Consider the following 60,298-nt stretch of genomic DNA (forward strand, 5'->3'; position numbering starts at 1 on the left):
TTGATCCACTTCATAGCTAGATGTTTCCCCCGATCCTATTCGTTATTCACGTCATCACAATTTAATTTACTCTTGCCGGATCACGTTATAACCAACTCAGCAACATCCCACAGGAGCTTTAATTATAACTTCTCCACCACCCAGAGATGTGGCTACTGGGATTATCATTTTTTAATTATGAACTTCTACTGACCACAGTTCGTTGTTGTTCAAAAAAGATTCTATTCAGATTGATTATGACTCGCTTTAACAAAAAAATGAAATTCCACGGTTTGATTCTTGTCAATTTTAATAAATCTGCTTTAGAGTAATCAACTAACTATGTCTCAGAAATAGATTGATCACGACTCACGAGTTGATATATCGTTGAATTAGCTCTGCCATATAGTTCCTCTTTTTAATCATGCATGCCTAAGTTATCTCAAACTAATTAATTTAATTATAAAATGTGCATGCATGCATGTAGATTGAAGATTATATAAGCATATTTTTTTGTTTGTTTGATTAGAACAGCTGATTAATGGCTAAGTTCATATTAAAGAATCAATTGATTTTATTAATTGTAAATCGATCGTATGATTAATTCTGATAACTATATATGCAAAGAAGTGGCAACATCCACACTTTGATTAATTCTTTTTTCCTTTCAATTTCATATATAAATTAATCTAACAAATTTGTTATCAGTTTCAACTTTCAAGTATATCTTCTTTTGCATATAATCTGGATGAACAGGATCTGTTCTATAGGTTGTATCACTGAATCCTTAAGTACTTAAAGAGACAGACAACACAATCTGGATGATGACTCAATTAATCTTCAGAGCGTGATTAACGGCCCAGATTCTCTCGGGTCGACGGCTGTAGAGGATCGTTAATTCTTTACCTGCTGGGGAGGTCTCGAGTCTGTGACAGACGCAAAATTTTTCTATATATGTGAAATTTTCGTGGGATCGAGTCGACCACCCATTGAGTACAGGAGACTGAGTGAGATTTATCATTTTTTTTTTCTTTTGCATATAAGAATCTATCAACCATGCATCGACGTGGAAAAAATCTATTTAAGACATTGGCGGCGGATCCAAACGATAGATAGTGCCGGCGACTGTGGCTGCATTCCCTGTTCAAAAGTCTGATCCGACAGTGGGTAGGAGCGACGTCAAGGGCTGGCCGTCCTCGTTTAATTCCGTCTCGTTTTCTAACGGTAGCGCCGGCGACTGTCGCCGCCTCTCCTGTTCAACATTTCATCTGATTGGGCAATGGCAGGAACGGCGTCAAGGGTTGGCCTTCCTCGTTAAATTCCATTGCGTTTTCCATTGGCAGTAGGTCGCGATCGGCGGCCGGGGGCTGCATCTCCTGTTCGACATTCTGATTCGACTGCGGCAAGAGCGACGCTAAGAGCTGGCTTGAATACAGTTTGTTCTCCCAACGGTAGCGCAGGCGGCTGTGTCTGCCTCCAAAATTCTAGGAGCGATGCCAAGCGCTGGTCATTCTCGTTAAATTCCGTTGCGTTTTCCATTGGTAGCGCCGGCGGATGGGGCTGCATCCCCTGTTCAACAATCTGATTCGACTGTGGCAGGAGCGACGCCGAGAATTGGCTGGTGGACAATGCCTCAGTCATGACTGGGGAGAGGAGTAGGAGGAGGAGCGATTGCCATTGTCATAGGATAAACGGCACCGAGTTGTTGCGGCAGATAAGTGGGGACGACGGGATAATTGGGATAGCCGACGGGAGGCAGATACGGCGGCGGCGGAAGCTGTTGCGGCAACGAAGAAGTCTGACTCTTGTGCCTTTTGCGTTGTGGTTGGTGGAGGACGACAGATTGTCTGGCGGCGGCTTGCACCTCCGGAGGGTAGATGTTGAGGCCGGCCTGTTGGCGTCGACGGACATAGGAAAACCAGTAGGTCATGACTTCGTACTCCGATCTGCCCTCCATCTGCGCCATAACAACAAAATCAATAATTAAAAGAGGGAGAACAAAAAACCAGATCGATCGATCGATCGATGGAAATTAATAACGAGGATATCGTTCGACGTACTTCGGCGGCGATGCGAGACCACTTGTTGCCGAGCGCCGCATGAAGGCGGCAGAGGTGGAGCTCCTCGTCGCGGGAGAAGGCGACGCCGTCCTTGAGGCCGGGGAGGAGGCTGTTAAGCCAATGAAAGCGGCAGCTCTGGCCGCTTCGCGCCAGTCCGGTGATCCTCGGCACCTGATCCCAATTTCTCGCGCCGTGAGCCCGGACGTACGCCAGCAGCGCAGCGTCTTCCTCCGCCGTCCACGATCTTCTCTTCCTAGTTTTCCGCGGCTGCGTTCCTTCCCCGCCTCCTTCCGCCGGCGACGTGCGCGGTTCTTGCGCACTGTGTACTCTTCCCTCTGCCTCCATCGAGACTTTTGTCGAATATTCCGCTTGGTACGGAGTTCGTATAGGAGTATCGGAAGGGTACAGAGGTTGTATTTATAGAAGACGTTAAAAGGTTGTTGAGAAATATGCGGAAAATATTTCGAAAATCTAACTAATTTTTAATAAATAATATATCGCGTATTAATCGGAACGTACTGTTACTGGAATTATTACGGAAGAAAATAATTAGAGTTTAGGTCCGTTTCAGAATTAATCGATTCAAAACAGTGGATCCTTACAGTTCGTTTGTTGTCCCCGGGCTATAGTGCAGCGGTAGGTTAGGTTGTCACTCAGACACCCGCGGTTCGATCCCCAACACGGCTAGTATTTACAGGAATTTTCCTCCAAATGGAGGATCGCAATCAAAGGATGTTGGACATCTGGGTTGGCCGCTGCGTGCGCTTTCCGATTTACCCTGGTGGTCGATGGAAAACTTCCGTGGGACCAGACCGGTCACCCTTAGGGCTTGAGTCAATGCGACTAACTGAGATTTATCATTTTTTTTTACAGTTCGTTTGTTGGAGGTTAGGGAAAAGAGAAAGAAGGGTAAGGGTAAAGAAGAAAAAAAGAATCTTGACTCTTGTTTGAGATGAAGTGAGTTAAAAAGAAGAAGAGGAGAAAAAGGTAAATTTTTCTTTGTATGTCCATGAATCAATATAATTCCTTACACCAAGACCGGCTTTAGGCCTAGGGCCCCAATTTTATTGGGGCTCAAATTTTTAATATATTAATTATTATATATATATATATTATATATATATATATATATATATATATATATATATATATATATATATATATAAATGTTAGCCTGAGTGCTAGTGCGCGACTCGTGAGTGACGTCGATGTGGAGATGCTGACGTGGTTGGGAATTCCCTCCGCGCGCTCGTGGCAAGCAAAGCAGAAAAAAAGCCCGAACCCGAGCCCGAACCCTAATTCTGCTTCTGCTCGTCGTGCTCTCTTCTCCCTCTTCTCACGGTGCTCTCTTCTCCCTCTGCTCGTCGTGCTCTCTTCTCCCTCTGCTCGCTGCCGCGCTCTCATTTCCATCGTGGCTCACCTCTGCTCTCCTTTGCCCGAAACCCTAATTCCGCTCGGGTTAGTCTCGTTGTGGGCTCGCCGTCGCTACTCCCTCGGCCTGTCGGCCGTCACCTCTCCCGTCGTCGCCTCTCATTTCCATCGCGGCTCGCCTCTGCTCACCTCTGCTCAAAACCCTAATTCCGCTCGGTTAGTCTCGCTGCGGGCTCACCGTCGCTACTCCCTCGGCTCACCGTCACCTCTCCCGCCGTCGCCTCTTACATCGCCCTCCCATTTCCCTGTGCTCGCCCCGCTACTTTCTCCCATTACTAGGTATCAGAAATCCAAGATGCAACTGCTTTAACATTACATATATTAGGAAACTAGATTTTCCTGAGATCCTTTAATACAGTTTGCTATGACTTTCTTTGGTGATAATATGTATGTTATCAGAAGTCGATCAACTTCATTGATGTATAGCTTAATTGGGAAGTACTTAGTCAATCAACTCATGTAGTTGACTAGATTTATAAGTGAGCTTACTGATGATCACTAAATAAGATATGAAATGAGTTCATATAAATGTGCTTAAAATATGCATTCGAGTTGTATCCTGTATGAGAGATCAAGAGTGAGATTTAATAGGATCTTGTTTTAGTTAATAGGACAACAAGTTCAATATTTGTCTAGCTACCGAGATGTAATCTATTTGATTTGGCTCATAAACTTTGTTGCATTCCATTTTAGGGATTTTTTATTTAAATTTCTCCTTTTGCTTTTATTGATGAAAAAAAGTTTGTTATTTTTTTTGTCTATTTATTCATAAAATTTCAAGTCAACTTAAGCATTTCATTTTGCCAGAATTCTAGATACTATTGAAGTTGTGATTTATGATTCTTCAAAGTATAATATTCATCAATTATAGAATCTGAATGAATATTTGAGAAAAACTCTCTCTCAATGTAGAGAATCATAGAATCTATTAGAAATTCTTCTTCCATTTTATTACGAAGAACTATTTTAACATGTTTTGTTGTATTATTTAAATTAAGTCAAAATTACGATAGAATATGCCCGTATTTAATGGATATACTTTGAATAAAGGATTAACTAAGGTTAAATCTAGATGCATAATTTTAGGATTCATAGCATGATTTTAGGATCAGTTTAGTTTTTCACACTGCTATATAAAGGCATATATAACTTATGATTGTAATCAAGTTTTTATTCATCAGCAATAGAAATACATTAATTCTCCACTATTTATTTATCTCTTCTTCATTTCAGTTGCTGATATCGAGTGTTTTTGTTTGACTCTTCTTCAAAGTGGTATCAGAGCTAGGTTACCTTCTAGCTCATTTTTCTTAATTGTAAATATGACAAACAATTTTAATGTTGTTTGGTCTGGTCCCAAATTAGATGGAAAGCTTGATTATAATTATTGGGAGATAATGATGCCTACACATTTGAAAGCTCAAAATCTTTAGAGCTCTATTGTTCTAGGTCTTTCAGAAGGAGCTGATGTAAACTCTCCATGTCGCGATCAACTTGCGCTGAGATAAATTCATCAAGGAGTAGATTATTCAATTTTTGGCATGAGAGTAAATGCCAAGACGACAAAGGAGGTGTGGGACATTTTAAAACTGTCATACAAAGGAGTTGATCGAGCACAAAAATCAAAGTTGCAATCGCTATGAAGGTTATACAATCGATGTGAGATGACTTCTACAGAAATAATTGAGCAATATTTTTCACGTCTTACTAATCTTGTCAATAAAATGAGATTATATAGAGATAAAGTTGAAGAAGGCGATTGGGATGACTAATATTTGTGACTTGGTTTAAGGAAGAGTATGTTGTATTATTTAAATCAAGATGCATAATTAGTTAGATGCATAATTTAAGGAGTGTAAAAAACTAAATTGATCATAAAATTATGCTATGGATCATAAAATTATACATCTAGATTTAACCTTAGCCAATCCTTTATTCAAAGCATATCCATTAAATACGGACATATTTTATCCTAATTTTGACTTGATTTAAATAATACAACATAGTATCCCTTAAACTAAGTCACAAATATTAGTCATCCCAATCGCCTTCTTCAACTTGAGAAAAGTCTCTGTCTTCATTGGTTTTGTAAAGATATCTGCAACTTGGCATTCACTAGGGCAATACTCGATGTTGATTTATTTTTCTGCAATCCATTCTCTAATTTTATGATATTTGATATCTACATGCTTGCTGCAACCATAAAAGACTAGACTCTTAGATAATGCAATTGTTGACTTGTTATCATGAAAAATTATCATATGGTCATCTTGTTTGTGTTGTAGAAAATCTAAAATTTTTCTTAGCAAAATTGCTTGCGTAACACAATTTGTTACTATTATATATTCTGCTTTTGTTGTTGAAAGTGCTACCACTTGTTGTTTTTTAGAAGACCTAGAAATTATAGCTGAACGTAGATGAAAATTGAAAAATATATCCTGATGTACTCTTTCTAGTCTCAACATCTTTGACCCAATCACTGTCTGTATATCTGACAAGTTCTACAGTTTTATTAGTAAAATACAAAAATTCCATCATTAATTATACCTTTAACATATCTTGGATTTTGGATGATAATTGGTTTGTGACATATACATTTTAGGCACTTTCATTTTTCTAGGTTAAATTATTTAGCGAGAAGGAAGCTTGTTTTTGAGTTGCCTGATATATTAAGCCTAATCATGTTTATAAAACTTGTTTAATTGACAAGAAATATAGAGAACCTTTTCCCGTAGGAAAGTCATGGAGAGCTGTAAAACAGTTAGAATTTGTTCATTCAGATTTGTGCCATAGTGGAAGTTCCATCACTTGGAGGTAATAAGTATTTTATTATTTTTATTAATGATTTGAGTCAAAAAATTTGGGTTTATCTTCTACATCAAAAGTCAGAAGCATGTAATATTTTCAAGCAATTTAAGCTATTTGTTGAAAAACAAAGTGGACTTGAAATCAAAATTTTAAGAACTGATAGAGATACAGAATATATTGCTTGTCATAATTTTAGGATCCATAGCATGATTTTAGGATCAATTTAGTTTTTCACACTGCTATATAAAGACATGTATAGCCTATGATTGTAATCAAGTTTTTATTCATCAGCAATAAGAAATACATTAATTCTCCACTATTTTATTTGTCTTATTCATTTAAGTTGCTGATATCGAGTGTTTTCTTTTGACTCTTCTTCATCTGAAGTGCTATCATGTTTCATAGTTGAAAATGCACGTTCTGTAGTTGTCGTAGAAACCGACAAAGTTAAAACTAGATTGATCACTTGTTGATAAAATTATAGCATTATAATTTTTTATTTCAAATAACCCTCAGTACAATTTTGAGATAGTGGATAATTTTTAAAAATATTCATGACAAACTATATCAAGCTCATAATGTTAAAGTTGACACCTCAATTATGCATTTCTTGTTTAGTGAAGTCCTTAGGTATTTTATTCTTTTCTAAGTTTCCTTCCCTCTTTCCATCCGATTTGAATGCCCCCTAACTACATACTTAAAAAATGGGCCCTCGAACTACTATTAAAAGAGGGAATCAAATTTTAACTAGGAACTTAAAAAAAAAATCGGGCTACAACCATGATAACTTATTACTTGGCTACGCCCTTGGTGTCAATGCTGCAGCACGAGATTCGTTCTTGACAGGAGTGACAACGCGGTCTTCATCGTCCAAGTATATGATCTCTGAGATTACTGAACTAACTGTATGTTTAGGAAATTAAATACTGCAAATGTTCTTCGACATTTTCCTCTTCTTTTGCATTTAAGGATCACTTATTCGAGGGAAAAGTTTTACTTCAAAAAAAGATAAAGATGATGAATATTGGAAATGCCTTGAAAATACTCAATTCTAATCATACATGTTAATCTTCTCTTGTTTCAAGCACACAATATATATTAAACAAAGCTTGGTACGTAATTTGTTCTTTACTAGCTAGAGTTAGATTTGGAACCAAAAATCTGAAAAGAATCTATCAACCATGCATCAACATGCAAAAAAATCTATTTAAAACATTGGCGGCGGCCAAGCGGCATCCACTCAACTCTTCAACACAGTATACGGGCCAAAAAATTCGTCGTAGTAGTAAAATTCGGTTGCGGATCCCGACGACTGTGGCTGCATTCCCTGTTCAAAAGTCTGATCCGACAGTGGGTAGGAGCGACATCAAGGGCTGGCCGTCCTTGTTTACTTCCTGTCTCGTTTTCTAAAGGTAGTCGTCGGCGACTGTAGCCGCCTCTCCTGTTCAACATTAATCATTGGGCTGATTGGGCATTGGTATGGCCAGCCTTGTTCAACATTCTGATTGGACGAGCGACGTCAAGGGTTGGCCTTCCTCGTTAAATTCCATTGCGTTTTCCATTGGTAGCGTCGCGATCGGCGGCTGGGGCTGCATCTCCTGTTCGACATTCTGATTCGACTGCGGCGAGAGCGACGCTAAGAGCTGGTTTTCCTCGTTGAATACAGTTTGTTCTCCCAACGGTAGAGCAGGCGGCTGTGTCTGCCTCCCCAGGAGCGACGCCAAGCGCTGTTCATTCTCGTTAAATTCCGTTGCGTTTTCCATTGGTAGCGCCGGCGGCTGGGGCTGCATCCCCTGTTCAACAATAATCTGATTCGACTGTGGCAGGAGTGACGCCGAGAATTGGCTGGTGGACAATGCCTCAGCCATGACTGGGAGAGGAGGAGTAGGAGGAGGAGCGATTGCCATCGTCACAGGATAAACGGCACCGAGTTGTTGCGGCAGATAAGTGGGGACGACGGGATAATTGGGATAGCCGACAGGAGGCAGATACGGCGGCGGCGGCGGAAGCTGTTGTAGCAACGAAGAAGTCTGACTCTTGTGCCTTTTGCGTTGTGGTTGGTGGAGGACGACAGATTGTCTGGCGGCGGCTTGCACCTCCGGAGGGTAGATGTTGAGGCCGGCCTGTTGGCGTCGACGGACGTAGGAAAACCAGTAGGTCATGACTTCGTACTCCGATCTGCCCTCCATCTGCGCCATAACAACAAAATCAATAATTAAAAGAGGGAAAACAAAAAACCAGATCGATCGATCGATCGATGGAAATTAATAACGAGGATATCGTTCGACGTACTTCGGCGGCGATGCGAGACCACTTGTTGCCGAGCGCCGCATGAAGGCGGCAGAGGTGGAGCTCCTCGTCGCGGGAGAAGGCGACGCCGTCCTTGAGGCCGGGGAGGAGGCTGTTAAGCCAATGAAAGCGGCAGCTCTGGCCGCTTCGCACCAGTCCGGTGATCCTCGGCACCTGATCCCAATTTCTCGCGCCGTGAACCCGGACGTACGCCAGCAGCACAGCGTCTTCCTCCGCCGTCCACGATCTTCTCTTCCTAGTTTTCCGCGGCTGCGTTCCTTCCCCGCCTCCTTCCGCCGGCGACGTGCGCGGTTCTTGCGCACCGTGTAGTCTTCCCTCTGCCTCCATCGAGACTTTTGTCGAATATTCCGCTTGGTACGGAGTTCGTATAGGAGTATCGGAAGGGTACAGAGGTTGTATTTATAGAAGACGTTAAAAGGTTGTTGAGAAATATGCGGAAAATATTTCGAAAATCTAACTAATTTTTAATAAATAATATATCGCGTATTAATCGGAACGTACTGTTACTGGAATTATTACGGAAGAAAATAATTAGAGTTTAGGTCCGTTTCAGAATTAATCGATTCAAAAAACAAGATCCTTACTTTTTGATGAAAGGATCCAATGGTGCAATGGTAGGATATTTCGGTTGTGATCGAGGGATTTGTGATTCGAAAGGTATTTGCAAGAATATATCAAAGGATCATCGAAGGAAATGCTGAGATTTATCATTTTTTTGATGAAAGGTAAAAATATATATCATCAAAGGAAATGCACAATCATACAGAAGCTCCGGTGACATCAACTCATATCATGTTTGACGAACTGTCAGATTTGAGCCATCGCCATAGGTATGTTGTACATGCGCTCTAATGAATACCAGACACATCTGCTACACTCTCTAATCATGTGTACAAATGACTAATCACCATCTTATGACTATACAGGTAGCCATGTCCCCCCCCCCCCCCCCCCCCCCCCCCTAGAAGGGTGAGGGTAGCTCGCCTACTATCAGCACTACTCTCATTGTCATCCAGCAAAATCTCCTGCCAGCTCTCCGCATCCAGCTGCCAGCTAGCCATGTCACCCCCCTGCGGAGCGAGGGTGGCTCTCCAACTGGCCGCACTGTCCTCGTCATCCGGCACGAACCTCCAGCCAGCATTCGCGCTAACCGCTACCTCCAGGAGGTGGGACATCCAGTCATGAAGCCACCACTCCAAAAACCGCCATCGACATGAAGCCACCACTCCACGCGCCGCCATCATCACGTGCAATACCCGCATATGAGGTCATCACAGGAACTGCCGCCATCCGCAAGTGACGCACAACACTGCACTGCCCGTGCGTCACGATCTCCTCCATCAGTCGCTCGTCAATCTCTGCCATCAGATGCCAGCTCTCTATGTCAACCAATCACCAATAGAGCCTGCCCCTCACCATAGAGCCCAAGTCCAATAAGGTGCACACTTTTAGCAAGTGGCTAGCTATCAACAGATTTGACATGTCTTTACTGTAGCCGTTTCTACGGACTAGATAGGCCTTTATCGGTGGACCTATTCACCCTCATAGGCTTTTTGGCAAAGCCTCAGCCATCAACGGATTTGGGACGTCTTTACCGTAAGCCGTTTGCTACGGACTAGATGGATCTAAAGGGGTGGATCCATGCACCCAAAAGATTTTTTTTTTCACAATGTACGTATGTAGTATGCATGCATGTAGAGAATGCCCTATATGTAAATGCCAGAAAGAATACAAATGCAAGAACTTTCCCTAATATGCACCCTAACTATGTTATGCAATAGGTATGCCTATACTAATGATGATACATAACAATGCTATGTAATACATAGAGTGAAACATAATGATGCTATGCAAAACATATGACATGGATCTACCCCTAAGACGCCCCGCATCTCCATGGCCTACTCCTGCCTCAGCCTGCCTCCCTCCTCAGCTCGCGATCCGTATAGATGTCCATCGCTTGATAAACATGAGTCTGTACCCGCCGAATGATGGCCTCCTCGTCCACTCGTCGCCCCTCGTGCATGCTATCGTTACGGGCCCCCCATATGTGATGCACCAGAGGCCCAAGGGCTATATGTCTCGCTGAAGATGCAGTAGAAACCCTCCGATACTGCCGCCGAAGTGTCCTCAGCGTACTCCTGTATGTGGTCATCTCTGGTCTCATATGCAGCCATCCACGAATCCGTCCCTATAATCGACATGTAGTGTCACATCTGAAAAAGACATGCTCCAGCGTCTCCTCCTCTCGTCCACAAAAGGTGCACCGCCGATCCGGCAAGTAGTCCCGTGGGGCTCGTACCGGTAGCCTCCCTTGCGCAAGTATCCATAACGTAAAGGTGTGACTCGGCTGAACAGCACTGTGCCATACTGTCCTCGTCCACGGCTGTCTCGGTCTGACACCTCGGAAGTAGTCATACGCCTGCTAAACACCCCCCCGGCGCTCCTGAAACCAAGAAGATAGAAGCTGTGCTGCCACTGTGGGGCTCCCCGCCGTGCTCAGGACACGATCTCTGATATAAAGCAGCTGCTTTAGGAGTGGGGAATCACCATGGCAAGCTGTCCACTCCCAAAGTCCTATTCTTTGTAAGCAGTGGCGGAGCCATGATTTTTGCCGAGGGGGGGGCCATTTTTGCCGAGGGGCTTCCAGTGAGGAAGGTACGAGGAGACGAGAGTAAAGCCATGGACTTTGAACAGAGAGCTGCAGCTTTGGCTGGAGCCTTCGGACTCTCGCCGCTGATAATGTACATGGGTTTATTGTCATTGTAAAGACGGAGAAGCAGCCACTTGGCGCAAGTGCATTGGCTAGAAGAAGTTCTATGAGACAGGATTCTCTAATATTCCAATCCTTCGTTATTTTTTATTTATCACTTTTATTTTAAACAAGATTTTTTTTTTTAATAATTCAACTATCCAAAGCATACACAACACAAGCAGAAAGAAGAAGAGAAGGAGAAGAAGAAGAAGAAGAAGAAGAAGAAGAAGAAGAGAAACGAGGAGAAAGAAGTGGATAAGATGAAGACCTCGACACTGATCTCTAAGTTGACTCCGGTGGCTCTTTGCCGGAGGTGCTCTCCTAGCTTTGACCAGGTTGACCTTCATCCTGCAGCGATATGACCGTCTCGAATGCCCCCACCAGAGCCCTCACCTTGCTCTTCCTCTTCTCCAACAATTTGCTCATGGTCTCCTCGATCACGTCGTTGCTTACCTTCTCCTCTTTCTTCTTTGCCTGCAAGAACGCCGGCTTCTTAAACACCATCAGCGTCGGCACCGCCTCCTCTCCATTCTCATCTAACGTCGTCATCCTTGGCTCTGCCCGCGCTGGCGGTGGAGCCTTACTGGCCTGATCTGCCTCGACCTCAATCTTCTCCGTAGTTGACTCTGCGGCCGGAGATATGTTGCTTCCAGTCTCCTCTGCATCATCTCCTCTATTATCCGGCACGACATCGATCGTAAATGGTTCAGGCATCGTTAAATCCGTGCCTTCTGTTTCATCTCCTACATTTGCGAGTGGTTCTCGGCGAGGTGGTTCGATGCTCTCAGAAGCCGACGGTTCCTCGTCGGAAATCTCAAGAACTCTGCTTTCGTTGAGATCTTACTCCGGTGAACTGTGCTGCTCTGGTTGTTGAGATTCTAAGTTTCTATTTTCAAAGTCAGGGGGTCCCCAGGCGCCCCCTGTAGCTCCGCCCCTGTCTGTAAGTACCGGTGATGTATTCATCGAATCCATAGTGCGTCCTGCCTGTCCTAAATATGCTACAAAACCTTAGCCAGTAAGGCAAGATTCTAAGCCCTCGGGCCAAGACCACCCTCTGCCCTCGGCCGGCAAAGCTCTGACCATGCAATAAGCGGTCTCTGGGTAGTCCACATGAAATACCTGCAAATCTCATGTATACGATCTATGACTACATTGGGGATGGGCAGGGTGGACATCCAGTAGCACTCCACTCCCTGGAGGACTGATGCAATCAACTGTGCTTTCCCTGCATATGATAGTGTAGCCTTGGGCCATGATGTGACCCACCTAGTCAAGGTGTCCAGCAATGCTGTGTAGTCTGAGATCCTGAGTTTTTGCGAGGCAATGGGAATCCCCAGATATCTGAAAGGCATCTCCCTCTGCTGAAACCCAGTAATACTCAAAAGTCGATCTTGAGTCGTACTATCCACCCTTGCCATGTAAATAGAGGATTTGGCCACATTGGCCGTGCGCCCTGTCATCTGAGAAAACTGTCGCAGACACTCCACTAGTCGCATAACTGAAGAGGCATCTCCGCATGAAAGCAACAACAGATCATCTGCGTACACAAGGTGTGCAATCCGTAGGGGCTCACACATGGGGTGGAAGTGAAAATCTAGTCATCTCATACATCTCTCAAGTGACAGCAACAAATACTCCATGCACATGCCAAAGAGGTATGGAGACAGTGGGTCCCCCTGTTGCAATCCCCTCCCGCCGCTGAAGAATCCATGCAGGCTATCATTTATCACTACCGAAAAAGATGTCGTAGAAATACACTCACGGATCCATGTGATAAAAGTGGGGGGGAAACCGAAGGGCTATAAGAACATCCTGCAGGAACTCCCAGTGAACCGAGTCAAAAGTCTTCTGAAGATCCACCTTTAATGTACATCGTGGTGATATGCGCTTTCTGGTATACCGTCATAGAATCTCCTGCGCTAGGTGGATATTATCTATGATAAGACATCCTCTGACGAAGGCTGTCTGTGCGGGGTGCAATAGCATATCGGTCACCTCTACTAAGCGGCTGACTAGTAGCTTAGAAATCACCTTGTAAAATATTGTGCAGCACGATATAGGCCTATAATCATGGATAGTAGCAACATGATCCGTCTTAGGTATCAAAGCAATAAGAGTGTGGTTTCAAGATCGAAGCAATCTCCCACTCTGAAAAAACTCAAGTATAGCAGCAGTGAAATCTAGACCTATTGTATCCCAGGAGTGCTTGAAAAACTTGAAACTATATCCGTCTGGTCCCGGTTTCTTAAGATCACCAATATCAAACAATGCATGCTTAATCTCCTCCGCTGTCGGTGTCCTGAGTAGTTTGGAGTGCTGATCCTCTGGAAGTGTCCTGCCAAAACTCATGTAATCCGGCAGAAAATCAGAACGTGCAACCTGGACCCCAGCCGTGACTAAAAATGCGTAACAAACTCTCAAGCCACATCCTCCGGCGTGGTGGCTAGACTCCCATCACTGCGCTCTATGGCCACAATTTCTCTCCTCTTGTTGTTCCGCTTCACCATGGAGTGGAAAAAGGTAGTACAGCGATCAACCTCCCAAAAATAAGTACGCTTTGCTCGCTGCTGATAGAACAGATACTCTGCCTGTGCTAGTTTGTCTGCAGTCCTACGGGCCTCCTGGAACTCCTCATCCACCCATCCCTGCGATAGAGTCCGCTGCTGGACTTCCTCGAGGTGCTGCTTGGCCACTCTGGCTCTCTTCTGTATGTGCTAAAAATCCTGTCTATTTAGTTGCTTGAGAGGCCCCTTCAGTTGACTAAGTTTGTGCCTGAGTATGTACTGTGCTGCTCCTGTGACTATCCCTCCCCGTGATGATGATGCCCAACACTGATGTACTGTCTGTAGAAAGCTAGGATGAGTGACCCACATGTTGAAGAATTTAAAAGGCTTGGACCGCCTTCCACAACTCTCTAGGATGGAGACTATGCAAGGTGTATGGTTTGAGATAGTCCCTAGGGGTCTGAACTCTGCGTAACTGCTCCTATCCTGCTCCAACCACAGAGGATTAACCATGGCCCAATCCAACTTACTCACCAAGTGCCCATTTGTCCAAGTAAACCTGCAACCGATGTAGCGTAAGTCCTCAATACCTGCCAGGAGAATAAGATCCTGGAAATCTACTGTAGCATGTGTAGTCACCTCCATCCCTCCCTGCTTATCCGCTGGGGACAAGGGGGAGTTGAAATCCCCTAAGAGAAGTCATGGTAAGGTCATATGCTTTGCAATCTGCTGTAACCCCTCCCACAACCTACGCCGACTGGTCAATGTGAGCTGACCATACACAAAAGTCATTGCATAGTAGGTCCTTGTGACTCTGTGCTGTATAATCGTGTGGACGTACTGATCAACCCACTCCTGTATCTCTAACGCAATGCTCTGACTGTCCCACAACAGTAACATCCTACTCCTATCTGAAGCCCCTGTCTGCTGCTCACTCTCCCAGTGTCTGAAAGGACCAATTTTGAGTTTAAGATAAACTGCAGCGGTCAATTTAGCCTCCATGATACACAATGCACTTAATCTATCCCGTTGAAGAAGGTTGAGTACCTCCTTCTGTTTGAGGCCCTTGTTGAAGCCTCGAATATTCTATGCTCCTATCTTCATGTCTGCTTAGAGGGTATGACCCTCTTGGCACCGAATTTAAGCTTCCTTTCATGAGTCCTAAGCTGCTCAGCCTGATTGCTCTGCACACCAATTGGATTCTGTTGCTCATCCTGATCTACTGTGGTGGGCTGTGGTGCTACACCTTAATACCATAGTGCGGCAGCCAAGCCAACAACAACATGTAAACAAGCCTTTGTCGGCCCAGAAATGTGCTTTGCATCTTCAAAATGTGGCACTGCTGGTATAGGTGCTGTACTGAGTGGAGCATGAAGTTCCTGCTGCCTCTTGATTTCTTGATGTGGATCCTTACTGTTCGTTTGTTGGAGGTCAGGGAAAGAGAAAGAAGGGTAAAGGTAAAGAAGGAAAAAAAGAATCTTGACTCTTGTTTGAGATAGAGTGAGTTAAAAAGAAGAAGGGGAGAGAAAGATAAGCTTTCCTTTGTATGTCCATGAATCAACATAATTCCTTACACCAAAGCAGACTTTAGGTCTAGGGCCCCAATTTTATTGGAGCTCAATTTTTTAATATATTAATTATATATATATATATATATATATATATATATATATATATATATATATATATATATATATATATATATATATATATATATACAGAAATGTTAGCCTGAGCGCTAGTGCGCGACTCATGAGTGACACCGATGTGGAGATGCTGACGTGGCTAGGAATTCCCTTCGCGCACTCGTGGCAAGCATAGTAGGAAAAAAAGCTTGAACGTCGTGCTCTCCGTGCTCTCTTCTCGCTCACCGCGCTCTCTTCTCGCTCTGCTCACCGCGCTCTATTCTCGCTCTGCTCTCCCTCTTCTCACGGTGCACTATTCTCCCTCTGCTCATCGTGCTCTCTTCTCCCTCTGCTCGCTGATGCACTCTCATTTCCATAGTGTCTCACCTATGCTCTCCTATGCCTAAAACCCTAATTCCGCTCGAGTTAGTCTCATTGCAGGCTCGCCGTCGCTACTCCCTCGGCCAGCTGTCGCCTCTCCCGCCGTCGCCTCTCATTTCCATCGCGGCTCGCCTCTGCTCACCTCTGCTCAAAACCCTAATTCTGCTCGGGTTAGTCTCTTTGCGGGTTAGTCATTAAAATAGAAAAAAGTAAGATTTAAGCAATTTGACTTAGTGGTTGTTATTGTACAATCTCAAAGGATAAGATCCACATAACAAACCACAAAAAGTTGTACATGTTTGTTGCTTAAATAGTTTGAGATTTAGTGAAAATAAAAATAAGATTAAATTCGCAACAACAAACTAAACTTTGTGTTCTAGTTTGCAATGTGCATACCTTCAATACCAAACTCCAAAAATATAAAAATGATCCATATATACATACATATACTATTGAAGTTGTGATTTACGATTCTTCAAAGTATAATATTCATCAATTACAGAATCTGAATGAATATTTGAGAAAAACTCTCTCTCAATGTAGAGAATCATAAAATCTATTATAAATTCTTCTTCCATTTTATTACGAAGAATTATTTTAACATGTTTTGTTATATTATTTAAATTAAGTCAAAATTATGATAGAATATGCCTGTATTTAATGGATATGCTTTGAATAAAGGATTGACTAAGGTTAAATCTAGATGCATAATTTTAGGATTCATAGCATGATTTTAGGATCAGTTTAGTTTTTTACACTGCTATATAAATTAAAGACATGTATAGCCTATGATTGTAATCAAGTTTTTATTCATCAGCAATAAGAAATACATTAATTCTTCACTATTTTATTTATCTCTTCTTCATTTCAGTTGCTGATATCGAGTGTTTTTGTTTGACTCTTCTTCATCTGAGTGTTATCAAAGTGGTATTAGAGTTAGGTTAACTTCTAGCTCATTTTTCTTAATCGTAAATATGACAAACAATTTTAATGTTGTTTGGTCTGGTCCCAAATTAGATGGGAAGCTCGATTATAATTATTAGCAGATAATGATGTCTACACATTTGAAAGCTCAAAATCTTTGGAGCTCTATTGTTCTAGGTCTTTCAGAAGGAGCTGATGTAAACTCTCCATGTCCCGATCAACTTGCGCTGAGATAAATTCATCAAGGAGTAAATTATTCAATTTTTGGCATGAGGGTAAATGCCAAGACGACAAAGGAGATGTGGGACATCTTAAAACTATCTTACAAAGGAGTTGATCGAGCACAAAAATCAAAATTGCAATCACTATGAAGGTTATACAATCAATGTGAGATGACTTCTACAGAAACAATTGAGCAATATTTTTCATGTCTTACTAATCTTGTCAATAAAATGAGATCATATAGAGATAAAGTTGAAGAAGGCGATTGGGATGACTAACATTTGTGACTTGGTTTAAGGAAGAGCATGTTGTATTATTTAAATCAAGATGCATAATTAGTTAGATGCATAATTTAAGGAGTGTGAAAAACTAAATTGATCCTAAAATTATGCTATGGATCCTAAAATTATACATCTAGATTTAACCTTAGCCAATCCTTTATTCAAAACATATCCATTAAATACAGACATATTCTATCTTAATTTTGGCTTGATTTAAATAATACAATATAGTATCCCTTAAATCAAGTCACAAATGTTAGTCATCCTAATCACCTTCTTCAACTTGAGAAAAGTCTCTGTTTTCATTGGTTTTGTAAAGATATCTGCAACTTGGCATTCACTAGGGCAATACTTGATGTTGATTTATTTTTCTGTAACTCATTCTCTAATTTTATGATACTTGATATCTATATACTTGCTGCGACCATGAAAGACTAGACTCTTAGATAATGCAATTGTTGACTTGTTATCATAAAAAATTATCATATGACCATCTTGTTTGTGTTGTAAAAAATCTAAAATTTTTCTTAGCAAAATTACTTGCGTAACATAATTTGTTATTGTTATATATTCTGCTTCTGTTGTTGAAAGTGCTACCACTTGTTGTTTTTTAGAAGACTTAGAAATTATAGCTGATCGTAGATGAAAATTGAAAAATATATCTTGATGTACTCTTTTCTAGTCTCAACATCTTCGACCTAATCACTGTCTGTATATCCAACAAGTTCTACAGTTTTATTAGTAAAATATAAAATTCGATCATTAATTATACCTTTAACATATCTGAGATTTTGGATGGTAATTGGTTTGTGACATATACATTTTAGGCACTTTCATTTTTTTTTGTTAAATTATTTAGCGAGAAGAAAGCTTGGTTTTGAGTTGCCTGATATATTAAGCCTAATCATGTTTTGTTTAATTGACAAAAAATATAGAGAACCTTTTCCCGTAGGAAAGTCATGGAGAGCCGTAAAATAGTTAGAATTTGTTCATTCAGATTTGTGCCACAGTGAAAGTTCCATCACTTGGAGGTAATAAGTATTTTATTATTTTTATTAATGATTTGAGTCAAAAAATTTAGGTTTATCTTCTACATCAAAAGTCAGAAGCATGTAATATTTTCAAGCAATTTAAGCTATTTGTTGAAAAACAAAGTGGACTTGAAATCAAAATTTTAAGAACTGATAGAGATACAGAATATATTGCTTGTCATAATTTTAGAATCCATAGCATGATTTTAGGATCAATTTAGTTTTTCACACTGCTATATAAAGACATGTATATCCTACGATTGTAATCAAGTTTTTATTCATCAGCAATAAGAAATACATTAATTCTTCACTATTTTATTTGTCTTATTCATTTAAGTTGTTGATATCGAGTATTTTCTTTTTACTCTTCTTCATTTGAATGTTATCATATTTCATAATTGAAAATGCACGTTCTATAGTTGTCGTAGAAACCAACAAAGTTAAAACTAGATTGATCACTTGTTGATAAAACTATAGTGATGCCGGTGCCATAGATGACTTGACTCTTTCTCTAAGGTAAAAAAGAGTCAAAGGAGTCAAGCCTAGGACTGATTTGGCAATGCTAGTCAAATGGACTAGTGTCAATATTTGTCTTTTGTGGATTCAACAAGCTGCGCATGTTCCCAAGACACATGGCCACATAAAGAGCCTTTATAAAGTTGTCATAGAAGATGTCCTTGAACTTCTTTTTTCCTACACATAATGCCAAAAAGAAGGAACAGGAAAGGACATGCGTCAGAGGTGGTCTCCTGATACACTTACATAATGGGAGAGTTCTAGGAAAATGGGGACTTCTTCTTCTTCCTCTTCTGGGGGAGGGAGCTCTTCTTCTTCTCTAGAGGGGTTGTGCATTTCAGGTTCTCACCTCTTTTTCCAAGAGGAAGCTCTTCTTCTTCCACGGGCTGGTTTAATTTTCTAAACTCTTTTTTTCTTCTTCTTCTACATTTTCATTTTTCCTTCCACGGAATACTAACTTGAGCGTCGGAGTGGCCTGCCGGGTCTTCCTCGGCACCATTCTCATCTCCTGTTGAAGTGTATTTCAGGTTCTCATCATCCTCTCTCTCGAGCTCTGTTAAGAAGCCACACGTGTCGGATCGTTTGTTGACTGGTGGCTTAACCATCTCGGTATTTGGCTGGAACATATAGTATTATAATTTTTTATTTCAAATAACCCTCAGCACAATTCTGAGATAGTGGATAATTTTTAAAAATGTTCATGACAAACTATATCGAGCTCATAATGTTAAAGTTGACACATCAATTATGCATTTCTTGTTTAGTGAAGTCCTTAGGTATTTTATTCTTTTCTAAATTTCCTTCTCTTTTTCCATCCGATTTGAATGCCCCCTAACTAAAAAAAAAATATTAATCCTAGTTAGTCGTATTAACTCAATCCCTAGGGGTGACTCGTCCGACCCCACGGAAGTTTTCCACCGGCCACTAGGATAAATCGGGAAGCGCACGCAGCGGCCAACCCAGATGCCCAGCATCCTTTGATTACGATCCCTATTTGGAGAAAAATTCCTATAAATACGCCGTAGTTGGGGATCAAATTAATCGCGGGTGCCTGAGTGACAATCTGGATATCCTACCGCGGCACCATGGCCTCGGAGACAAATGCCCCCTAACTACATACTTAAAAAATGGGCCCCCAAACTACTATTAAAAGAGGGAATCAAATGCGGCACCATGGCCTCGGAGACAAATGCCCCCTAACTACATACTTAAAAAATGGGCCCCCAAACTACTATTAAAAGAGGGAATCAAATTTTAACTAGGAACTTAAAAAAAAAATCGGGCTACAACCATGATAACTTATTACTTGGCTACGCCCTTGGTGTCAATGCTGCAGCACAAGATTCGTTCTTGACGGGAGTGACAACGCCGTCTTCATCGTCCAAGTATATATGATATCTGAGATTACTGAACTAACTGTATGTTTAGGAAATTAAATACTGCAAATGTTCTTTGGCATTTTCCTCTTCTTTTGCATTTAAGGATCACTTATTCGAGGGAAAAGTTTTACTTCAAAAAAAGATAAAGATGATGAATATTGGAAATGCCTTGAAAAGACTCAATTAACACCATTTGCAAATTGGAGACTTATAATCATACATGTTAATCGTCTCTTTGTTCAAGCACAAAATATATATTAAACAAAGCTTGGTACGTAATTTGTTCTTTACTAGCTAGAGTTAGATTTGGAACCAAAAATCTGAAAAGAATCTATCAACCATACATCAACGTGCAAAAAATCTATTTAAAACATTGGCGGCGGCCAAGCGGCATCCACTCAACTCTTCGACACAGCATACGCGCCAAAAAATTCGTCGTCGTAGTAGTAAAATTCGGTTGCGGATCCCGACGACTGTGGCTGCATTCCCTGTTCAAAAGTCTGATCCGACAGTGGTAGGAGCGACATCAAGGGCTGGACGTCCTCCTTTACTTCCGTCTCGTTTTCTAACGGTAGCGTCGTCGGCGACTGTAGCCGCCTCTCCTGTTCAACCTTAATCAGCTGATTGGGCAATGGCGGGAGCGACGCCAAGCGCTGGTCATTCTCGTTAAATTCCGTTGCGTTTTCCATTGGTAGCGCCGGCGGCTGGGGCTGCATCCCCTGTTCAACAATAATCTGATTCGGCTGTGGCAGGAGTGACGCCGAGAATTGGCTGGTGGACAATGCCTCAGCCATGACTGGGAGAGGAGTAGGAGGAGCGATTGCCATCGTCACAGGATAAACGACACCGAGTTGTTCCGGCGGATAAGTGGGGACGACGGGATAATTGGGATAGCCAACGGGAGGCAGATACGGCGGCGGCGGAAGCTGTTGTAGCAACGAAGAAGTCTGACTCTCGTGCCTTTTGCGTTGTGGTTGGTGGAGGACAGATTGTCTGGCGGCGGCTTGCACCTCCGGAGGGTAGACGTTGAGTCCAGCCTGTTGGCGTCGACGGACATAGGAAAACCAGTAGGTCATGACTTCGTACTCCGATCTGCCCTCCATCTGCGCCATAACAACAAAATCAATAATTAAAAGAGCGAAAACAAAAAACCAGATCGATCGATCGATCGATGGAAATTAATAACGAGGATATCGTTCGACGTACTTCGGCGGCGATGCGAGACCACTTGTTGCCGAGCGCCGCATGGAGGCGGCAGAGGTGGAGCTCCTCGTCGCGGGAGAAGGCGACGCCGTTCTTGAGGCCGGGGAGGAGGCTGTTAAGCCATCGAAAGCGGCAGCTCTGGCCGCTTCGCGCCAGCCCGGTGATCATCGGCACCTGATCCCAATTCCTCGCGCCATGAACCCGGACGTACGCCAGCAGCACAGCGTCTTCCTCCGCCGTCCACGATCTTCTCTTCCTAGTTTTCCGCGGCTGCGTTCCTTCCCCGCCTCCTTCCGCCGGCGACGTGCGCGGTACTTGCGCACTGTGTACTCTTCCCTCTGCCTCCATCGAGATTTTTGTCGAATATTCCGCTTGGTACGGAGTTCGTATAGGTTGTATTTATAGAAGACGTTAAAAGGTCGTTGAGAAATATGCGGAAAATATTTCGAAAATCTAACTAATTTTTAATAAATAATATATGACGTATTAATCGGAACGTCCTGTTACTGGAATTATTACGGAAGAAAATAATTTAGAGTTTAGGTCCGTTTCAGAATCAATCGATTCAAAACAGTGGATCCTTAGAATTTCGTGCGATGGCTGTCTCTTCTTCCGCCGGCGACGACGGCCTCCGACCACCTCCGCAATCGTGCTCCATCTGTCTCCAGTCAATCAACCAAGAAGCCTATTTAGATCGATGTTTCCGTAAGCCATCCTCTGCCTTCTTTTTTTTTTCTCCCCCAAATTCGATCATCTGTCGCGTTAGGTTATTTCAAACCCTTTTCTTGAATTCGTTGGTTTCCCTCGTATATCGTTACATTTCGAGGTTCGGGAATTTCGTTATTCTTTTACCTTGAATTAGGGTTTTGCTCTGTCTCGTTGTACGCAGCTTCAAACTAGAAATCGTTCGAGTTACTTGAGTCCATCTACTCGTATTCAATTGCTAGTCGGCGTTAAAGTACTGCGATCGTGTTGAAACTTTTGTGAAGAGATGGGCAGCTGCTTCTTTTCGTCAAGCAATATAGAAGGTCTTGGTAAATGAGTCAAGTGCAGGGTATTCCGCATAGTAACAAGTCGATAGCAGAAGGTAATTGGCAATGGGTACTGTGCATGTAACCATTGGAATATCAGATTGGAACGTTAGTTATATCCTCTCATATAACTCGAGGGGCTTTGATGCCCACGGACTGTTTTCTATCACATGGAAAATATGTGATATGCCGGAAATGGAAGAATTGAGATTTATTTGGGACATGATTTTTGTGAGATTTATTGATGGATTTATGGGTATGGATCGCTGCACTGACCAGTACTGATTGTAAAGCTGAGATATTCATAGTATTTTAGAAACTGGACAGGGGGATCTTGACCAACATTGTTCTTTAACTTGTTTCTGTTTATTTATTTTACAGATTCATTTTGCCATCAATGTATTGCTCAATGGGCTCGATATGTTGGGAGCAAAAATTCAGAATCCATGACTTCAATCAAATGTCCTCTTTGCAAGGTTATATATGAATTAAATGCTTATTTATTTTGCTGGATGCTTCCATTACAAACTTTTCAGGAGGTTGTACAGAGTTTTAACTGCAAGTTTCATTGCGTTAAAATTTATGTTGAAAGTTTCATATTGCATTTCAAATCTATCATTTTAGGACTGCTTTTGTGGGAAGAAAAAGAAGTGTTGAAGGTGTCATTAAACATTCTCAAACATGTGCACGAGTAACTGAAATTTAAATATTATTTAATTATGGAAAATCTTACACAATATAGTAAATTGAGGAGCATCTATCCATCAGCCATGCCTCTTATTCATAAATAGTAAGAATTTCAAATAATACTGTACCTAAAATTAAACAATATATTGATGAAACTCTTCTTACATTTTCATCTGTTTTTTTGTATAATGTTTGTGACATTTTTGTTTATAATCATGCAGACTGATAATCTTTCAATTGTTTATGGGTTTAATGGTCAAAACTTCCGGCGACAATATGTGAATCCAAAACTTGGACAGAGGTTGTGGGCTTCATATCTCTCTACCACTTTCATGTTAAAAAATTTCAAATATTTGTCGTAATACCTTAGAATAAAAACAATAAGCAAATATTTAAACATTATTAAGTATTTGGTCCATACTATTCCTTTGCTTTCATTGAGCCTAGCTTATTAATGCTGCATTTATTGGTTTTGCAGATGCATTGTAGATGCTCACGAATTTAGAATGAAGTTTTATAATGGTGATAGAGGTACTTTGGGTATTTTGCAACTTCTTATTTTCTTCAAATATATCTTTTTTTTTTGGTTCTGTGCACTGACAAACTTCAGCAGGACCAATAGATGGATTGCTCAATGTTGAACAATACTGGAAGCGGCGCAAGTATCTCCAGAAAAACCCCTGGCTTCAACATTGGTTAATAAGGGAAGTTCAGACTCTCTCTCAGGTATATTATCCCAAATTTCCACCTTTTGTTTCTTGTTATCTAGCATTTAAACCTTGATTATGTTGACTTTTGTTTGTTTATGGACTTGTATGCAACTGTAATTGTACGACATATTCTAATTCTAGAATCTTCTGGTTAATGTCTACCCATTTTGGAGGGGTTACGTTGCTACTGAGGAAACTTTATCTAGGAACTATCTTAAGCAATCAATGAATTTAAATATTTGTGTTAGTCTGTAAAACTCAGATTAGGGAAATTCTTCAAGATCGCCGGGAAGAATTGGGAAAGTGTGCATTTAATTTGAACTTCACGAAATAGGGTAGTGAAACCTACTTCCACCCCATCTAGTTAGCAAATGAATGTCCCAGATATTAATATTTCACAAGGGATTGAGTATGTATTGCCTAATAGTAATGCATCAACTGGACTACCTATTTTGCTGGCAAAAAGAATGGTCAATGATTTATCTTTTGCACGTGATGGTTAATCCATCAAAGAATTAATGCTGAAGCTGAGATGGAAAATTCTAGAATTCTAGATATGCTTGTTTAAATTTGCATTCCCTGTTTTTACAACATGAGTTACACCTCTTATACTACATCTAATTGGCTGAAGGGAGGTTGGAGAGAAAGGAGAGGGGGAATGGCTGAGGGGGAAAGAAGGGGAGGATAGAGATGGTTTCATTTTATTTTATTTTAAATTTCGGTTATCAATTTTCTTCTTGATAAAATTTCACATGTTGTATTCTTGTTCCCTCTATTGTTATCACTCGATTAGCTTTCTTGTCCCCTTTTTCAGTCTTCTTCAAAGGTTGACATGTAGCTCAATTCTTTATAGGATGAGGATGTCGAAGTTATTGTGCATCATATTATTGGCGTTGCTGAATCTTTCTTTAAAAGGTAAAATGCTAACAATGTGTTTGGCATGATGATGGTACTAATCATATGTTTTCGAGAAGTAAACTAGATGTTCTGAATTGTACTGTTTGTTTCCTTATTATCTCAACTCTCAAGTTCAGTTTCATCTATTTATTCTCTAATTATGTCAAACAATGCCTATGATCGAACAAAAGTCCATTTTTAGTAAAGCATGGAATGACCATGAAATGGCTTCACTTTTTTTTTCTTATCTAATGGATTGTTCTGTTTCACATGGTTAGCATTGGCTGTAATTCACTTGCTTGAAGGAGAGTGATTCAAAATCCATATCAATCTTTGCACAAGTTTTTGAATCTTTTGCTTTGATTATGATCAACAATATTGTTGAAATAAGTTCTATCTGCTGTTTCACTGATTATGATATTCCAAGAAATGAAGAAAAGGTCTCCACAAATATTTGAGTCAAACTCTCTATTTGACAAAGTCGTATACCATAGCTGTGAATGAGGAACCTGTCTAATATTCAGATTGGTATCTGATCACACAAAAATATGTACTTACGAACTTCTTGTGTCAAGATCCTGCTTAGGTTATACGCAGCTGTCACAATTGATTTAGGCACCAAGTCCTCGGGTATATTTCATTGAGACAATTGTATTGTTTTAATCCAAAATCTAGAATATTTTGCATGCTTATTTTGCATTCCAACTAAGAGAGATCAGGTTAATGGCAATTTGCTGTCATAAATGAAGTCGGTTTGCAAGCATACATACTGATTCTGATAACAAACTACAATTGCAGACAACAAGAAGGGGAGAATAAGGCTACTACGCCTGAGCAAAAACGCACCCAGTTCAGGACTTTGCTTGCCGACGCTGCCCGACCATTTCTAGCTGGGTACACTGAGCGCTTCACTGACGAACTAGAGTCCTTCCTGGTTTCAGGTTTAAATGTCGAAGCATATGACAAAGCGTGCATTCAACGAATCAGCAAGCCTTCGTCCAGCGAAAGTGCAGAGGGGAGTCCATGTGACGAGACTCTTCAACATGTTTACCTTCCCTATTTTGATGAGGATATTGAAATAGATAAATAAGATTTTTTTCATCAGCAATTTTTTTCATAACTTATATTCAGCTCTTAGAATCAATAATAAGTCTTTGGATGATTGATCTGATCTTATAAAAATTTGATAAATTCAAGAAGTATTCACATTATTAGACATCAATAATTGATCTTCTTGGTAGGTTGCTCCTTAGCTCGCAACAATGTATCCTACCTATGGGTAATCATTTTTCTTTTGTAAATCTTCTGTAAAAAGGTGGAATTCGCCACTCTAGCGGTTTCACATGGTCGGTTTCACGATTATCTATAAGGAGGTAAATCAAAAAATTACAGTTGATTACAATGGAGGAGGAATAAATCTTTGGATGATTGATATGATCTTATAAAAATTTGATAAATTCAAGAAGTGTTCACATTATTAGGCTTCGATAATTGATCTTCTTGGTAGGTTGCTCCTTGGCTCACAATAATGGATGTCATCTATGGGTAATCTTTTTTCTTCTGTAAGTCTTCTATAAAGTTAGTCATGATGGAAGAGGTATTGTTTAGTTTCGTCGAGATTCAAATTTTTATCCTTTTTTACAATTCTGCTCCGTCATAATTAACTTAGTTAATTCCGAATACAAACTGTACAGGGCCGACCCTGATATAATTTATTCCATTTTATAATTTTATTTATTTATTTTTTATTATTTTGTTTTGGAAATTTGAAAGTACTATCACCGTTTCTTAAGCTCCCCTCTATAAATTTCAGTTCCTTCCCAATGCCACGACGGTACATTACTCGCGCCGTGCCGGCTGCTCTCCTGCAGTCCGCACCGCCCAGTCGCCCACATTAACACACCCTTCCTTTCTCTTCCTCGAGTTCCGTCGCTTTCTCTCTCTCCAGGCCTCCTCTCCCGATCCTCCCCTGGATCGTCGTCCAATGGCGAGGAGGAGGAGGCAAAAGCGGCGGCGACGCGGCTCCGCTCCGGTGGCCCTCCGCATCGTTTACCGCAACCGTGTGAAAACCCTAGAGAAGGCGATCCTCTCACTTTTGCCCCATCCCCCGTCTTCCCCTGCCGAGTGCTCCTGCCGCGGGCGGCGTTGCCTGGGTTGCGACTCCTCATCCTTTCTCCTCCGGAAGGAAGACCCCGTCGAGTACCGCTTCCTCTTAACCCGTTCATTTTGTGTCGTTTCCTGCGAAGCACCGGCTCCGCCCAAGGTTTTCTACGATGATACCCCAGTGAGCTTCGTAAGTTGTTACACACTTAGTTCTCTCTGATAGTTTGTATTATGTGCAATGATTGTTTAAAATGGCTTTCATTGAGGATTTTGTTTCTTCTGACCGTTCAAAGACCGTCCACAAATTTTGACTGAAGAGATACCTTTGTGTCGGACAGGTGTGTATCTTTGTACCGTAGGAATAGATGGATACATTTGTTGGACAGCAAATTTTAAGAAAAGAACCAAAAGGTTCTCCACAGTCTTATAGTAGCACATCGTCTATTTTCCAAAAATTTCTTCATTTAATTTCTAAGTATCCATCTTTCACCAAGCTTTCTTCGGGCTGTTGAAGGCATGTGATTTCAGGCTTATTCATGGACTTGAATTAATCAGGCGTGTGCATCCCGTGCCAAACTGTGTTGGACTAGGCCAGCCAAGCTTGACTTGGACAATGGGTCGAGTTAGGCAATAGGAGCTCAACCCGTGTTCCAGATGGGGCACTACCTAGAGCTGGTTCATGCTGGGCACGACAGGATTTGCATTGTGGTCAATTTTATCCTAAGATTACCAATTGACCTTTAAAAAGTTCAAAAACAATTCTAAAATTTTCCTATGAATATCTAAGATTTTTTTGAAAATTCTATCTTTTCTATTTTTCTGTGTTTTTAATATTTTCTTTTTCTATTTTTAATAATTTTCTTTTTATATTATTTAATTATTTTTATTTTTTAAATTAACTTTTGGCTCAATGAACCTAAGCTTTAGTTGACATGCACACTATTAAGCTACGCAATGTCACAAGTCATCCTTGTCGTGGCCTATGCACAACGTGTTTTGCCTAAACCAACATGACAGCTAAATGGGCCAACTAGGATAGTGTCCGGCTTGAGCACAACTTGTTGGCATCACTATTGTTGTCATTCAAGGCAAAATATCTGAGTTATCTTCTCCATTCTATGGTTCTTAGTAATCTACTTGAGGTCAAATGCCTCTTCTTCCTTTCTTTCCCTCTTCTTAAATTTTCCTTTCATTTTCACTACGTAGAGTCAAAGGGGTCAATAGGCATGTCTCACAACATCGTTCTGCAGGTCTGTAGTAAAGGTGATATTAGTTGTATCCTTGAGGTATGAGGGGACAAAGTTGAACATGCACGAGGGTTGGAACCATGTTTTAGGCCCCATTAGGACAGTGGGTTAGGATTTCCATAATCTTTTAATGAAGACATTTTGCATAATTAGTATCTTCAAAATTTATATTGCCCACCTAAGTTTTTTTATTTGGTTCTAACAGAACTCACTATGAATTTAAGGACCTATGTCCACCCACAATTCCTTTTATGAGGCCAACAAATTGCAATGATATAGAGTAGGATAGATGGTAGAACTACATAATTAACAGTAAAAATAGGCTAGGCCCAGGGTAGTCTTTTTAATAATTTTTTTTGATCATGTGTACATATCCTTTATTTCAATTAGAAAATCACATATTGAGTATCAATTGCTGGAACTAGGAATGCCAAGTAGAGATTAATCCTATTCCTAGTATATGATAATTGTGGTATATAAGCGATTTCAATTACAGTCTTGTCATGTGAACAAATCCAATTCACATTATTATTCTTAGTTTCTATCTTTCCTTATACTCCTCATGATAGAATCCATGGATTATTTTTGTATGACATATTATATTAACCAATTTTTATTTTGTGATATTTATGGTGCTCACAAAGTATACCATTTTTTGCTATTTCTTTTCTTTAATAACATACAACTTTGATTTTGAGTTATGAAGAGTAATGATCGTGCTACAACTCTTTTACTGATTGTCCAGTTAACCTAAAAGATTATCATTTCTTTTCATCAAGCCATTTTTACCACAAGTATTTTGGTTGGCTACATACTCTAGGCAAGATTGTATCATTAGTAAATACTGGTAATATACTTTGATCATAAGATTTGACATTTTCATCCATACTAGTGTTACACCCTTGGGGTGTAATTCCACATACATAAAGATTCCCCTTTGTAGTCACAATCTACTAGTGTAAGTAAGAAGATCTTGTATAAGAAAGGAAAATGCTTTAAGTAAATTATCTTTTATAAAAGAAAGGACATTATGCTGTGTATAAGTAAAAGTGTTGAATGATTGATAATTATGCAAAATTGATTATTTGATAAAATCAATTTTTAGCACGTCTTGGGACTGAGTATGCTGAAATGAACTGAGATCTCAATACATCACGCTGCTTGCAAAATGGAGTTCTAAGGAAAACACAGTAGAAACCTAAAATATTTAGTAGAGAAACATGAGAGATGTATATGAATTACAATATTAAATAAGAGCTTAAGGAATATTTATTATAATTAATAATTTAACATTAGGACTTCAATTGAGCATATAATTAACATTTGATTTTTATATCACTTGTTAATGACCACACATATATTTATATTCACTTTGATTGATTTATATATATGTTTAAAGCAAATAAATTTACTAAAAAGTTAACTATTGGAGCCTTGCCCACAGTGCTATTTGTATCATTTGACACGTGAATATGAGTTATAAAAGTTGACACGATTCATTTACACTACGTGACAAGACACACAATTTTATGTGGTTGGGTTTGAGCTAAACATGTCAGGGTTTACCCATTTATAAATATATAGATATTTAATTATTTATATTAGTTAATTATAAATATTAATCTAATATATAAGTTACAAATATATAATACAATAACATATATTATAATATAGATCATATAGATTATATTTCTAATTTTGTATTACAAATAATTCATATGTAGTTTGTATTTAAAATTTGTCTATGTTTTTTAAATGGATCACATCACATGATCCGGTATGATCCATCTACCATATTTGATTAAACGGGCTATAATTGAGTCAACTTGTCGATAAACGTGTTAATTTGTTTATAAATGGGTCTTATGTAGGTTGAAAATTTTTACCCATTTGTTAGATGGGTTGGCTTCCGGTTTGGTTCAAAAAGGTTGTGGTTCAATGAGATACAATCCTTTTATGATTTGCCAACCCAAATTGCCACCCGACATGGGTTGAATCCCTTGTCGATGATAGTGATACTGTAGCACACTATTATGTCACAAGTAACACATGTGATATAGGCTGAACCTGCGTACCTTGTGGGTGGGTAGAAGCCCTGATCTTATGACTAGGCTTGTGGTGGAGACAGTAAATATTCCAATTTTTTTAAGCTTATAATCAGAATCAAGGTAGGAGAATGACACCACTTAATGGGTAGGAGATGGAGAACTTAACTAGTTTCACTCCTTATTTTGAGGGCTTCAAGTCTATAATGGAAATCTGATCAAAATAGTAAATGGAGTTTCAACCCTTGATTTATGAAGTGCCCAAAAGAGCTGGGCCCCTTTCCTTCTCTTTTGAGGTGAGATTATGAGAATGTATTTTTTTTAGTTAATGCTTTAGATAGCTTGCAGAAGCGTAGTGTGTAAAGTCCTATGCTGCATGTCAATAGGTTCTATGATTTTGGAAGACATTTATTCTTGTCTAATCATCTATTACTAGATGTTTTTTTATGTACTATTCACTCTTCAGGCACTGCTCTGTTTACAACTTATAACTGTTTACCTTGGTTTACTGAATGGCTGCATCCTGATATCAGGAGAGCCTTTGCTGCACTGTCAGGAAATCTCTTTGCACTTCTACCAGTTCACTTTATAATCCAAGTTGGGATTGGCTATTATCCAGAGTAAGTATCCAGTTACCAGTTACTGTTTCTTATTTGGTATAATTGGTTACTTGTTTTGTTAAAATGATCCACTGCGATGTGCAGATAGGCAGCCAACTTTTGCTATTTCTCCTACGATTTTCGTCAATTTTTATCTCTCTTCAAAGAGGAAGTTATTATCAGATCACAGGGCGTCAAATGGACAAACTCATTAAAAAATCGAAATCCATGAAGAACACTTCATTATCACGCAGTCAGCAACCTGAATTGCCTGAGGTCACGCAAGACATGGTATGACTGACCCTCTTCTGAAGAAGTGACATTTTACAATACAATCTTCGCACACTTTTCACAACTATTCAAACTTCTACTGTAATTGCACACTTTTCCCAATATCTTCTGAAATATAGTGACCAATACCCATGACTGCAGGTGATTTAATGCATTGGAGGATTGGGGTGTTTAAGGGGATGGAAGAGAGAATCAGTTAAAATGTGTTATTTTTCCTTATGTTTTTTTATTCTACTTCTCTGCCTCTCTTCCTCTTTCCTCTCAATTTCATTTTTCTACCTTTTTTTTTCTTTTTCACTCGGGATGGTATTGTACTATGTGTTTTTGTTCATCTTGTCCTTGTTTAAACCATTATTTTTTTGTATCATTAATTGCATTGTTGTGGATCCTAGTAGACTAGTTGGACTACTGTTAGACAGTTGGAAGATTGATCGAGCACTAACCACAGATTTTGATCAGTCAATACTAGTTGGCTTTGACTTGGACAGAATTTAATCCTTTATCTCTGACCATCAATTTTCTCATGGTATGAGCAAAAGATGAGAATTGTGAATTGAAATATTTAGTCACGTTGCACACTATATTATCTTGTCTCAACTGCATTGATAATTTAATTAATTTAGTTTGTGAATGATGTGAACTAGATCATAAGAAATCACCAGTATCTGAAAATTCTTAGTTAAGCAATTAATGATTTTATTGACAAAAAAAAAATACAAGAACTGTGAATGCAGATATTTGGTCTTGTTGCATACAATATTCTCCTGCATTGATAAAATTTAGTCGAGTATAGAATGGGGGTGATTGCTGTGAACTAGAACCTATGATATCATCTGTGTCTTATAATTCCGAATTTGTTGATCAAGATTGATCAACAGTAACTGTGGTAATTTTTAGTCACTTTTGGTCACTAAAGGCTTAAATTTTTTTTGGTAAATTCTGTACCACTTCTCCATACTCTGGCTTCTTACATTAGTCATATATAATCTATTTTATCAGAGAGGATAAAATGGCTTCCATGATGATGTTTAGATTTCTATATTTGCCTTAACGACCTATATCCTACCAATCAAAAATCAAAGGTGAATTCTTATGTATCGTGAACTTATATACCTAAGTTTATTTGGAGAATTCAGGCTTTCGTACACTTTTTTATTGATTTCTCTAATGATCTAGGCTTACACTAAGAACAGACTGAAGAGAAAGCGATGTGAAATTAATCAAAGTTCATATGCCAGGGTTGATATGCTAGATCCTGATACTTCATCTATTAGTACTTCTGGCAAAGGTATACCCAACTCTGTTAACCAAACCACCATGTATAAAAGTTTGAAGCATTTCAATTTAAAGGAAAATCCGCTGCAACTTGCTAGTGACATTGGACCCAATTGTTCTGATAATCCCAATAATTCTTCTGGAGTATGTTCCATTATGAATCCCAGAAAACACAGAAGATTATTCAGTTGGCAACGTGGAAAAAAGGCTAAGGTTCTTGAACAAAATATATTTGCTGAGAAGAAAAATGATATCTCAAACTTGGAACTTCAAAATTCTGTTTACTATGATTGTCAGGCTTTACAACTACCTGAGATAAATGCTTATTTTGCATGGAATGATATGGGTATTATGAAGAAGTCTGTATTAAATTCATCAAAAGATAAGGAGATAATTAGTGACAAAATTTCCCTTTACATGCCTTCTGAGGAGTTCTGCCATGCACACATAACATCACCAACTGAGACACTTTATCCTAGTCCTAGATTAACAACCAGTAATCAGTTTAAGGGGCAGCCTGATATTGTTCTGCCGAAGTTATCTATACAACTTCAATATTTGAATAAATTTTCACAAGTTGAGGCAACATATGATAGTCAAATTACACAAAGTGACCTTCCAAGAGATTTTGGTTACCCGAAGAAGGATCTAAATCTTCAAAAGATGGTTAGTTTCTGCTTTTTCAATCTTGTCCTGTTTGAATTTTTATTGTTGGCTAGAATCTCAAGTAACATATGCATTTCAGTATGCTTTGTAGTGAATTTTTATTATTTGCTAGAATCTCAAGTAATGATAAAATAAGATAAAATTTATTTAAATATAAATGATGATGATATAGTAGGGGATAGAGTTTAATGATGTAGGAGGATCCATATAATCGACCCCACCTAGTGAGATAAGACTTGGTTGATATTGTCGTTGTCGTTATTGCTAGAATCGCAAGTACATTTACATTTCATTATACTTTGTAATGACTTGGCTATTCATACTTGTAATTGCACTAAATTGTTTATAACCTCTGATAGTTGAACTCTTCACCTACGCCTATATTTGTGTTGGATATTGACACTTTCAATGGACACCAATATTCTTATTGATTACATGTATTTTTTTTTATTAATGTCCATGTCTGACACTTGTTTCACATCCATGTTGTTCAAGTGTCTGCTGATTCAGCGGAGCTTGTATTTCCTTGAATTCCATGCATGCTTTCACTTGGAGTGTTCAATTCCCAAATAGCTAGCCAAGTCAGCATCAGTACCTCATTTGAATCATTAAGTTTTGTACAGTGTGAAAGGAAAGGAACTTTTGAACCTGTTTGGAATTACCTACTCTCACATACAAGTCAGTCTAGCAAAAGGTTGCTCATTTCATAAATAGGTTGCAAAACAAAGCAACCTTTTGGTAGATTGACATAGACGATATCAGAATTGAAATGCAAGCCGACACACCATGTCAAGGCCTTCTTGGTTAATTTAAAAATGATCTCGGAAATGGTTTAAAAGGGTTATTATATTCTCCTAATTCGCATGCTAGCTTGCTTTTCATGCAAAGAGCTTAGCTGTTCATAGAATTTGTTAAATTGAAACACATTTTATATCGAGAATGTAGCCTAATATATTTGGTTGCTAAATTTTGTCTATTGAATCTGGTTATTCCTGTTATATAATATCTCATTGAAAGCAACACAACCATGCTTCATAGTTTGTACAAGAAATGTTCTTCATGCTTTTTAATTCTTCTGTTAATTTCTAAGGCGTGCAAAATTAAGCTGAGCTGTAACTGTATAATAATAATTACTTATATTTTCATCTATTGCTGGGACTCAGTAATTGTTGTTGCTAATGAAAAAACTGCTTCTATTCATATGTATTCGGTGATTGACTCACATCAGGTGTTGGAATAATGTTCATCCATGTCTAGTTGCACTTTGTGCTTAATTGACTAGTAAATCTATCAACAGATTCCTTCCATGTGTTTTTATTGCTTGATGATGAAATCTTCACAAAAGGTGGAAGCTAGAGATCAAATAAAAAGAAGCTACATCTTCTACAATAGTTCCTCAACATATTCAGTTTTCCCTAAACCCCGTATCCTTTATTGTGTAGATCCACTACAATCTTTTAGAATATGTTATTTCTTTTTGCTGAGAATTTTGGTCGTTTTTATATTGCAAGGTTCTAATATGTTATGATTTTTTTATTTTTTGTTGTCTTTATGTTTCAACTCATACAAGTGAAAGAATTGATGCATTAGTTCTATCAGGCACTTAGAATCGACCATTAGTTCTAAATGCTTAAACTCAGGTTGATATTATAAATTTTCTCTATTAACTCATAATTCCCTTGTAAGTCTAAATTTGGGGTTCGCAATTTCTCCCACTCAAGGCTAGGCTTGATGTTTGTGTCAAGTATTAAAGTTCATCTCATGCTTTAGAATCATATCTAATGAGAACCAATGATACACCACCATCTCACAAACAATCCTGTCACTACATGTCTCTAGGATTAGGTTTGCTATGATGCCAAAATGTTACAAGTCTTCTAGACAAGAGAACTAGCCTGTTGATCATATTAACCTCACAAGCCTCTGCATGGGACTATACTGGCGTATTATGATTTATAACTGGTGCCTAGGTTTATTATTTTTCAATCTTTTATCTTTTTACTATTTCTGTATGGTATTATTGGAGTAGGTATTGAGATTAAAAGGAAATTTTCGGTATTTGAATTCTAATAGTGAACAAATAACCTTGATAATCATGAAATTTTTTACTGTAGCTGTTTAAATGATATGATGAAGATTCCACTGTAGCTGTATAAAGTGGTGGTTGAAATGAAAAGAAGCTTTGGAGTCTTGTATGGTCGCCACATGCTCCTTAAATTTGGGAAAAAAAATTGATTGTGCTAGAATTGTTAGGAAACAGTATGTGAAAAAATTATTGAAGGGATGGGTATTTGGATGCATATGCTTGCTATATAATTATCATTAAATTTATTACCATGCTATAGCAATTAGGTGTAGCTCCTATTTATGATGAAAATAGAGAGATAAGTTGATATGATATGCATAGATTTAAAGTCTACCAATCAATTCTAAAGTTTGAGATGTTGAATCAATTAGTGTAAGGGGTGAGGAGTATATGGAGGTTATAAAAAACTCTAGTTAATGGACCAAAATTGATTTAATTGATCTCAAAGGTAGTAATCATATAACCTTAGATAAAGCTCATCGGAAGCATAAGGTTGATATTGCTGATTCCAACTACTTGGAACAAATATCACATTAAGATGATGATTTGAATTCTTAAGATGTAAATTATTTCCAACTTTGATTTTGCTACCTCACTCTCACATTTTTATCCATTGAGTTTTACTCTTCTCCTCTTAACTATATTTCTCATAGTTGCTATTCTGTTCTTTTTATGAGATTCATGTGAACCTAGGCATGTACTTATGCTTGAAGAGATAAGTGATTTTGGCGAGGCTATTTTTTTCTGTTTCTGTTTGCTTCAACATTCAATCTGTGGTTTAAACAGTGCAATACCAACAGTGGGGTTGGTCTATCAAATGTGTGCTTTATTGTTTTATTTAGTTATAATTTCAAACAGTCAAAGCTCAACTCACACCAGGATCTAAATTCTAACAAATTTCTTAATAGTTCTGAGTTTCTGGCTTCATTTATGAAAAAGTCAAAAAGCTAGATATCCTTAGTATTTAACTTGAAAGTTCTCCTTTACACTATATCTTAATGTTCTTTTATGAAATCAATGAAGGGGATAGTCACACAAGACTAGTTCTTTTATGTTCAATGAACTATTTTAGAACTTTGTATAATCAAGTGGGAAGTCAATAGTCAAAAAAGTCTGGTCGTTGTTTTCTCATGTGTTTTCCTATCTCAATATGTTAGGCAGGAAACACTTATAAATATGTTGATTACCGTATCATATTAAAGTGGGTCCATTGCAAATTGCGTTATTCAACTCAAAGTATATATTAATGCAAATAAAAATTTCATTTTCTCAAAAGAGGGGATTTCTAAACTCAGTGCTATAACCTTGGACAAATTTAATATGATGATCTAGAGACGAGCATAGATTGGATAACTGAGAAACCGGTGTCTGATTATGAGTTCTTTAGAATTGCCAACTGCCAATTTGTTTACTTAAAGAACAAAGTTGCATGTCGGCTGATGATATCATTTATTGACAGGATTTAAGCTGCATGACTAATAGTTTGTTGTAAAATTTATTTCTTATTTAGTGTGCATGCACTTTGGCTGAGCTGCATTATTATGTTGTTGAGTATGATTTTGAGGATTGCAATTCTTTCTTTCTTTTTTTGGATAAGTAAAAATTTTTTATAGCTCAAATCAAAGTACAAAAACCGGCCTTTAGGAGGTCCTCATGTCGGACGAAGCATCAGAGGATTGCAATTCTTTCTACATTAATAGGTGAAGGATCTGTGCTCGTGATCAATGATGGTTAGTTAGTTGACTCACTAGAAAGGATATATTAATCACCAGTGATGAACTTTGAATTTCTTAATAAGTTGCAAGTGCTTCAAACTTATTCAATTAATTGCTTGTGGCATATGATGATTGCAATGCTGTTACTTTGGCTACTGGATATTGTGCAGTAATTATATGTTGGAAGAAACTTGACTTCTTGTTGACATTTAGACATCCTTAATCAATTAAAGCCAAATAATTCTGGTGCAATTACTCTAATGAAGCATATTTTTGGGTTCCCCGATGGATGCAAAAACTTTGTAACCTGTCTAGATTCTGGTTATGGCTGTGCATTGAAGTCCCAATGCTTGTAAGTTCAGCATGCTGCGTAAGCTACTTTTTCTTATTATCTTTAGTATATTGTGACTTTCTGCTTATCTATTAAAAGATACCAGTAAATGTTTGGATTAGCAACCACAAGTGTTTTGTCTGAGTGCTTTGGTATATTTGGTTTGTTGATTTTATTGCACATTGGAAACAATTTCTTACCAATTTGGAATTAGGTATAATAGCTAAATTTAGCATGAACTTTGAGATTATAATGAATCTAGAACTTTTCTATTCCAAAAGTTTATTCTCATAATTTCTGTTTTGTAAAGGATCTAACACAAAAAAAAAGTATGATCAAATTTTTGCCAATATTTCAAACTAACACTAATATGTGGCATCATCTATTAATATATGACTGCATTGTATTCTCTAATGGTCAGACCTCTCATATGCTAGTGTTCGAACAAAATTTAGATAAATGAAATAATTATGAATATTTTATTCATTGTAAAATTGTTTTAACAAATTATGTCTAAAATTGTTGAATCAGATGCCAGGTGTTATTTATCAAAAAGTGTATGCAATATATTAAAGTTGAGAATGTGCTAGATTTGAAAATAAGATTTCATGCTAAATTTATATTCAGATTAGATTTTTCAAAAATAAAAAAGAATATCATGCTAGTAGTTAAAACCTCTAAATTTTCTGCCAGATTTAGCATGTGTGATTATCCCAGACTTTCGATATGTAGTCCAAGACTGGTAGTTAAGAAGCCTCTCTATATTCTTTTGATCTTTATTGAGTAGCTTCTTTCTTATATTTGCATTAAAATTATCTGACTTCATAATGGTTGCCTTTGTTATGCTGCCCTGGATGTGCCAAATCTTTTTTAATTCCTTTGTAGTTGTTTTGGATGTCTTGTCTATTGTTCCTCTTTTATGTTTTAATTTCATCATTTACTTTGATGCATGTACCATCAGTTGTCACCCTGGTATTAGCTTATTGAATTGATAATTGCAAACTCATATCCTGCTAATAGAGCCTTTGGGTTGAATCTAGTAATTATTTATTTATAATTTAGTTATTATAGGGCTAGTAGGGACTAGTAATAAAAAGACAAGACATCTGAAGCCTATCTTACAATCTTTGCTTCCAATTTCATTGACCAGCTATGGAGATGTATCATCTATTCATCTTTGAATTATTTAGATACATCTTTTGTTACAATATATGGTTCCAATATACTTAGGCTTTGGTTTTACTTAACAGTTAAATTAATTCCACATAAATAATTTATTGTCTTGTTAAAGCGACTTCTTACAATTTGTAAGGCTCGACTCTGGCTTCCTATTGTACCTTTATCCATTTTTTTTCATGTCATAATATTTCTCTTGATTCTTAGGTATCATTCACTTTTACACTCTCTAAAGTCTCTTATACGGAATGCCCAGCGTTGTCAGCGTAATAGGCTGCTGTTCAAACATTGCCTTCAGATTTTCGAAGAGCACACTGGGGATGATAACAATTCAAATTCTCAGGTTTGCTTTTTGAGAATGCTTCTGTTAGTTTTGAATTGTAATTCACATAATTAAATCCAATGGTTATGCCAATGCTAATTGGATAAAGGGTCAGCATCATTTTTAGTTGTCTTATTAGTGTAAGTTGGGTATCTCTGAACGATGGCATTTTATCTTCTACTACTAATTCTGAAATGGGCATTTATGTCTAATTTTTTCTGTTTAATATTCTTGATCAGTGATGTCATTCTTTTCTTGTTGATGTGTGTTTAACTCATATTGGAACTCTTTATCTACCCTCTCTTCATTAGTCTCATGCACTGAACTTCAATACCACATCTTGTTGTGCCACCACACTCCTATTGACTACTTGTAAATTTTTTTCATTGGTTTATTTAATACCTTTGTTAGATTTTCCCTCAACCTTAATCAACATGTCTCTCCTCATTTGTGCACTTGTCTCCTTAAGTACTTGTAGTGAATGCTATGGAATGACTTCCCCTACTTGTGCTCACTGCGGGATCTGTCATGCCCCACATAAGTTAGGCTTATCAAGAGGTAAACTTTGCTTAATGCAGGTGGTGTATAGAAAAGTTGGAGCAGAACACAATAAACTAACACATACCTCAAGGAAAATTCGACTCAAAATGCAACTGCCAATGATCACCCTACACCTAGAAATAGGCCAAGGAGAGAAATGATAAGAGAAACAATTGATTTGCCACCTCTTAAGAGATCAAGTTGGTTTGCTATTATTAGCTATTTTACTACAAAATATTGAAACTTAATTTTTTTGGAAAAATAAATTTAGCAAAAAATATCACTTCAAAAAAAATAGTAGAAAATAATTTTGTCATAATTTAGTCTCACTAATGAAACACAAATGAGGGAATATAATCTTCTTCCTCTACCTATCACGACAAGGAGGATTCCATCTATACAAGAAACAAGCTCCTCATTCGTAACAATATTTATTGTTGCATCATAACCACAAAATAACAACACTAAAAAAATACACAATCGAACTAAACTTTATTATGTATTTTGAAAAAAGTAACAAAAATAAGTGGACTCATGCTAACAAAAATAAATTTACTAAAAATAAAAGTATGTAAAGCAAATGAAACAATTAAGCATCGTGCAACATGAAAATAAAGTGACATCAAGACACATTTCAAAGGCAATTGCAATAATTACCAATCATTTCTCATTATATGCTCTTTAATTTCTCTTGAGTAAGTTCACATCTCCGTCTCATATTTACTTTTTTATTTTCTTTACTATTATTCATCTTTATTGTTTTAAAATATCTACTCAATTGCATAAGAAGTTGTTCTAATATAATATGATATAATGATAGAATCTAGTCCCACATAATGAACTAAAGGACTAAGGTCCCTCTAGAGCGCGAGGTTAAGGCCCAATAATATAAGTATATCATCATCAATTTTACTCGTGTTTCTATAGAAATTACACGTTATCACTAGTTTCTAAAAGCAAGCTATAAGAGTTTCATTGTGCTAATTTCTTCTGAGTTATTCTAATTAATTATAGGTATTAAAACTGTATTGTTCCGATCAGAGATTGAAACTCCGGCATGACTTTGAAATTTTATACTTTGGTTTTGCTTAGATTAGAAGTAAAATTCAGTTCTTCGTGTATGGTCCTATGTGGCTTTAATTTCGGTTTGAGGTAAATGGTTCTTGAGCAATTGTTTGAGGTTGGAGTCACTATGCTCGAGGTTGTTAGAGTCTTGTTGGGCCTCTTCTTCTCTCTCTAGCTTTCATACATTAACATGATTAACAAGCTCTTAGAAAGTTAGAACAACTCAAAAAAGACACTATTCATGATGTCCTTTCTTTAATGGTAAAGGTTGATTTCATAGACTTCGGAAAATTCATTGACAAGAACTTGGGAATCATGTGTTGGCACACAGTGAGAGCCAATGGAGAACATAGATCACCCTATGTTCACATTGCTTCTCATCAAATTGTACATGGGATCTGTCCATGGATTGTGGAAGCTTCTAGAAGAGTCTGAATATAGCAATATTTAAAAGCCTAGGTGTATTTGACTAAGACAACTATGTGGAAATCTAATTCTGGATGATATAATTGCCATTAACTTTGTTATATTAGCTAAAATTTAGTGGATCCACCAACAAACAAATTCACAAGGATGAAGTCAAAAGGGTCTGTGTTGAGATGTGTATAACTCAAATATAATTTGTCAAATAATGAATTCTCAACTAGAATCATAAAAAGTTTATGTTTGGAGTTTATTAAGTGGCAATGCATGCTCCTACTGGAAGTAAGCACCGAATGACGTGCTTGGTTATTTGTAGTATAATAGCAAGTTTAACTATTGCTCTTATTGACCCAACAATCAAATGTGAATCTGCAATATCAGGGAGTTTTGGTTCACCTATACAAATGTGTTGTGTGGTCGCTGTGAGTATTAATCGTAAACATTTATGAAAGCATATAAACATATTGCCATAATAGTGTCATGTAGCATTTTAGGCATCTTAGAATAACCAAGCAGAATACACTTCTTCACTTTGCTATTTTGTCCAACTTTAAGAGGTGTTGTTTAAGTGTAAATTCTAGCCTTGAGGCATCCATGGCTAAGCAAAGGAAAAACAAGTGTGCCAAAGAACTAGTAAAATTGTTTTTATTTTGAAAAAGATGGGGGCTTGTTGGAAATTTTTAACTCTTGGATCATTTGTGATTCTCATAGTGGATTTTGGACCACATCTAGAGTTTTTAGGGAAATTAAGGCATTTGATTTTAGATGCTTTATTAAAGTTATCTTGACAAGGTGGATTTGGTGGGGGCATTTGTCCTGCAACTAATTGCTCTTTGTTGTGTATATCACTTATGAACAATGTGTGTGCATGTGTGGAGGGGGAAGGGTTATACTCAATACATATGAGTGATGCAATCCATCGTGCTGTAATTTTTCGATGTGCAATCTTGCACCACACTTACATGAGCGCACATTTGAAAATGGGGCTTACGTGGCACATGTATGCTATAGTAGGGCACTTTGTTATTGCACTTTACACTTCATACATATGCACCATCACAAGTTTTTGAGATGCATATTTGATTTATTACAATGCAAGAAGCAAACCTCCATCTTATACGCCAAGTGGACGACTAATTCACTAATGAATTCCGTACCAATAGGTGAATTTCGGGCCCAAGTAGTGTGTCCAATTGGCCCAACGTGTTTAGGTGAATTTATGCTTCAGATTGGTTTGAATAACATCATCTAAATGTCCAATAGGTCGTGATTAACTTGGGTGGTTACAATGTAAGAGTCACAATTGAATGAAAGAGTGTGAGTGGTAATAAAGTGTCTAGAGAGGGGTTTGGATTCATTTTCAATTCAATTGTGAATTCACAATATGCAACAAGTTATTTCTCAACCTTCAAACATCATTATTCTTCTTCCTTACAAATGAAACTTCAAATAGTGATTTTTTGCACAACACTCTATTGAGCGAATTTCGGCAAACTTTTTTTTTTTGATCGGTAAATATGTGAATATATATGAGTCAAAATGTACGATGCAGGTCTTGGGTGTCTACTCATGCCTGATACAGCATCAGGTCTGAGTAGACAACCAAAGATCGAAACACATGCATTTGTACTCTCTTGTAGATACTCTCTACATATATTAGAACTCCCTCAAACAAACAATTATTTGTTGCCAACCATACATAGTGTGTCATAAAAGAAACAACAAGTTGACGAGCCTTCACTAAAACTCGAGTCCCACAGTAGGAATGCTTGAAGACTCAAATCATCCTTCTATAGGTGGACATGCTGTAATGCATATGTAGTCACTCCTTGATCCGCCGCCATATCTTCATAACAGGGGCACAGCCAATGAAGAGGCGCTTTTGTGTCCTCATAAAACCCACAAAAAGTGTAGCTCTGGTCCTCCAAGTATTCCTATTTGGATCTCGTAGAGAGACTCCCATGTGCTATCATTCAGAGTGTTATTGCATGACTAGGCTATAAGTAGCTCCTCTAGATTGTGCTGGCCCAAGGCTTCTTCGGACTCGGTCTCTGAAAGAAGTCATAAGCCTGACCTACTCCTCCATCTTGGCAAACCAACAGGTCACCATCTGAACAATTGCCTCCGAAGTCCCAACAACGGCTAGTATGAGATCCTCTACATCCATCTCTTAATCAGAGGAGAATCAAATTGTTAATCCTTGGCAATGCAAGTTGAATAACAGTGGATGATTTCATTGTATCCTAAAGGAAATTCACTATACCAGTCACACTATTGGTGGTGGGGCCGATTAGGCCTTAAGGAAAGCTACTACACGAATCATATCGCTGATTACTATGAATCAACAAATTATTTCAATCTTCCAACAATTAGAAAAACCTATATGCTTAAAGGAAAAAATGTTGTATAAATATAACAAAAATGGCCAAGCCATTATATTATTAAGTGGGGTTGACAATATGGATCCTTCTACGCCATTGGACTAGATCCCTTATTATATCATCACCTATATTTAAGTGAATTTTATCCTATTTTATCGTTGTTAACCCAGTCTTCTTAAGTCTCACTCTTCCCCGATTAATGTGTGTATTTGTCACGGTCTCACATTGTCTAACTAGGGTATATATTAAATGTCTAAGTATATGCCCATATCATCTTAAACGTGTCTCTTGGAGTTTTTCCTCGATAAGTGCAACTTGATTTTCTCTTTAATGTTTTCATTTTTTATCTTATATCCATCATTATATGTCTGCATATCTATCTTAACATTGTATCCATGGATTGAAATCTCGAGCAGTATTGTGCGATACTGGCGAAAAATTTTATTCCGTCAACGGATCGGCATAGCACCGGCACAGGCATTCCGACCGGAAGATGCCTCCGGAGGTGTCTCACAGCCTCGGCGACGCTACCGGAGGCGCTGCCTGGGCTCCGCAACGCCACCGGAGGCGCCGCTGAAGGCGTCGTGTGGGTCCGGTGGCGCCTTCGTGCGTGTCACGATTTTTTTTGTTTTTTAAACTTAGAGTTTAATTAAATTTTAATAATCAATTTGTTTGTTATAGTTGGGATAATTTACATAGGCTTTATTAAAATTTATAAAATTATCTTATTATTTTTTAAAGTTTTTTTATTTTTAAATATTAGATTAAATTTTTTATTTTAGTTAATATATTTTATATTTTAAAAATATTAAAACTATACAGGTACGATACAATACGATACCGAAATTGTATCATTTCGGTCCGGGACTGAAACCTCAGCACGACTCGATATTTTAAACCTTGATTTTATCTCTGCGACTCATCTTTTGCTGTGTGCTCGCTTCATAGCTTAATATTGAATATAGCAAGTCTAACTGTTGTTTTGTAGAACTTCCTTTTAAGTTTTAAAGGTACCTTATCATCACAAAGAGCATTTGACATCTTCCTCCATTCCAACCATCTTGTTAGTATCTTATGTAAAACATCTCTATCAAACATCTTTTTGCAAAAATGATTTTAGATACATAAAATTTTCAGGTAGAAGTAACTCGCCATCTCTTATTTTAATAATTATCTTACTACATCTATTATTACTAAACTTAAATTTCATATATTTCATCTCTACTCAACTAAGCCTAAAACTTTTAACTTTCAGCTCACAAGTCATTGACCAAAATTATGTCATTTACAAACATGCACCATGGTAAATTATCTTGGACGCATCTAGTGAGTTCGTCCATAACTAGTGTTAAAAGATATAGACTTGGAATTGATCCGTGATGTAGCTCTATTTTTATAAGAAATGCTTCGGTTAATCCGTATGAAATATTCACTCTTGTGATTACATCATCGTGTATGTCTTTAATTGTCTTAATATATGTTACACTAACACCTTTTCTAGAATTATTCATATAATTTTCTTCAGAACTTGGTCATAAATTTTTTTCTAGGTCAATGAATATCAATTGTAAGTTTGATTTTTCTCAATACTTTTTAATCAGTTGTCTAAGAAGATGTATAGCTTTATTTGTTGATTTTTAGACATGAATCCAAATTGATTTTTGATCACCTTGGTCTCCTTCTTTAATCTTTTTATCACTTTTTCTCAAAGTTACATCGTATGACTCATTAGCTTAATGCTCCTATAATTGTTTTTTATATAGGACTAAAGCTCTTACCCTCCATTAATGAGACATTTTGTTTCGTTTTCAATATAAGATTGAATAACTTTGTAAGTCATTCAATACTCTGCTTCTTTAGGCACTTTCATACTTCTATTGGAATATCATCCGGTCTAATTGGTTTTTCATTTTTCATCTCATTTAGCGCTTGTTTGTTTTGAAATTTGAATTCTTCGATAAAAATTTAAATTTCTATACTCCTTGACTTATTTTAATTTCCTAAGCTAAGTTGGTCACCTAACCTTTTATTTAAAAGTTGATAAAAATATTCCATTTATCTCTCCTTTATTTCCTCATCCTTTACTATTATTCTATTGGATTCATCTTTAATATATCTTATTTGGATAAGATCCATTGTTTTTTTTCTCTCGCTTTAGCTATTCTATAGATGACTCTTTCACCTTCTTTTATATTAAACTGTTGATATATGGAAACCTTTATTTTTGACTGCACTTTATTGCTTTTTTAGCCTCTTTTTTGGCTATTGCATGAGTTTTCTTCGTTCTGGCAAGTATACAATAACTTATAAGTTGTTTTTTTCTTCCTTTGATTTCTCTTATACTTTCTCATTTCACCACCAAGATTTTTTATTTGGTGGTGCATGTCCTCTTGACTCCCCGAGTATGTTTTAGTCACTATTTTTAAAATTTGATGCCATCTTATCTCAAGTTGTATTCGAGTCCCTATGTATTTTTTGTAATATTTGTGTTGTTATCCTCTCCTTAAATATACTTTATTTCCCATAATATAACTTCCACCACTTGGTTTAGGAGCTATGCAGATTTTTCTTCTACTAATGTTATGCCTGAGGCACGTATCTAACACCATTAATCTATGTTGGGTGGTTAGAATTTTCCAGGAATGACCTTGCAATCTTTATAAATTTTTTTATTTCTCTTCTTGACTATAAGAAAATCAATTTGACTTATTATTCCCACTTTTGAAAGTAACTAAGTGTTTTCTCTTTTGAAAAACATATTAGCATTATAAGTTCATATCTTATCATGAAATTCAATATAATTTTTCCTTCTTCATTTTTTTTTGAAACTATACCCCCCATGCACCCTATTATGTTCCTTATTTCATACTTTTACATGCCTATTCAGATCTCCTTCTATAAAGATCATCTCATTTGTTAGAATTTTTGTATATTATCTCATCTACATCTTCTCAAAATCTATGTTTGGTGTTTTCATTTAATCCTACTTGAGGTGTATATATGTTAATTTCATTAATAGTTTCTTTTGCTACCACTAATTTAAAAGTATAATATTATCTCCCTCCCTAACTACTCCTACTACTTCGCCTTTAATAAACTATCTACAACAATACCTACTTTATTTCTCGTTTTACCTTTTTATATGTATCATAACTTAAAACTTGAGTTCTCTATCATTTTTGTCTTTCTTTTACTCATTTTGTCTCTTGTAAATATAAAATATTAATTCTTCTTTTAATCATCGTATTTACTATCTTTATTGCTTTGTCGGTGAGTGTTTCTATGTCCCATGTTCCTAATTTAAGACAATCCAATCTAGGATGCGAGAACTCTTGCATATTTAACAGTTTTCATGAAGATGTAACAATCCTTGCCAAAACTTGTAGTCAAACTTTGCAACGCGTTCTTTCCAGATAACAACCTAGCATTAGCGCAATAATTTGATGGATCCACACATAATATTTGTCTATATTTTAGCTTTGGGTGGCAACCTAATGCAATCCTCCTCCTTTATCTGGGTTTGGGGACCGACCTGACAGAGTTTATTCATTGTGGGCGGATTTAAAAAAATAATAATAAACAAGAATAGAGGAATGAGGGGAGAAAGAAAATTGATGTCAGAAAAATAAACACCACATTTTCTATAAGCACACAAGGTCCAGAAGGTATGTACTTTGAAGAATTGCACTCCAGGAAATAAAGGCTGCACAGTCTTCCTTGAGTAGACTACCATGTATTCCCCGATTTGTTTAATTCCCTTTGTGTGTTGTATTATGTTGCAAGTGACCTTATTTTAATTTCAGTGTTATAAGTTACATTTGTTCTGTTGTATAGAAGTAAATATTCTTCAGAAGTTTATTGTTGTAACAAGTACTGATCAGATTTCTTCTATCAAAAAGAAAAAAGGGTGGTCAGGTCCCCAGCAAGTTTCCTTGATTCAGATGTTTAGGGAGGCCCAATACTCAGATGTTGAACTGATTGGATATTATTCAAAGCACCATCAAGTTGTCTCCTTTATATGGGCTGTATGCAGATCTATAGTTCCTGTATCACTGCTTGGGAACTCTTCTTGTTGGAGAGCTTTACAGAAAAACATTTCAAAGTTTGTTGAATCTCACAGATACGAGACCTTTCATCTGAAACAATGTGTTGATAGAGTTAAAATATCTTCTTACCCTTTTTTATCAAAAGTTCTTTCTTCTCAGTGCTTTTGTAGTGGTAATAGTACATCTGATTCTAGTGAATGTGAAAGAATAACAGGCAGGGAAACTAACAATTCAAAAGGGATGGTGGTTGGAAATCTTTTCCTAAGTTGGATCCGTTGGTTTTTTTCAGAAATAATTGTGTCTATCATTGCTGCCAACTTTTATGTTACTGAAAGGGAGTCCAGAAAATATGAGTTATTCTATTATCCTATGCCAGTATGGAAAAAATTAATTGGACAAACCATTACTTCTTTGGTTGGTGAGAAGTTTGAGCTAGCAGATGAAGCGTTTATTAAGCGTATCATTGGTAAAAGATCATTTGGTTTCTCGAAAGCTAGGTTTGTTCCAAAAAGTAAATGTTTGAGAACTTTGGCAAATCTAAAATCATCATCCAGAGTAAAACATTCTAGACATCCTAAGTTCCTCCTTAATGCTATCAAACAAACAGCAGCAACACAGCAGAAAAATAGGTTTTGTCATGAAACAGAAATTCAGTATAGTTCTGTGAATTCTGTGCTTAAAGATGCACTCTCAATTTTGGGAGAAGTGATGGCTGAGAAACCAGAAAAATTAGGATGCTCTGTATTCAATTATAATGATGTCTATCGAAAAATTCATCATTTCTTAACTGATGTAAAACTTAGATCACAAAAAACACCTCAAATTTATATTGTTGTCGTTGATGTATTAAAGGCATTTGATTCCATTGACCAGGAGAAGTTGTTGAGCATATTAGAGAATATTATTGGCAGCAATGAGTATGTTATGAGAAAACATGCAAAGATATGCTATCAGAAGAAATCTTTAAGGGTCCTTTATAAGAACATTCCTTATGGCAGTAATTGCACTTCTGTGGTTGATCCTTCTGCTCAAATATCCTCATACAGCAACATTTTGGTAGATCAGGTACTTTATTTTACATTTTTCAGTTCTGGCTTGATTTTAGAAATAGCATGACCTCATGTATTTCTCATAAGTCATGTAATCTATAACTTTCCTGTTATGTTCATTATTATTATTATTATTTTTGTTTTATCACTTATAGATTTTTTTCCGTAGCTTGCTTCTTCTAGTCTGCAATATTTGTGGGTATGATATAATTTTATGTTGCTGGAACTCAAAGTGTTATAATTATGAGTCATCTTCTAGCAAAAGCGTGCACTTTTATCAGAAGACTATACTAATTTCGTTTGTTAGAATCGTTTATTTTGTTTTTTGTATACTTCTTTCATGTTTTTAATAAGAAGACCATATATCTGAGGCAAGTCAGGTTGCTAATGGTTATAGGAAAAAACTGAACATATTCAGAGAAAGGAGATTCTTCATCTTCTAAAAGAGCATTTGAAGCACAACATTTTGCAAATTGAACGCAAATTTTACTTGCAGAAGGTTGGAATATCCCAAGGCAGTGTGTTGTCACCCCTTCTTTGCTCATGTTATTATGGGGACATGGAAAATAAAGTAATTTTGCCATATCTTGAAATGAATAACCAATGTTTGGTTGCAACCAGTAGCAAGCAAACAAGCAATGACACTGATGGGGAGCTAGCCACCAATAATCTATCATATCATGTGCACAAAAATATATTGGATCTTGGAGACTCCAACTTGTTTGATTCTAATGAATATCGTGCTACAAAAGCTAATGCTCTTGCATTTGGTTCTAAGGATTTGAAATCTGGAGAAAATTTGTTATTAAGATTTATTGATGATTTTCTATTTTTGTCTACTTCGAAAGATCAAGCACAAAAATTCTTCAATCGAATGAGAAGAGGATTTCATGCTTACAATTGTTCATTAAACAAAAAGAAGCTTGGGACCAATTTGGATATGATGCAGAGTGGTCATTTGATTAAGAAAATGTACGCGGGTGAAGATGGTATACCATTTGTTACATGGAGTGGCTTGCTTCTCAACTGCCACACACTGGAAATCCAAGCAGACTATACAAGGTAACCTGTTGGTTATATTTTCTTATACAACCAATTCATTTCTTTAATTCCCGATGAGTAATAGGAACAGCCAAACATTGTACAAATGTTTCATATGTCTCTTTAATTTATGAAGGCTAGTCACTAATTAAAGCTGGATACTGTTAAACAGGTATTTAGATATTAATATGAGATCCACTATGAACGTGAAGGCACATACTAAGCCTAGCTATCATTTGAAGGCAAAGTTGTTTCACTTTGTGCAAACGAGATGCCACCCCATTTTTTATGACTCTAACATCAACTCTCCTGCTATCGTCAGTTTGAATGTATATCAGGCAGTTCTCCTATGCGCAATGAAGTTCCATTGCTATGTGAATAGCATAAAAATTGTGATCAAGTTGAATCCAAGTTACTTGCTGAAGATAATTTTAAATTCGTTCTGGTAATCTTCTATCTTCAAATTTTAATATTTCAACAGTTTTTTGGCTTATAATAATAATCCTGGATGTCTATAGATTTTTTATGACTATTCGTGTGTTATCCGGGTAACACATTTCAACATTGGAAAACTTTTCTTTAGCAAAATGCTTGTTCCTAATCTCTGAAATTTGGCCAATGTAAACGTACATTTCTGCGATCATGATGTATTAAAAAATGGCTTTCTACTCTTGTGCTATATAGATGCTTATTTATTCTTATTCTCCAAAATAATGGGGTTTTAAGGATATCTTATAAGGACAATTGTCTTTTCAAGTGAATGAAGTCGTTCCAATGGTGGGCAAGTGGGAGAAATGATTGAATAAAGTTGTTCATAGTTTATTCTTTGAGTTTGCAGGACAAGTTACTATGCCCATCCTTGGCATAGTAGGCCATCAATATAGAATAATGCCTCCTTACATGTCAATTGTCTTCCTAATGTTGGCATACTAGGCCGTCCTTATAGAATAATATCTCCTTTTCCTTTTGAATTTTTAAAGGAAAAGAGAAGATAGACGAAGGTTGTTTCACTGCTGTTAAATAATCCTTGCTCAATCGAGCTTACTGAAAAAGAGGGGTAACAAGAAAAACATTCTTAACAGTTTTAACTTGTAGGAATACATATTATATTTATGCCATCCATAAGTCATGAATCAGTATCTTGGCTTGCCCTCAGATTGTTCTCTTGTTATTAATTGTTAGAAAACATTCTAAGTTGCATAAGTGTACTAAAATACCACATTGCATGTTATCGAGCAGTAAAATGCTCTGTATATGGCTGCATATTGATCACAAACACACAACACATACACTGACAATATATGCATTATGTGCACCAATGTGCAATATAGATGGCCAGATATGTGACTTAGGCCAGTTCTGACAGTATTTGAAATTGTTATGAACATAAAACTATATAGGTTATGCAGATCACAATATTGTTAGACTTGGTTCAGCGATCTGATGAGGTTTTCAAATATTGTGCATTATACATTCTCCTGATAGCACTTGTCTTGTAATGAATCTAACTTGTCCATGTTCCACTAGTCGCATGTACAAACAGATCAGGAAGTTGATGTCTCGCATGTTGCACAGCTTCAATATTCGCCCATTGTTTATGCTTCAGAAAAAAGATGTGATTTGGCTTGGGCTCGCTGCATTTACTTGGATTCTCCAAAAGAAACATTCGCAACACAAAAAGCTGCTTTCACTCTTGAGGTCAAGGATGGAGACCTACGGAAGGGTTGAAGATATGTCATCGCATTTGAGATATGCAGTTGATGAGTCTCATTCTTCCTGTTTCTCAAAAATTAAGTTCTGATTTACTCCTGGTATCATTTGAAGTTGATTTCAAACAACTGCTCGTTTAGATTTATGTTCTCTTCATCTATGAATTCATTTTCCTTTGCATCAAATTCGACAGTAAAATGCTGATATGCCCCTGACATTGCTGAATTGCTCGTTTTCTATAGTGATGTTTTTGATATGCCACAGATATGCATTCGTTCCCTGTAGCATGATATTAATCTTTGAGTCCTTTGTTTAGTTGATCCTTGTTTCTTTCTGGTATATATCCTGCATCTTACGTTGATAAAGTTTTACATTACGTGTTCTTTGGCTGTGTATTGCTTTGAAGTGGTTGTTATAATTTTGGTTCTCAAAATAAAAATGTCTCCTAAGATTTTTATTTGTTGTTAAAATGTCTTAATTAACGCCTGAATTATTCATTTTACTTTTAGGGTATTTAAAAGTGAATAATACTGGAGGGGCATTGTGAAAATTATCCTAATATATAAAGCATTTGAGTTTCCTTATGTTTTCTTCGGTTATACCCTAGAAGGTAAGGGTTTGTTTGTTTGAAAAAAAAGGGGTTATTTAACAAAAGTTAGTAAATGTTCCATAATGATAGAAATAAATAAATATTAATCCTTACCTTAAATGAATGTTTACATGTGACAATAAGTCTCTCAGAACTTTAACATGAGGCTATGCTTTAAGAATCTTGTTTGCTTTTCTGCATTTTACCTTGTGATTAAATCTTGTGTGCCAGAGAATCCCTCATGTGGTCCAAATATTTGAATGCCGGTTTACTTTAGAAAGGTACACATTTTTGTCAACAGTTGAATCTGTCCTAGGGTTCGATCTTAAACAGATTTTGTTTCAAGCTGAATTATGAGGAAACAGACGGCCGTGGAGTTAAATTGAAGTGTCAAAAAGTATTATTCAAAAGGAAGGTTAACAAATGCAAGTATTGTTAAATGCAAGTTCTTTCAGTTTTGGTGAATCTGTGATATGTTTATAAGATTAAATTATTAATTTTTTTGCCCCAAAAGAAAATTATTAATTGAACTTTTAGACCAGGTGCCAGTCCTTTTACTTGCAATTTTTTGCTTCTTTCTATTAGGAAGAATAGGAATGATTAGTTATCTATTTATCTAGTTTAATTCTCTAGTTTTCAGATTGATTAGTTTTTTTTTTTTTTGATAATTTAGGTATCCAGCTTGAGTTGTCTTCTTAGAAGAAATTAATTTACATGCATCATAGTTAAAAATTGATCTATGCTTATTAACTGTTGAAGCATCTTATGTTGCACTGCTGAAGCATCTTCATCGTATTTCTTAATCTATTAATAAATGGCTCTTTTTTCTTATTTCATAATCATAAAGTGGGGTATCAATGGTGCAATGGTAAAAAGTGACAATTTTACCCTCGAGGTTATGGTGTGATGGTAAGAGGTGGGGCAAGCGTAACGAGAGTTTAATAAATCTCATTCTATTCTTAAAAAAAATTCACTAGTGAGGCACTGAGAGTCTCTGATCTCCCTTCTCCAAGCTCTTGTTTGAGGTGCTATGTTTGCTTTCTTTCTTTTTTATTTTCCTTTGTTTTCTATATTTGTGGTTTGCATTATTACTTGACTTTTGTCTTGTTTGTTTGTAGAGTTTGGGCAATTGATATTTTTTGATTGAGATCTAAAGTTACGTTATTGCATTTTTTATTTGATTTTGAAACTAATATCGTTGGCATTTTAAGTGTGAACTGTGAAGTTTTATTTTTTATGTAAGATTTTGTATTTAAATGTCAATTAAGATTTACTAAATCCACAATTTGATACTCTCATGAATATAATATATTTTAGTATTTATTCATTATTCACTTCTTTTTTTTATATGATTTTAGAAATTAAAAGTGTCAAGTTTTGATTTTTTTTAATTGAAATCCAGTGCTAACATAAAAAGTAAAGTTCTGATTTTTATTTTATGAAATGTATAATTTTTTAAAAATATTGTGTGTAGTTGTGAAGTAAAATGCAATGTTTGGAACTTTTAAACAAATTTATTTATTATTTATTTTTGAATTGTTAGGAAAAATAGAAAAAATAGTTATTAAATATTATATTAATGATAAATTTGATTAAATAACAATGTTGAGTTATTTTAAAAAAATGCGAGATGAACCTACTTTAAATAGAGCATCCCCTAATCCCCCACTACTTTTTTAATGTGGTTGCATAGTTAACAATATTGTTGGAGCCCTATGCAAGCAAAAAGACATGTTTCATGAGAAATAATTTTAAAAAGTTATCCAAGAAATTTGGAATGGTGATATTTCCACTGAACGAGTTATGAATCAAGACTAGATATTGAAAAGAGTTGAGAGTACATGTTGGGATTAGCATTATAATACATTATTAAATTTGATATGTTTGTATTATTCAATTATTGATGCATTTTAATTGTTGAAGAGAAGAGAAAAGATCACAAGCAAAGAGCGCAAGTAGTACATGTTGGGATTAACATTATAATACATTATTGAATTTGATATGTTTGTATTCGTCAATTATTGATGCATTTTAATTGTTGAAGAGAAGGGAAAAGATCACAAGCAAAGAGCGCAAGTAGTACATGTTGGGATTAACATTATAATACATTATTGAATTTGATATGTTTGTATTCGTCAATTATTGATGCATTTTAATTGTTGAAGAGAAGGGAAAAGATCACAAGCAAAGAGCGCAAGTAGTACATGTTGGGATTAACATTATAATACATTATTGAATTTGATATGTTTGTATTATTCAGTTATTGATGCATTTTAATTGTTGAAGAGAAGGGAAAAGATCACAAGCAAAGAGCGCAAGTAAATAATCGGTTGGAATTGATGGAAAATATGAATTCATATTTCAAATGCATTTAATGAAGAATATCTTGGAAGTCACAAATGATTTGTCGCAAGCTTTGTAAATAAAAGATTAAAACATCGTAAATGTCACAATTCTTATAAAATCAAGTAAATATAACTGCAAACCATGAGAGATGATGGTTGGAATTTGATACTAAATGAAGTTTTTTTTATTAAATATAAGATAATCATCCTACATATGGAAGACTTGTTTGCTTTTCATAGGAGATCACGATGAAATATTGAAGGAAGGACAAATCTTCACTATTATTGCGTTGAAATATTTTATGAAGTGATAGATTTGCAACTTTAAGAGTTGAATAGTCATTTTAATAAGGTGAACATAAAATTGTTGTTAGGTATGGTTTATCTTGATCTATCAAATTCATTCTCTGCTTATAATAACAGAAAATTATTTCAGTTTGCTTTTTATTTATCCAATTTCTCCCCAATAAAATTAATGTAACTTGAACATGATAACTTTATTTTTGACATTGAAGTAGCAGTTAATTCTTTGAGGTTGCGGGGATTAGTGAGCTTGCTAAAAGGATGGTTCAATTGAAAAAACATCAACTATATCTTTTGATATATTACTTTTGAAGTTAGCATTGCTATTACCCGTTGCAACTACAACGGTAAAGGAAGTATTTTTATAAATGAAAATAATCAAAATCTTACTTCGTAATCGATTGGGAGATGATATGGTAAATAATTATTTGATATTATATATTAAGCGAGATGTATTTGATACAGTTGATAATGAAGTTATTATTCAATATTTTCAAAGCATAAAATCTTAAAAAGTGTTATTGTAAAAATATTTAAAATTAATTATTACTTTTATTATATATTTTATGTTGTATTAATTTTTTAATTTATTAAATTCACCCTTTGATTGAAAATCTTGAGGATGTCATTGGTCGGATGATCACTTTCAAAATTAATTGGATTGCAAGAGTTATATATTACATACTTTATAGCAAATGTGGAATCTGTACTTCAGCGATTCTACACTGTCGGTCTTATGACTATTTATGAATAGGTAAATCGAGAAATTATAGTTGACAATTATGGGATAGAGTATTTTCTCAACTTCATCGAGATTAATAGATTCTATTACTTGATTGAGTATATTGTTGATAAAATATTTATGAAGATTTTTCTCACAAATAAATATTTTTTATCCTGTTTGGTTTCTTTGAGTTTCCCCGTGAGAATATCTCTTAGATTTTGGTTTCTCTTCTTTAATCTCATTTTAATTATAGAAATCTAATTTCCCAAACATGCCAAATTAACAAAAAAACATAGAATAAACTTTTGATAGACAATTAAAAAGAGTGTCTTGTTATCATTATTCTCAAAAAGAGCACCTCCCTTTAAAAAGATATAAAAATAGCTCTTTATATTTAAAAAATATCTTTTTTCAATTTTATTGTATTAGATACTTAAACTTAGTAATTATAATTATAATTATAATCATTTTATCATTGATAAAACTATTCAAATATTTATTAAAATTGTCTTAATTCAGTCAAAATTGAGCAACATGATATTAGAGAGAAACATCATCTACAACCTCACTTTAAAATATGCACGTGACCTATGAGAAAATTTTAAATAATATTTTTAATATAAAAGATCATTAATATTGAAAAAAAACTCAAAAGAAAGACTCATTATTTTTTTAAACAAATTATCCTTTTATCTCATAAATTTAAATATTATACTTTTAATTAAAAATTACTTTCAATAAGAGTAGAGCACTTTTGAATAAAACTACCTACACGTTCACAATTTTAGTAAAATTATTTCAATAATATTAAATTGCCCAAGAAAAAAATAATAATTAAAAAAGAAAAATTAGAATGAAATATAATTTTAATATTTTTTCAAAGGATACCTCTCTTAAAGATAATAAAAACAAGAGACATTTATTAAATTTTTATCTAATTTTCTAATTAATTATCATATAAAATGTCACTCTCCAGTAAAAGGTGGAACTTCGTCTTCACCGCCCTCGCTCGCAACTCTGGTGGGTCTTCTCGATCGGATCTCCCCAAAAATCCCAATGTAGCCTCCAGATCTCGCCGCCGGGGAGGCCTTTGCCGTCGCTGCTCGGAGTGGCGCGAAGGAGATCTTTGGCCTGGTTGAGGGATTGTCACACTGGCTGCAGACTGTTTTTTCCCCCTCACGTTGTTCGCTTTTGAATTCGAAACTCTTTGTCTTGATCGGTGTGATCTCTCATTCCAGTTGTGGTTTTCTGCAGGGCATTTTACCGACGATCGTTCCCTGCAGGTGAGCAAACAGGATATGGTAAGGCCAAGAAATCTTTTTCTCTTTCTTTTTCACATCGTTTTTTGTTTTTGGCTCGTTTCTAGGAAATTAGCTTTGATCTCGTTCATTGTTCATTGTTCATTGTGGTCGTCTACTATAAGCTAATACGCAATAGAAAATATGAATAACAAAACACAAAACAAAAACAAGCACAAACACAACTCGATTTTACGTGGTTCGGAACTCCATTCCGTGACCTAATCCTAGAGTTACCAACACTAAGCCTTTCTCCTTTTTAAACTTTTCGGAGGTGGAGAAACCTCTTACAAATGACAATACAAACAAATACAAAGATATAATAGAGAATAAGAAAATACAAATGAAACATTTTACAACAATGAATCTTTGAGTGCTTTTGGTTACTTTGGATTGCCTCTTAAGGTTTGGAAATGCAATAACACTTTCCTACAAAACTTCCAAGAATTAGTGCCGAAATCCTACATGAAACCTTTCTTTACAACCTTTAGGTTATGGTTGATTTTTGTCAAACAATCGACTGATAACTCTCATCAATCGATAACTCTCATCAATCTATTGATGCTAAAAGTGTTGAGTCTCGCAGTCGAGTTTTGTTCCACTTAATTGATGAAGCAGTCAATTGCTAACAGCTAACAGTCAATTGCTCACACTTTAAACCCCATAAACCTCCTCCCTTGAACATGGGGTTTACAGCTCATCAATTGATTGCTATTCTATAGTAGTCGACTGATACCTTTGTGTCAACCTTTCCAAGACTGGAACCTCATTTAGCCTAGTATCCGGTTGACTTCAATCTATCAGGACTTTTCCCGCTTAGCATTTGGTCATCTTTGACTTGCCAAGACTTCACCTGCCAAATATTCGGTCAACCTTGACCTGTCAGAACTTTCTTTCTCATGTCAAACCTTCGGTTAATCTTGACTTACCAGAGTCCTCCTGGACCCGTTTGGACTTCTCGTCTCATGCCAAGTATTCGGTATAGACCCAAATACAATTCGGAATCGCCGGTTCGGTGGTTCCAGGAATATCGACCCTTAACCTTAACTATCTAAGACAGTTACGGTTCATTGTTTAAAACCACTGGTTATGGTTCAGTTTACGATTCGCGATGGTTCAAAATTATTATTTTTTAATTTTTTAAAAAATTATTTAAAAATTTATAAAATAAAAATATAAAAAAGGATTTGCATGTATTTAAGTTGTCTATGTATCCCCATAGGATATAGGAGAATCAAAGCTCACGTAGTTCCCTTATCTTTTTATCCTTGTTACCTTAGGAAGTGACATTATTACTCACTTCTCAACCTTTGTTACATTGGGAATCAAATAATTTCAACCGTTTAAAAATGAAAAAAATATTCTGAATGGTTGGAATCGACGGTTCCAACGGTTAAAATAGCCTTCAGTTTTTTCTTTTCACGAGGCTTATAAATTAATAGTAGGTATTCTTCTACTACCAATGTGATTAAACCTGATGACACAATCCATACGTCAATTTTTATGCTTATAGTAGGCCTATTGAAGTTAGATATAGACATTGCTTTTGGTTGGATCCTTTCCATTCCAGATTGGAAGATCTTTTGTTTATTCTCAATCCAAAAGATCGGAATTAGAGTTAACAGAGGGAATTCCTATTGCGTTTGGAAACCAAACAACAACTATTTTAGGCATTGCTTAAGAGAGTAGTGAAAGGCTTGCTCCTTCGATATAGGCCCTGCAGTTTGAGGGCTTCGGTACATCTCTATCGAGAAGAAGTCAATGATTTCGTCATGTCTTGGTCAATGTTCTTTTTTTCTTGTTGTGGAGATCCAATCGTCAAAATCAAGAAAAAGGCCATTATGGATCAAGATCCAAACGGATCAATCTTGTTGGAAGGTACTGCCCAAGGAGAAGAAATGGTCATCGAATCACGCGCCAACTTTAATGATGAAGAATGATGACCATCACCCTTCCATGCTATCATTTCTTCCTCATCCAATGTTCAAAAGAGAAAAAAGCATTAATTTATTATAAATCAAGTTTTCCCACCCTTTTCTTTCCTTCCCTTTCTTCTTGGAGTTGATAACTGTTGTTATGCTTTGTTTCACATTCTCTGTGTTTTTATTTTTTCCAATGATAAAATTAAAAAATATATAAAAAATAGTTGAATCGATTGTTCAAACCACCAGTTCACGATTATTTTGTACCTTGAACTGGAACCTGTCACGTCCCGAGAGACGGCTGTCTGAAAAATTTCGGCAGTATCTTCCTTGTAACAATTCAACTTTTCCTGAATGCATTTCAAGATCAAGGCCCACACGATCGTTCTACAATACAACATGTGTATATAAATACTAAACTACAAGATAAAGGGCCACACGACCACAAACTACATATCCAACCCATATCAACAACATAACATGAAAATTCCAAAGCACCTCGATAGTGCTCTCAACAAAATCAACACGACAAATTCCACAAACCACACATCGAAAACAATCTCGAACCACACAACCAAACAAAATCCGAAAATCATACAAAGAAGCCAACAACAGAACACTATCTCTATCAACCCTACATGGGCAGTGAACTATTTCAAAACAACACGAATACCAACGGAATCCACAACACAATTTTAAATGCAATCCACACACGAAGAAAACAATTCTTCTTGCTGTGAGACGAGTGCAGTCCGGCAGAACTCCAAGCTTCAATATCCTTATCTGCTACTTGAGGAGACAGAAAAACTTCAGGGTCTGGGTGGTGAGTATAAAATACTCAGTGGGTACTAGATAAAAGAGCACAACATATATATCAACATGGATATCAAAGGTATACAATCTCAATATGATACTTAAGGAACAAGGTCAACATACTACGTACTACTAACAGGTAATATAATACGAGAATCATGTATGTCATGTCACACAAATGCAACAACCATATAACAACAAGTGCAACAACCATAAATGCAGTAAACAACTAACAACAAATGCATGCATGATCATTGTCTGCACTCGTCACCCGCAGTCACCCACCTAGTGGAGTGAACTAGGGTGCCAAACAGGACAACTGCATTCCCTTCAACAACAAACCATTACACGTGAGTGGGAAGTGGGGGAAATGTCACTGTCTGCACTCAACATCCCCATACACCCACACTGTGCAGTGAACTGGGGTGCACGACAGGAATCATCCGCTCTAACAACAGACCAGCTGCATGTGAGGGGGAAGGGCAGTATTCCAAGAGAACTATCTAACTAGTCCTGGTAGCACCCACACTATGTAGTGCTATAATGTTCTCACCCACGCAGGCAGTGAAATTTAATAACAACAACATGATGCATAATGCACAGTTCAACAGATAAATACATATCAGTATTTGGAAGAGATGTCAATGTCTGAGGAGTTCCGAGTCTCCACTCATGCGGTTGCTCAACCCTCCCCTTTGCTGACTAAAATTAAATACATATCAGTATTTGGTCATTGCCATTTTATTCTTTCTGATTTATTCACAAATCTAAGGAAGATAATAGTTCTTGATGATCATGTTGTTGTCCAGAAAGACATATCATTCTTGTGGAATCTTGACTTAGGAGGGAAGAATGGTGCTGTAGAATTTTGTGGGATCAAACTCAGTGAGTTAAAATCTTATCTAGACACTGATAGATATGATGGTAACTCTTGTGCCTGGATGTGTGGAATAAATGTACTTAATTTGGAGAAATGGAGAGAACATGAAATCACAGGAAAGTACCAACGGTTTCTCCGTCAGGTAATTGCTACATTTTTACTCGAGATTGCAGCTAAATTTGCCAGTTACTATAGTTTGTAAAGTGTTTTTGTGCATCTCATCACGCTGATATTTTTTCCCCACTTTAATAGTTTTGCGGATGTTGATGTTCTGTTAATTCCCTCTGATGCTGTTGCTTTCCCTGCGAATAACAGCTGCAGCTGCATCATGAAAATGAAGCATGGAGAGCTGCAGCAATACAGGAAAGCTTACTTGTGTTTCCATAGTTAGATATATGCTTCAACAGAAAAGTGGAATATGTCATTCCAACGGTCCCACATAATCGATTCCACGACTATCTGAAAGGAGGTAAATCAAGAAGTTGCAGACTGACATTGTCTCAGTTTCGCTGAGATTCGATCATTGTCTATTTCAGGAAGTCTGTCCCGCAACAACCAACTTAACTATATCTTGGAGGC

General features: G+C 36.8%; 2 protein-coding genes and 1 pseudogene across 3 annotated transcripts; 2 read left to right on the forward strand and 1 right to left on the reverse strand.

Annotated features, from left to right (window-relative positions):
* Positions 1-13,245: 13,245 nt before the first annotated feature.
* LOC141818522 (uncharacterized) lies at positions 13,246-14,849 on the reverse strand (annotated as a pseudogene).
* Positions 14,850-21,973: 7,124 nt separating this feature from the next.
* On the forward strand, positions 21,974-25,897 carry LOC141818520 (uncharacterized). Of its 2 annotated transcripts, none has more exons than XM_074706007.1 (7): positions 21,974-22,114; positions 22,822-22,916; positions 23,349-23,428; positions 23,606-23,658; positions 23,741-23,853; positions 24,691-24,752; positions 25,533-25,897. In XM_074706007.1, exons 1-7 carry the CDS (start codon positions 22,006-22,008, stop codon positions 25,822-25,824), a joined length of 804 nt encoding a protein of 267 aa, XP_074562108.1. In that variant the 5' UTR covers positions 21,974-22,005; the 3' UTR covers positions 25,825-25,897. The 2 variants fall into 2 exon arrangements, with proteins under 2 accessions (XP_074562108.1, XP_074562109.1); XM_074706008.1 differs by having other exon boundaries at positions 23,750-23,853.
* Positions 25,898-26,718: 821 nt separating this feature from the next.
* Positions 26,719-50,936, forward strand: LOC141818519 (telomerase reverse transcriptase). Its single transcript, XM_074706006.1, has 13 exons — positions 26,719-27,027; positions 30,663-30,749; positions 30,834-31,019; positions 32,196-32,321; positions 32,370-32,520; positions 32,740-32,960; positions 34,258-34,384; positions 36,975-37,113; positions 38,476-38,611; positions 46,899-48,110; positions 48,492-49,156; positions 49,308-49,580; positions 50,663-50,936. Exons 1-13 carry the CDS (start codon positions 26,719-26,721, stop codon positions 50,934-50,936), a joined length of 3,906 nt encoding a protein of 1,301 aa, XP_074562107.1.
* Positions 50,937-60,298: the final 9,362 nt, after the last annotated feature.

This window comes from Curcuma longa, unplaced genomic scaffold (genome assembly GCF_044706935.1).
Source record: "Curcuma longa cultivar G26 ecotype Majalengka, Jawa Barat unplaced genomic scaffold, ITB_CL_G26_1.1 contig_25175, whole genome shotgun sequence".
Taxonomy (NCBI): domain Eukaryota; kingdom Viridiplantae; phylum Streptophyta; class Magnoliopsida; order Zingiberales; family Zingiberaceae; genus Curcuma; species Curcuma longa.

Excerpts from the sequence above, each read along its gene's own strand:
- LOC141818519 (XM_074706006.1), top strand. The coding sequence starts at position 26,719 with ATGGCGAGGAGGAGGAGGCAAAAGCGGCGGCGACGCGGCTCCGCTCCG. Across the intron at positions 32,521-32,739 it reads GGCTAAGGTTCTTGAACAAA|ACATAACATCACCAACTGAG; the intron begins ATATATTTGCTG and ends TCTGCCATGCAC. Across the intron at positions 49,581-50,662 it reads ATAATTTTAAATTCGTTCTG|TCGCATGTACAAACAGATCA; the intron begins GTAATCTTCTAT and ends ATGTTCCACTAG.
- LOC141818520 (XM_074706007.1), top strand. The coding sequence starts at position 22,006 with ATGGCTGTCTCTTCTTCCGCCGGCGACGACGGCCTCCGACCACCTCCG. Across the intron at positions 23,659-23,740 it reads GTTTTATAATGGTGATAGAG|GACCAATAGATGGATTGCTC; the intron begins GTACTTTGGGTA and ends AAACTTCAGCAG. Across the intron at positions 24,753-25,532 it reads GCTGAATCTTTCTTTAAAAG|ACAACAAGAAGGGGAGAATA; the intron begins GTAAAATGCTAA and ends CTACAATTGCAG.